This window comes from Choloepus didactylus, chromosome 3 (genome assembly GCF_015220235.1).
Source record: "Choloepus didactylus isolate mChoDid1 chromosome 3, mChoDid1.pri, whole genome shotgun sequence".
Taxonomy (NCBI): Eukaryota; Metazoa; Chordata; class Mammalia; order Pilosa; family Megalonychidae; genus Choloepus; species Choloepus didactylus.
The window spans coordinates 174,851,215-174,923,303 of NC_051309.1; positions in this window are offsets into that span (position 1 = coordinate 174,851,215).

The window sequence follows — 72,089 nt, forward strand, 5'->3', positions numbered from 1 at the left end:
TAGGATAGTGAAAATTGTGGTGCTGAGAGATAATGGTAGGCAGTTTCCTTAAAATTTCTTTGTTTTTGAGAATTGTGTTGTTTGGAAAACTTTGTCCTGTTATAATAGTGCAAGTAAATGCCTTTGGGTTTGATTTAAATCTGTTTGTTCAATAGAGATTAATGACAGAAATATTTCAAGTTTGGTCACTTGTATTTCTAAGAACTCCTGAGGCACTGTTTTGGGTTTTTATTACTATTTAGCTTGCCATTCTTCTTCCTTTGGACTATAACTTGACTTTCATGCTTTCCATTTCTACAGATACAATCCATGATAGAGAGATGATTTTACTTTTTAATTTTAGTCCATATTGATTATTTACAATGTTCACTACATCTTATTAGCCATTAGACATACAATTAAGCATACCTTCGTCTATCATTTTGAATCATTTGAAGATGTCCTAAATTCTATCATTATAAGGATGCAATTATTTCAAATTAGATAAGTGTATTTCATGGATGAATATATAAATATATTCATATCTATTCAGTCACAAAAATGTGTCTGTATTTATGGAAAGTAGTTTGGTTTCCAAACATTTCTGTAAATTTAAAAATATTTTGGTTGTCATAGATCTACCTGGTTTTTTCTTCTATAAAATATATTGTATATTTTTGTTTGTTTGTTTGGGTTTTCATTTGCAAGGTTAGAAGCTTTTTAAATTAGCAACTTAGCTGTGTACAAAGAACTCTCTTTGATGAAATTAACCAAGGTATCTTTGTTAAAGAAACACATGATATGAATCTAGAAACCCTTATAACTTGGCTCCTTCAGAGCTGTGCCCAGGACTGATTCTTTAATGTTCCCACTGCTGTCAGAGGATTCTTGCTGCCTGAATGTAAATGAGGTTTGGCTAAATCCTGCCTCAGAAATTCTGTCACATTTCTCCCATATGAAACTCTTACTCAGGGTGTTTTAGGGTAGTGAAATGAACAGAGAGCTGGAGTGGATAACTATGTGGTATCCTGCTTGGCAATAAATGTCTTTAAGTATAAGGAAATTTGAGTGAGAACGGTGGTTACCAAAGTCAACCAAAAATAGCTTAATAGTTGTGCATAACCCAGTCAGTTTAGGGTGGTATACATCTGGAATTATTGAATTTCTTTTTTTTTTTTTTGGCAAGGCCCTTGAAGTGTGTAGGAAAGATAAATAAATATGCTCATGTAATTGGAGAGTTTAAAGATAACAGGTACAGAGGTCACTGCAGTTTATTATAGATGATTTGGGGGCATATATTAAATTCTTAAGAATGTAGTTTCTCTGAAATTGTGATAAATCTAGTCAGATTTAGGGGTTCTTTAGCTAGAAATACAATTTTTTAAAATAATGGACAACTAATAAATAGCTATTCTCCTTTCCCTTTTCCTCTCTCCTTCCCCCTTTCCTACCCAGTCCTTTCCTGCTCCCTCCTCTCTTTATTTCCTCTCCCCTCTCCACTCTCTACCCCTTTTCATATTTTCTTCTCCCCTCCCACCCTCCCCACTTTCACCTCCTCTCTTCCTTTTCTGTTTTATTCTCCTCCCTTTCTGTTTTACTCTTTCTTCTTTACTAGAAACACACTGCAAAAAAAGGTTGCAATTCAACATTTATATTTTATCTAAGATTGAACTATTTGACTACTAATTTTATCAAGGCATCCCATATTCATTGCCAAAATTAATTTAATGTAAATATATAAAAGTGCTATCTTTCTGAACATCTTATTGCAGCTGTAGATGTTTGCTTACATGCATATGCTTCTTAAAATATTGAACAGTAAGGTGACATAAGAAATGTAGCAATAATATATTAAAAATACATTTGGCACACCTGACTTAGGCCACTTTATCTGAGAACATTCAAACTTCAGGAAGTCTGTGTTTACTTGGACCCTACCTTTTTGTTACCTAATTGGCATTTTTGAGCAATCACATTTTTACTTTTTAATTTTCAAACATTCAGCTACCTCTTCAAATTTATTTATTTATTTTTAAATATAATCATGTTTTTCATTCTATTCCAATTTTTAGAAATTTCCATCATCTTTAAGAGTCTATAAAGACATTTGAACATTATGCTGTATTTCTAGGTTCCAAAATTTGAGGGTTTTTCATATGTCCGCAAGTTGTCAACTTCATCCAAAGTACATGTGTGGTATAGCCTGCAGTAGAAAGATCTATTCTCCTGCAATAGTGAGTATATTATGGCTAAAATATCATTTTTCTAGAATATCTCTATGTAACTTATTTCTACATTACTATTTCTATGGCTTTCAATGTGAAACCCCATGCTTTCCCCACAGAAAGATTTCTTCACATTCCCCAAGTTGGGGTTTGCCTCTTTGAATATGTTTATGGCTTCCTTTATATCTTGGATTCCTTTAATTAGTTACATCTCTCTGTGTCACAAGATTCCAGATATGAATTTCACCATCTTTCTCTATCTCCTTGACATTCTTACCATTTCTATGTCTATATCTATTTCTATTATCTCTCTAGTCTCTGTCTCTTCTTTTTCCCCTATCTCTATTTGCACTTCTATCTTTCTGTTTCAAAAAGGATCCACTAATATAGTAGAGTTTTATGAATATTTGCTAGGGAGGTCAAGCTTATATTGCAACCCGTGGTGATCATGGAAATGTTCCTTGTAAATTTTCTGTTTTAGCGTTTATAATTGACTTAAAGACCCCGGGTGCTGCACTCTGAAATCCATCGCTGTATTTGTGCCCCACATTCCCACAGAGTGCTTCCAGTATATGACAGAGCACCGCAGGTTTAGACTGAGTTAATAAGGCAGACCCATTCCTGGCAGACATGTGATTCCTCTGAAGGACAATTTTTGCTGGAAGACTCCCTGTAGACTTTGCAGGATCTTCCTGTATAACACTCCAGCATTAAACCTTTTTTCCCTCTCTTTTACTCTGGATCCATCTTATATTGTGGTTAGATGGCTCTCCCAGGCCTTCTGCCTCCTCCCCTATCGTCTAGCATGCTGTTATTTCCTCTTAAAAAATCCTTTCACACTTAATCCTATCTTGGCACTTGCATATCAACTATCAATTTATTTTCTTTCAGCTCAAAATTCACCCTTAATCCCCTGACTGTCAAAATGGATCTGGGAACTTTAGATAGTTTCCCCCTGTTATAAGGCTTTCTTATGAAAGAAAGGTTCATAAGGCATTGCAGGGTTCATAAGGCACTGGAGAGGCATTGCAGGAAAGGGGGATATTTGCTTCTCTATTCTAATATGTTCACTTGGCAGGCTCCTACATGTGGCTTCCTCCAGCACCAGTTTTCTACAGCATTTACAGCTTCTCCAACAACTGGCTCTTGAAGTCTTCAGTAGCCAGCAGGACCCAGAGCTCAGCAGCTACCTCTGGCACACCCCTCAGGGATATTGGTAAGCAGAATGTCTCTGGTGAGTCACCCCTCCCTCCCATCTCTGATAAACAGCTTTTTCTAGAATCCTAGAGAGAGATTGCTAGTACATTCCAGAGGGAGGATTTTTAGCAAGTTCTGTTATCACAGCACCACAGCAAATTCTCTGCTATCTAACGAGCTCTGGCTTTGGTTTCCCCAACAAAGGAAGGGCTCAGTCTTGGTGAAGGGAGTGTCTTTCTTGGGTGCTCTACCTCAGCCCTGGGGTAGCGACTGCTTCTTTCAGAGTTCTGGATACTTTTTACCAGATAATCCCTCATAACTCCATACTCTATTTATGTGTTTCCCTGTTAAAATTACTATATTGTTTCTGTCTCCTGATAAGACCTAGACCCAGATAACACCTAACTTCAAATAAAAAAGAGGTTTGACTGTTTTTACCATTCTACCCCGGTGGAGGTAGGGACTTTTCTGTGTACTAGCTTGTTTTCTCACTCAAATATCTTGAACCTGCTGACCCCTATTCCTGGAAGGACATTTCAAACCCAAATAAGCTTGTCAAGTCATATTCCCAAGCAAAGTGAGTTCAGTCTTCATGAGGATTCTTGATAACAACATTAAAATAACATTCTCTTAGACAGTTACAGCTAGCATTAAATCTGATATTATAGTTTATCCCTATGAATACTTTAATAGTCAGAGAATCAGACTGGAATAATTTTAATCTTAGCATATGTTGCAATCTTGGCCTAAATTTATTTTAGATCTAAAATTCTTGAGATATTTTTTAAAATCACAAACAACTTAAATTTGATTATTTATTTACCACGTTCCTTGAAAGAAGATTATATACCAGGTACATTAGTTAGGGTTCTCTAGGGCAACAGAACCAACAGGAGATATCTGCAAATATAAGGTTTTATAAAAGTGTCTCACACAACTGTGGGGATGTACAAATCCAAATTCTGTAGGGCAGGATGATTCAGTCCAAATTCTGTAGAGCAGGCAGCAAGCTGGCAACTCCAGTGAAGGTGTTCGATGAATTCCGCAGGGGACACTGGATAGCTGAAGAAGAAGTGAAGATTCTCTCTCTTCTCCCTTAATAGTCAACTGATTGAATTAAATCCAGCTGATTGAATTCTCTCATTGTGGAAGACATGCCCTTCATTTATGTAATCAGTCACAGATGATTTAATAAAACAGCCTTCTGGTTTATTAACTAGCCACAAATGTCCTTGTGGTAATAGTTAGGCCAGTGCTTGTTTGACCAGACACCTGGGTACCATCACCTGGCCAAGTTGACACATGATCCTAACCATCACAGTCCACCCCTTGTCAACTTGACAGCTATACATGTCACCTTAAACCATACTTAATCTCTAAATAGAACATAATACCAGACATATATTTCACCTAACAATACTCAGCTGTCCTGCATACAACCGGAAATGCACTTAATCTCTCCAGAATAGGTTGCAAGTCCTTGGGCAATGTTCACTTTTAAACTTGATTTCCTATGACTTGAATACTATGAAATAAACAATACAACTTACATCATATGATAAGGTGATAAGATAGAAAAGAAAATAAAGATATTTTCTTTATGGACAGATACAAACATACTCATAACAAAACAAGGAGGAACTATTCATGCCATCACAGTCCTCATTTCTGTAACTGGTTATGTGCTTGTAGTTCATAGAGTGGGGTGCTGCTTTTTAAATGGGTAAGAGGAAGATTCTGGAAGAATTGTGAAGCACTTGATAGAAAAGGCCTAGATTGCTTTGAAGATACTGGTGGTAGAAATATGGACTCTAAAGATAGCTCTGATGAGGGCTTAAACAGAAATGTTGAATGTGTCATTGCAAACTAGAAGGAAGGTGATCCTTGTTTTAAGGTAGCAGAAAATTTGGCAAAATTGAGTCCTGGTGTTGGATGGAAGGCAGAATTTGAAAGCAACAAGCTGGGATACTTACTTAGCTGAAGAAATCTCCAAACTACATGTGGAAGATGTAGCCTGGTTTCTCCTTGCAGCTTATAGTAAAATGTGAGAGAAGAGGGATAAGCTGAGAAATGAACTCTTGGGTTCAAAGAAACCAGAAATTGATGGTCTGGAAAAATCTATGCTTCCAGAAAGTGAAATCCCAAAAGCTACAGCCCCACATGAGGATTTAATGAAAACTGGAACCAGCCAGCCATTTCAGCGCAAGCCCGGATTGGAGATGGAGTTATCCAGAAAGGATTTGTGGAAAGTCCTATTGTCTGACGGTTTTAACCCCTGTATGTTTCATGCCAAGCCAACAAATTTTTTTTGTGAGATCTGTATAGATGGAATCACTGCTGGTCTGGACTGGAGGAGATGGAGAAGGAACAAATTGATGAAAAAATTTCTTCAAAGACAAGAAATTGGGGTCTGGAGTCAAGAAATCTCAGGGAAGAAGAGTAAAGAAACCCATGTACATGGAAAGGATGAGTTTACCCCAGAGGCAGAGGGCAGGCCTTCCGCCTGGCTGCTCAGGAAGAGTGCTGCCACCCCAGGCCTCAGAGAGGGTGGAACACATTCCCTGGGATTGGGGAGAGCCTGGCTGCCACCCCACTGTTCAGAAAGGGGAGAGCCTTTGGCCCAGGGAGGCAGAGTCCAAGTGGCACCCCCCATGTTTGTGGGTAGTGGGGCCGAGAAGAAGGTAGCTGAGAACAAGGTGGTCTCCGAGAAGAAGGAGCACTCATCCCAGAATTCGGAGAGAAAATGGGCATCATGAAGGCCCTTGGAAAGGGTTGGACTCCTGCTTTCTCAAGCCCCAAGAAACAACATAGTTCTGTAAATGACGCTCAGACTTTAAAATCTGTTGTTGTTTGCCCTGCAGGTTTTAGGAACTGTTTTGGTCCTGTGAATCCTGTTTTCCTTTCAATTTCTCCCTATAGCAATGGGAACATTTATTCTATGACTGCCTCTCCTTTGTATATCAGAAGCAGATAACTTGTTCTAAGTTTCACAGGTCCACAGCCAGAGGGGAATTTTTGCCTTAGGACAGACCTCCCCTGTAAAAGATTTTCATAAGATCTTGTACTTACCTATTGTTATGGAAATTATTTAAGTTTTTGTGATATTGTGATGGGGTGAATGTACTTTCCATTTGGGAAGAATATGTCTTTTTGGGGTCCAGGAGGTGGAATGTGTCAGTTTGTGTGTATTATGTCCCCCAGAAAAGCCATATTCTTTAATGCAATCTTGTGGGGGGCAGATTTATTAATCTTTCTGATTAGGGTCTAACTTCTTGATTGAGTGTTTCCATGGAGATGTGATTCACCCAACTGTGGGTAATGCCTTTGATTAGATTATTTCCATGGAGGTGTTACCCTGCCCATTCAGTGTGGGTCTTAATTAAATCACTGGAGCCCTATAAGTGCTCAGACAGAAGGAGCTCAGTGCTATAGCCGAGAGAGACATTTTGGAGATGGCCATTGGAAGTAGACTTTTGCTAGTCTGGATTTTGCCTGGGAGAAACTAAGAGAACACCCCCAGATGCCTAGAGAGAAACATCCTGGGAGAAAGCCATTTTGAAACCAGAACCCTGGAGCAAAGGCCAGCCAGGTGCCTTCCCAGCTGACAGAGGTTTTCCGGATGCCATCAGCCATTCTTCAGTGAAGGTATACTCATGTTGAATCCTAATTTGGACATTTTCATGGCCTTCAGGCTGTAAATTTGTAACCAAATGAACCCCCTTTATAAAAGCCAATCTATTCTGGTATTTTGCATAACAGCAGCATTAGCAAACCACAACACCAGGCTTTTGTCATTTAGAGGACACAGCACTCATCACTTTGCAATTGTTACCCCTGAAGAAAGAAGTATTTAAAAGGGTTTTAGATAGAAAACTAGAAGAACAGTCCTCATTTTCTTCATTAATCATATAAATATTTGTGGGAAATGGACTTAAATTTTATTTGGAACTAAAAACATCTTTAAATAGCTTTAAAGTACTAGAGAAAATATGAGAATTTCCACTAAATGTCACAAGTCTAAACCATTGCATAGGAAGGCAGCAGGTCAATATTGCAATGCCTTATTTTACAAATACCTATGAATATGTTCAGTAAAACACCAATAAACATTAACTAAATGAAAAATAAATGGGGGGGGGAGAAACATAAAGGAGAAAAATAAAAAGGAAAGAATAAAAATAACCTTGAAATGGAAGAAAGTGGTTGACAGTGTATCAGAACCTGGAAGTCCAGTTCCTCTAACTACTGAATTGGGTTAGATTAAAAATAATTTCTATCTTTACTCAAGTAGAGTTGTGTTAGGAAGAACTAAAAAAAAAAGAACAAAACAAAACAAAAAACATTCTCCCCGGTTTGCCTTATTATTGCCTAACTGTACACATGCTAATACTAATTGTTTCATAATTTCAGGGCAATGTTCTTTCTCCTGTTGCTTTCTACTTCTTGTGCTGAAAAAAAGGTTTTGCAAAAGATGAGAGAAGTAGAGGGAGGATGGCTGTCTAAAGTTAGGCAGCCTTGTGTGGGTCTTATCTGGATTCTTAGTTGCCTCTATATAACTACCATTTCTTTGGCTTTATATCTCTGGCTCTGAATTCAACTCTGATAAATACATCTATCTGTCTTGCCTTTTTTACTTCAATTCACCTGTGTAGATTTGCATTTTATTATTTCCTATTGCTTCTGGAAAGAAATTCATATCTCAAACCCCAGCTATGAAGAATAGTATTGACTATGATTATTAGAAGGAGCCTGTTTCAGAAATATTTAAGAACACGTGGATAGCTGTAATATTTCAAAGCTCTTTAGCCCAATTTTTTTTAATAGTAGGACTATATCCTAAGGTAGTTACCCTAAAATAGAGGAAAGAAAACAATACTCATTATGCATATGGATGTTTGTGTCAAGAGTTATCAATTGTATTTTAAAAAATTAGAAACATCTTAAATGGAAAACTAAACTATTTAGGTTTCCTCTCTTGGATACTATGTGGTAAGTAGCTTCCTTTGCAACGAGAAATATAATTACAAAACTGATATTTTTAAAGGAATCAGAGGACCATAAAAAGAAGAGTATGATATGAACCAAAATCCCAAGGAGGGAAGAACCCTTATAAGGAGAACTGATATTAGAGACTATTTTATTCCCTGAGGCCGAGGATGGGGCTTGTTATAGGCAGAGGGAAATATGCCAGAGAAAAGAAATATCACTGGAGCTTTTCTGAGCCGCAGGAACTGCTGTGACAGAATGGAATCCAAAACAGCTTCCACACAAGGCCACTCTATGGGGCATTTGTTATTTCTGGAAGAGAGGAGTGGTGCAGTTTAAGTATTTAAGGGGCTGCTCTGAAATAATAGGGTGCAATCTTCCAAAGTCTCTTGATTCACATATGTCAAAGGTAAGCTAGGGGAAATTACTGTCGACAAATAACAACTTTTTTTCCTTCTAAAGGTATTTTCAGGATATTAAAACCCAAAGGGGAAGGAAGCTAAAAGCTAAGCAATAAATAATCTGAAAGGCAGAATTTTAAGGGCAACTATATAGAGTACTGGGCTCTGAATCAAAATATTAAGAGGTTCTGGGGTGAGGAGAAGGTAGAGTTGCCAAGGCAGAGAGAGAGATTCTGTAGAAGCCTGGTGCTTCAGAGGCAAACCCCTGTAACAAGAACAGACTGCACACACATGCACACACACATGCATACACACACATGGAAAAACTAATGGCAGAAAAACTAGGGGCTTCAAAATTATTTTTATGATTTTGTTTAATTAATAAGTAATTTTCAAATTAAAGTAGAAATTTGCTCAACATGCTATTTACATGCCATTATGTTTTGAAATTATCCCATTTGTGATTACTTAAGAAAACAAAAATTCGGCCAATAGGTTTATGCAATTTATTAAGTGATTGTTTAATTAAACCAGCAAGAAGAATATAGCTAAACTAGATCAAGATATATGCCTTTGTAAGATAACACTCTTTTTTGAAATTAGTATGTACTCTTCTCTCTTGAAATATGACCTGATTAGTAAATTAGATGTTTTGCATATTATATGCACTGATAAAATGCATTCTCAATTTATCTTCATGTAATAAAAGATTTGACTTTATTTTCAGGTACTAATCAGTAACTGGGGGGTGCTACTAAATTGCTATGCCACAGTTTCCTATTAAGTTATATCCTTTCTTTAAAAGTTATATTTTTAAGTTTATTTTTAATGTAATGTTCCCATATTTCTGCTAAAATTTAAAACTTTCTTTTTGAGCAGAAGCAGGAGTGTCAATTTTGTTTTTATGCAATATGGTTCTAATGCTTTATCTATTAGAATTGCAGACATAATTCTGAGATCATTTTCACCATCATTTCAGTTTCTATTTCATTTCTTCACCTGCATTTCTTGGAAAAGCGTTATAAATACAGTTTTGCGTAAACGTAGTTATGATCATTTCTCTCTCTCTCTCTTCCCCTCTTTTTTAAAGAACCATTCGTGGAATACCCAGTGAAAAGATAAAGGCTTTTCTCTATTTTATAATGTCTTGTATCTTCTCAGGAGTTTTCTTAAGAAAAATTTCCAGCTTTAATATTTGCATATAATTTTTAGACCATATTGTATTAAAAAAATAAGTATGGGCTATTGTGTCTGTCTTCAAGTAGTAAGAATGAAATCATGATGAGGCTAGAAGTTCAGCTGAGAGGGAGATCATTATTTTGCACACTACTTTGTATTCATGATGTATTCACATTTTAATAGATATTCTAATAGATAAAACAAAATATTAGAATCATATTGCATAAAGACAATATTGACTGCTCCTGCTTCTGCTCACTAAGAAATGCAAATGAAAAACAGAATTTAAGAATCACTGGGAGCAAAAATGTTATAGTTATTAAGAAATAATTAAATTTTAGCAGAAATATGGAAACATCACTAGAAACAAAATTATTGTGATCATGGCTAACACATACATTATAAATATAGAGATAAAGAGTCATTCTGAGTTCATTAAAATGCACTGTACTTATAAAATCACCTTAGCAGCAGGCTGTCATGTACCTTAATATAAATGCTGATAGATAAAGAAAACAAAGTAAGGCCAGACCAAATTAGTAGTTCAGAGCTTTCTCCCGCCAAGATGCTATTCGTAAATAATACATGAGATACTTCACCAATCAGTCTAAATCTTTATTATTAAACATGATTTAGTTATTCTCAAATTCTAAAAGGTCTAATTTTCCTGTAAACACTAAATCCTCATGGGATATTCTGCACTAACTATTCTAATTCTAGGTCTATTCTTTAGAATCTTTCACATGTATGCATTTCCCAAATCCTCATCAACAATTTTTTAATCAAACATAATGTTGATATTTTATATTCCATCACAAAGAAATAAGATAGAAAAGTCAACTAGACTTCTCTAAGCAAATCTATCAGGTTTTTGGACAATGCCAATTTATAGTTTAAGTGACCCCAAATGGAATTCTTGGTTATTTTTCATGTTGCCTCTTTCATAATAAATTGAGGACACCACTCTTCCATTCTCCATACCTCCTAATTCCCAGAGAAGAAGAAGGAGGAAGAAGAGGAGGAGGAGGAGGTGGGGAGTGGTGGTGTGGAGAAAGAGAGGAGAGGGAAAAGGAAGAGGATGAATTTGCACTTATATTAAAATCTTTTTCAGGTACCAAAAGTAAGGAGAATGTTGTTTACCTTTTATAGGAAGTAATGTACTGATCTGAATTCAAATGATAGCATTTCTTTTTGTGAGCAAACCTAAGTTGGTTACTTCAACCCGGTTGTGTTTCCTCTATTGTGATATTCTCCACCACTTTCTTTCTTTAGGATTAATAGTGTTGTTAAGGCAAATATAAGTTGCAGTAAATCTGTTATTTAAATTTGGTGAGAATGCAGGTTTGCTTACAGAGTATGTCAAATATAAAAGAAGGTGTGATTTTCCTTATAAAATGCCATATTCTCAATACTTTTGAAAGCTGTACTATTTGAAGGAGCTACCATCAGTAAGCACAGGTAGCTTTAAAGCTCATTTTGGAATTTAATCTCATTTAAATGTCATATACATACAAACATATTGTTGTGATTAGTCATTACAGCCACAATTTAGAGTATCTTATTACTTGCAATATTGTTATCTTGTGTCCTTGGTGCACATATTTTATTGATAGCTATATTAATACTCTCATAAAAGTTTGGACATTCAGTTTTCATTGTATCCCATAAGTATTAGCAATTAATTTGTCCAAATATTTAAATTCTCTTTTTATTGTAGTCTTCTTAAATATCTTTTATTCCCTTGGAGTGAAATGCTTAGTAATTCTTACTATGTTCCAAAACCAGTGGTAAGTAATTTCCATATAATCTATTTTACAAACAAGGCAACATAGAATGTGAGGCTCAGTTAGATTCAGTGAATTTATTTTATTAGTATGCATTAAACACTGGAATCAAATTCAGATCTATCTCAGTCTAGTAACCAAACTTTTCTACAGCTGATTAATCACCATTGTGGATAAAACAAAGTGTCACAGAATAACATACAAAGTGGAAATCTAAATACTAAAATATTTATTAAATAGGCATTTCCAAAATATCACTCTTTGTAAGAAATGTTTTTTTACAAATACATTTTATCCAAAGTATATGTTTTATTTATACCTGTCAAATATCCATTACTTTAACATAACAAAGGAAGAAATACATTCCAGTGATAAAGTCTCAAGTTAAACTGAAACTTTACTTCTCTCTCCCAGATACATTTGAGGCTATAACACCCCATACCAATAATACCAGGAAATCTGGGCGGTCATCCAGAGAGTGATGTACAGCAAATTTAGCTACCATTGTCTTAGGGTTCTTTAACCTGTCACAAACAGTTTTTTTCACATAATTTTGGCCTTTCATTATGACTTAAGATTGTAATAAATGATGATAGAATTTATCTGAATAACAAAATTTAAAAGTTGATTTCATAAACTATAGGCTCAAAATGGTCACACATTTAGCAGGACAATTCTTACTCTTGTAATTGTAGTGAGGCAATTGATTTGCATATATAATTGTTTACATGTTATTTTAAATAAGTAAATATCTTCCCATGTAGGAATTAATACATAATGTATGAAGTACTATGGAGAAAATCATGTTCAAACAATATTTAAATCTCATATATCATTATTTGCTAATGGCTATATATAAAACTAAATGTGTATTACAAATCCAATTTTAATGAACACATATATTAAAGTCAGACTAAAATACCTCAGAATATATGCAGGGAACAATTCTTATGTATTAGAGCTATTTTTAAGTTTATATTATATTGTCATATTTGCTGTTATGAATACTAACAAGTCAAACAGAGTCTAAACCTAGTCCATCAAGCTTTGTTTATAAATTAATTGTGTAAATTGCAATGCTTTGTTCTTTTTTTCTTTTTACTTTTTAAACAACAGAATTTGTATTACAATATAGAAAGGCAGAAAAGTGATTTTGGAATTAGTGTGGGCAATACTGGCTGATTTGTTAATGAAGAATCACTTGTTTTCTGGGTCAAATATGAAAATTTAATGAAATATAAACCTATAGCTATTGAAGTATATATATATGAGTCTTAGAAGTTACTGAATATCGTTTTCATTGCCTCTATGAGAAATTAGAGAATTCTTATTTTGTTTTCTGATGAGTATACATGGATAGAAGAGTTGTAGGAATTTCCAATTAATTAGTAGCAATGAGTGTATAAAAAATATAAAGTAAGTCTAATGAAGACTAGAAAAGAGCAGAAGGTTAATGATTTTCCCAGGTTTTCTGAGGAATTCATAAATCTTTGAAATATCTCAGATGTGAGAGAAACTGTTTTCTTGGCAATAGATATGACAAATATGAAACCATATTACCATGTGTTGGTGAACAAATAATACAGCCTGTATCCTGATATACCTGAAAGCCTAATAGTGCACACTGTTATATAATTCTGAATGGTATAAGTCATCAGTCATAGCATCTCTAAGGATATGATATTCAAGTCAAGGTCCACATGATGAAATGTTCACAACCATGCAAATATCAGAGGAAAAAGATGCCAGGAGGCAGTAACATCTGAGAAGGTGCTGGAGTGATGCAGCGTAATGGAGAAAAACTTAGTGGATTTTTGGAGCAGAGTGAGGAAGATGTATTGACACATAAATGAAAACGGGGTCTTCAAGTACATTGCTACTACTTATTTACATAATTAATAGATGCCAATTTAATGTTCACCCCAAAACAGTTTGCATTCTATATGGAATGTAAATAATTTCTGTTTAGCATTCTCAGTATCCGAATTCTGACAGGAATAAGAGATATCTAGTCATAGTATGAAATCTGGCAAATTAAGCATTTTTATATGATGAAAAGGAATAATAAATGTCATCATGAGCTATTAACTATTTCATCATAGAGGTTTTTAATTTCTTCCAACAACTTTAATGTTAAAAATAATTTAAAAGTTATATCCATTTATTAATATATTAACAATAGAATAGTTTAACAATGTAAGATACATGCAAACAAGTGCACAAATTTTATTATACAGTTCAATCGATTATCGCAATGTGGACATGCCAATGCAGTGAGCACCCAGATTAAGAAATAGAACATTATCCGAAACCCAGGAGAGTCTTGGTGTGTCCCACCCATCACAACACATTCCCCATGTAACCATTCTTCTGACTTCAAATAGCATGGATTAGTTTTGCTTGTGTTTGATCATCTTCATTTAAATGGAATCATACAGTACTACTTGTCTTTCATTACATGTTGTTCCACTCAACATTATATTATTAAGATTCAGTATATATTCTAATGTATCTGTAGACCATTCTTTTTTCCTAGTAACATGGTATAAAATAATTGCTTTACATTTAAGTGTGTGTGTGTGCCACTTCCTAGTCAAATATATTTCAATGGCTGGCACTGCATTACACTTTTCAAAAAAAAAAAAAAAAAAAACATGTAATAGTTTCTTTTTTGACAGAATACAGATCCAGAAAACCACACACACACACAAACAAACGTATAACTTAATTATTTCAATAATAAAAAATGCCTCTCAATGTGGACCATCCAAATCAAAGATTCTCCCTCCCTCCCTTTAAAAATAACTACTCTCCTAACTGTCTGCGTAAGTTTCCCTCCCTGGTCTCTTTAGTTTATTCTGTCTCATATTTTAAAACTTCTTTTCCTTTTAAGTTTGTTTTAAAGTAGTGGTTCCCCTTTCATCTATTTTGGTTCCCTACATTTTGTAAGTTGAGTTTGATCCTGGGATTTCCTACAATCTGGATTTTGCTAATTCAATGTACATAGTGTAGTTCAACATTTTCCTCTGTCTAAATTTCGTGCAAACTCACAGCTAGATCCAGAGATTTAATCAAGCATATGTTTTATTCCTTTTATAAAACTAAAAGTGGTGCTGTGTTCTGTCATCACAAGGCACAAAATATGTTTTTTTTATTCTTTTTATTTCCTATTTCTCAACAGATCCATTAATTCATTGGAATGTCTTAAATGATGATGTGCTAATTCCAATGTCAATTTCTCTCAGTAACTTTGATATCTGAAGGTCATTCTCTAGTACCTTCCTATAAAAGTACACTTGGGAAGAATATTCCCCTAGATCATGCCTGTTGAAAACTGATTAGAGGCGGGGCAAGATGGCAGACTGGTGAGCTGTAAGTTTTAGTTACTCCTCCAGGAAAGTAGGTAAAAAGCCAGGAACTGCGTGGACTGGACACCACAGAGCAATCTGACTTTGGGCATACTTCATACAACACTCATGAAAATGTCGAACTGCTGAGATCAGCAAAATCTGTAAGTTTTTGCGGCCTGGGGACCCGCGCCCCTCCCTGCCAGGCTCAGTCCCGGGGGAGGAGGGGCTGTCAGCTCCGGGAAGGAGAAGGGAGAACTGCAGTGGCAGCCCTTATCGGAAACTCATTCTACTGATTCAAACTCCAACCATAGATAGACTGAGACCAGACACCAGAGAATCTGAGAGCTGCCAGCCCAGCAGAGAGGAGACAGGCATAGAAAAAAAAAAATAACGCGAAAAACTCCAAAATAAAAGCAGAGGATTTTTGGAGTTCTGGTGAACACAGAAAGGGGAAGGGCGGAGCTCAGGCCTTGAGGCGCATATGCAAATCCCGAAGAAAAGCTGATCTCTCTGCCCTGTGGACCTTTCCTTAATGGCCCTGGTTGCTTTGTCTATTAGCATTTCAATAACCCATTAGATCTCTGAGGAAGGAACTTTTATTTTATTTTTTTTTTTAATCCTTTTTTCTTTTTCTAAAACAATTACTCTAAGAAGCCCAATACAGAAAGCTTCAAAGAATTCCAATTTGGGCACGTCAAGTCAAGAGCAGAACTAAGAGAGCTCTGAGACAAAAGGCAATAATCCAGTGGCTGAGAAAATTCACTAAACACCACAACTTCCCAAGAAAAGGGGGGTGTCTGCTCACAGCCACCATCCTGGTGGACAGGAAACACTCCTGCCCATCACCAGCCCCATAGCCCAGAGCTGCCCCAGACAACCCAGTGTGACGGAAGTGCTTCAAATAACAGGCACACACCACAAAACTGGGCGTGGACATTAGCCTTCCCTGCAACCACAGCTGATTGTCCCAGAGCTGCGAAGGTGGAGCAGTGTGAATTAACAAAGCCCCATTCAGCCATCATTTGGGCAGACTGGGAGCCTCCCTGCACAGCCCAGCAGCCCAGAACTGCCCTGGGGGGATGGCACTCACCTGTGACATAGCACAGTCATCCCTCAACAGAGGACCCGGGGTGCACGGCCTGGAAGAGGGGACCACTTGCAAGTCTCAGGAGCCATACGCCAATACCAAAGACTTGTGGGTCAGTGGCAGAGACAAACTGTGGCAGGACTGAACTGAAGGATGAGACTATTGCAGCAGCTTTAAAACTCTAGGATCATTAGGGAGATTTGATTGTTAGGGCCACCCCCCCTCCCCGACTGCCCAGAAACACGCCCCACATACAGGGCAGGCAACACCAACTACACACGCAAGCTTGGTACACCAATTGGGCCCCACAAGACTCACTCCCCCACTCACCAAAAAGGCTAAGCAGGGGAGAACTGGCTTGTGGAGAACAGGTGGCTCGTGGACGCCACCTGCTGGTTAGTTAGAGAAAGTGTACTCCACGAAGCTGTAGATCTGATAAATTAGAGATAAAGACTTCAATAGGTCTACAAACCCTAAAAGAACCCTATCAAGTTCAGCAAATGCCACGAGGCCAAAAACAACAGAAAATTATAAAGCATATGAAAAAACCAGACGATATGGATAACCCAAGCCCAAGCACCCAAATCAAAAGACCAGAAGAGACACAGCACCTAGAGCAGCTACTCAAAGAACTAAAGATGAACAATGAGACCATAGTACGGGATATGAAGGAAATCAAGAAGACTCTAGAAGAGCATAAAGAAGACATTGCAAGACTAAATAAAAAAATGGATGATCTTATGGAAATTAAAGAAACTGTTGACCAAATTAAAAAGATTCTGGACACTCATAGTACAAGACTAGAGGAAGTTGAACAACGAATCAGTGAACTGGAAGATGACAGAATGGAAAATGAAAGCATAAAAGAAAGAATGGGGAAAAAAATTGAAAAAATCGAAATGGACCTCAGGGATATGATAGATAATATGAAACGTCCAAATAGAAGACTCATTGGTGTCCCAGAAGGGGAAGAAAAGGGTAAAGGTCTAGGAAGAGTATTCAAAGAAATTGTTGGGGAAAACTTCCCAAATCTTCAAAACAACATAAATACACAAATCATAAATGCTCAGCGAACTCCAAATAGAATAAATCCAAATAAACCCACTCCGAGACATATACTGATCACACTGTCAAACACAGAAGAGAAGGAGCAAGTTCTGAAAGCAGCAAGAGAAAAGCAATTCACCACATACAAAGGAAACAGCATAAGACTAAGTAGTGACTACTCAGCAGCCACCATGGAGGCGAGAAGGCAGTGGCACGATATATTTAAAATTCTGAGTGAGAAAAATTTCCAGCCAAGAATACTTTATCCAGCAAAGCTCTCCTTCAAATTTGAGGGAGAGATTAAATTTTTCACAGACAAACAAATGCTGAGAGAATTTGCTAACAAGAGACCTGCCCTACTGGAGATACTAAAGGGAGCCCTACAGACAGAGTAACAAAGAAAGGACAGAGAGACTTGGAGAAAGGTTCAGTACTAAAGAGATTCCGTATGGGTACAATAAAGGATATTAATAGAGAGAGGGGAAAAATATGGCAAACATAAACCAAAGGATAAGATGGCCAATTCAAGAAATGCCTTCACAGTTTTAACATTGAATGTAAATGGATTAAACTCCCCAATTAAAAGATATAGATTCGCAGAATGGATCAAAAAAAATGAACCATCAATATGTTGCATACAAGAGACTCATCTTAGACACAGGGACACAAAGAAACTGAAAGTGAAAGGATGGAACAAAATATTTCATGCAAGCTACAGCCAAAAGAAAGCAGGTGTAGCAATATTAATCTCAGATAAAATAGACTTCAAATGCAGGGATGTTTTGAGAGACAAAGAAGGCCACTACATACTAATAAAAGGGGCAATTCAGCAAGAAGAAATAACAATCATAAATGTCTATGCACCCAATCAAGGTGCCACAAAATAAAAGAGAGAAACACTGGCAAAACTAAAGGAAGCAATTGATGTTTCCACAATAATTGTGGGAGACTTCAACACATCACTCTCTCCTATAGATAGATCAACCAGACAGAAGACCAATAAGGAAATTGAAAACCTAAACAATCTGATAAATGAATTAGATTTAACAGACATCTACAGGACATTACATCCCAAATCACCAGGATACACATACTTTTCTAGTGCTCATGGAACTTTCTCCAGAATAGATCATATGCTGGGACATAAAACAAGCCTCAATAAATTTAAAAAGATTGAAATTATTCAAAGCACATTCTCTGACCACAATGGAATACAATTAGAAGTCAATAACCATCAGAGACTTAGAAAATTCACAAATACCTGGAGGTTAAACAACACACTCCTAAACAATCAGTGGGTTAAAGAAGAAACAGCAAGAGAAATTGCTAAATATATAGAGACGAATGAAAATGAGAAGACAACATACCAAAACCTATGGGATGCAGCAAAAGCAGTGCTAAGGGGGAAATTTACAGCACTAAACGCATATATTAAAAAGGAAGAAAGAGCCAAAATCAAAGAACTAATGGATCAACTGAAGAAGCTAGAAAATGAACAGCAAACCAATCCTAAACCAAGTACAAGAAAAGAAATAACAAGGATTCAAGCAGAAATAAATGACATAGAGAACAAAAAAACAATAGAGAGGATAAATATCACCAAAAGTTGGTTCTTTGAGAAGATCAACAAGATTGACAAGCCCCTAGCTAGACTGACAAAATCAAAAAGAGAGAAGACCCATATAAACAAAATAATGAATGAAAAAGGTGACATAACTGCAGATCCTGAAGAAATTAAAAAAATTATAAGAGGATACTATGAACAACTGTATGGCAACAAACTGGAGAATGTAGAGGAAATGGACAATTTCCTGGAAACATATGAACAACCTAGACTGACCAGAGAAGAAATAGAAGACCTCAACCAACCCATCACAAGCAAAGAGATCCAATCAGTCATCAAAAATCTTCCCACAAATAAATGCCCAGGGCCAGATGGCTTCACAGGGGAATTCTACCAAACTTTCCAGAAAGAACTGACACCAATCTTACTCAAACTCTTTCAAAACATTGAAGAAAATGGAACACTACCTAACTCATTTTATGAAGCTAACATCAATCTAATACCAAAACCAGGCAAAGATGCTACAAAAAAGGAAAACTACCGGCCAATCTCCCTAATGAATATAGATGCAAAAATCCTCAACAAAATACTTGCAAATTGAATCCAAAGACACATAAAAAAAATCATACACCATGACTAAGTGGGGTTCATTCCAGGCATGCAAGGATGGTTCAACATAAGAAAAACAATCAATGTATTACAACACATTAAAAACTTGAAAGGGAAAAATCAATTGATCATCTCAATAGATGCTGAAAAAGCATTTGACAAAATCCAACATCCCTTTTTGATAAAAACACTTCAAAAGGTAGGAATTGAAGGAAACTTCCTCAACATGATAAAGAGCATATATGAAAAACCCACAGCCAGCATAGTACTCAATGGTGAGAGACTGAAAGCCTTCCCTCTAAGATCAGGAACAAGACAAGGATGCCCGCTGTCACCACTGTTATTCAACATTGTGCTGGAAGTGCTAGCCAGGGCAATCCGGCAAGACAAAGAAGTAAAAGGCATCCAAATTGGAAAAGAAGAAGTAAAACTGTCATTGTTTGCAGATGATATGATCTTATATCTAGAAAACCCTGAGAAATCAACGATACACCTACTAGAGCTAATAAACAAATTTAGCAAAGTAGCGGGATACAAGATTAATTCACATAAGTCAGTAATGTTTCTATATGCTAGAAATGAACAAACTGAAGAGACACTCAAGAAAAAGATACCATTTTCAATAGCAACTATAAAAATCAAGTACCTAGGAATAAACTTAACCAAAGATGTAAAAGACCTATACAAAGAAAACTACATAACTCTACTAAAAGAAATAGAAGGGGACCTTAAAAGATGGAAAAATATTCCATGTTCATGGAAAGGAAGGCTAAATGTCATTAAGATGTCAATTCTACCCAAACTCATCTACAGATTCAATGCAATCCCAATCAAAATTCCAACAACCTACTTTGCAGACTTGGAAAAGCTAGTTATCAAATTTATTTGGAAAGGGAAGATGCCTCGAATTGCTAAAGACACTCTAAAAAAGAAAAACGAAGTGGGAGGACTTACACTCCCTGACTTTGAAGCTTATTATAAAGCCACAGTTGCCAAAACAGCATGGTACTGGCACAAAGATAGACATATAGATCAATGGAATGGAATTGAGAATTCAGAGATAGACCCTCAGATCTATGGCCGACTGATCTTTGATAAGGCCCCCAAAGTCACTGAACTGAGCCATAATGGTCTTTTCAAGAAATGGGGCTGGGAGAGTTGGATATCCATATCCAAAAGAATGAAAGAGGACCCCTACCTCACCCCCTACACAAAAATTAACTCAAAATGGACCAAAGATCTCAATATAAAAGAAAGTACCATAAAACTCCTAGAAAATAATGTAGGAAAACATCTTCAAGACCTTGTATTAGGCGGCCACTTCCTAGACTTTACACCCAAAGCACAAGCAACAAAAGAGAAAATAGATAAATGGGAACTCCTCAAGCTTAGAAGTTTCTGCACCTCAAAGGAATTTCTCAAAAAGGTAAAGAGGCAGCCAACTCAATGGGAAAAAATTTTTGGAAACCATGTATCTGACAAAAGACTGATATCTTGCATATACAAAGAAATCCTACAACTCAATGACAATAGTACAGACAGCCCAATTATAAAATGGGCAAAAGATATGAAAAGACAGTTCTCTGAAGAGGAAATACAAATGGCCAAGAAACACATGAAAAAATGTTCAGCTTCACTAGCTATTAGAGAGATGCAAATTAAGACCATAATGAGATACCATCTAACACCGGTTAGAATGGCTGCCATTAAACAAACAGGAAACTACAAATGCTGGAGGGGATGTGGAGAAATTGGAACTCTTATTCATTGTTGGTGGGACTGTATAATGGTTCAGCCACTCTGGAAGTCAGTCTGGCAGTTCCTTAGAAAACTAGATATAGAGCTGCCATTCGATCCAGCGATTGCACTTCTCGGTATATACGCGGAAGATCGGAAAGCAGTGACACGAACAGATATCTGCATGCCAATGTTCATAGCAGCATTATTCACAATTGCCAAGAGATGGAAACAACCCAAATGTCCTTCAACAGATGAGTGGATAAATAAAATGTGGTATATACACACGATGGAATACTACGCGGCAGTAAGAAGGAACGATCTGGTGAAACATATGACAACATGGATGAACCTTGAAGACATAATGCTGAGCGAAATAAGCCAGGCACAAAAAGAGAAATATTATATGCTACCACTAATGTGGACTTTGAAAAATGTAAAACAAATGGTTTATAATGTAGAATGTAGGGGAACTAGCAGTAGAGAGCAATTAAGGAAGGGGGAACAATAATCCAAGAAGAACAGATAAGCTATTTAACATTCTGGGGATGCCCAGAAATGACTATGGTCTGTTGATTTCTGATGGATATAGTAGGAACAAGTTCACAGAAATGTTGCTATATTATGTAACTTCCTTGGGGTAAAGTAGGAACATGTTGGAAGTTAAGCAGTTATCTTAGGTTAGTTGTCTTTTTCTTACCCCCTTGTTATGGTCTCCTTGAAATGTTCTTTTATTGTATGTTTGTTTTCTTTTTAACTTTTTTTTTTCATACAGTTGATTTAAAAAAGAAGGGAAAGTTAAAAAAAAAAAAAAGAAAAGAAAAGAAAAACAAGGGAAAAAAAAAGAAAAAGATGTAGTGCCCCCTTGAGGAGCCTGTGGAGAATGCAGGGGTATTCGCCTACCCCACCTTCATGGTTGCTAACATCACCACAGACATAGGGGACTGGTGATTTGATGGGTTGAGCCCTCTACCATAAGTTTTACCCTTGGGAAGACGGTTGCTGCAAAGGAGAGGCTAGGCCTCCCTATATTTGTGCCTAAGAGTCTCCTCCTGAATGCCTCTTTGTTGCTCAGATGTGTCCCTCTCTCTCTGGCTAAGCCAACTTGAAAGGTGAAATCACTGCCCTCCCCCCTACGTGGGATCAGACACCCAGGGGAGTGAATCTCCCTGGCAACGTGGAATATGACTCCCGGGGAGGAATGTAGACCCGGCATCGTGGGACGGAGAACATCTTCTTGACCAAAAGGGGGATGTGAAAGGAAATGAAATAAGCTTCAGTGGCAGAGAGATTCCAAAACGAGCCGAGAGATCACTGTGGTGGGCACTCTTACGCACACTTTAGACAACCCTTTTTAGGTTCTAAAGAATTGGGGTAGCTGGTGGTGGATACCTGAAACTATCAAACTACAACCCACAACCCATGAATCTCGAAGACAGTTGTATAAAAATGTAGCTTATGAGGGGTGACAACGGGATTGGGAAAGCCATAAGGACCAAACTCCACTTTATCTAGTTTATGGATGGATGTGTAGAAAAGTAGGGGAAGGAAACAAACAGACAAAGGTACCTAGTGTTCTTTTTTACTTCAATTGCTCTTTTTCACTCTAATTATTATTCTTGTTATTTTTGTGTGTGTGCTAATGAAGGTGTCAGGGATTGATTTAGGTGATGAATGTGCAACTATGTAATGGTACTGTAAACAATCGAAAGTACGATTTGTTTTGTATGACTGCGTGGTATGTGAATATATCTCAATAAAATGATGATAAAAAAATAAAAAAAAATAAAAAAAATAAAAGAAAACTGATTAGCCCCTTAACACTTTAAGGTTAGTAAAAAATTGTTAGTACATTTTTCTCTTTCATTGCATCTTAAAAATGTTAGCCCATTTTCTTCTGGCATTAAATCATTGCTATTCAAATATCTGATGATAATCAAATTTTCTTTTCCTTAAGTGTCACATGCTCTTTTTTGTTCTATGCATAAAGCTTTGCTTTTTCTTTAAACTCAATAATTTTGCTAGAACCATTTTGTTGTTCATCTTTCTGGTCAATATTCTCAATTACATAATGAGGGTTTTCAATATGTGAGTTAAAATATTTCTTAAAATAATTTTGGGAATGATATTACTTGAGTTCTCCCTCGTCATTTCTCATTAGTTCTAATTTTGATGTATGATGTTCTTATATGACTTCCATGTCTTGCTTTATTTTTAATGCATTTATTTTAGGTTGCTTTGTATTTTGGTTTTTAGGCACAACATTTGGGCATGTCCTTTTTTTTTTTTTTTGTTCCTATGGCAATGTTAATCTACTTTTTTGCTTTTTAGAAATAGTAGCTATGTATGAGTTTCGGCTTCAATATTTCTGTCTTTCATTATTATACATATTTATTTTTCCAGAACTTTTAGAAAGGTGCTTGTTTCAAATACCTTTTCTAAAATCACTGAGGTCACTGAATACTTGTTTACTGTGTTAAATATATATATATATATATATATATATGTATGTATGTGTGTATGTATATATAGTTTGCTATTTGAGATTTTCTGGATCTCTTAATTTTTTCCATAATTTTGTTTGAACTCCTCTCCTTACTTTTTTTTTTTTGTCTTTCCCCTGCCTAATTCTTATCTTGTACCTAGCAGATGTTTTTTGCATACTAACGTATTCCATCTTTCAAAAGGAAAGACATGATTTTAATATTTTTTAACAATATGTTAAAAAAAAGTAGACAGGCAGGCCTCTGTGTTAGTACAATTGTACATTCTATAACAGATGTAAGATGGTACTAGGTGCTTTTTTTGTTAGTTTTTTAACTTTCTGATTTTGCAAGGGATCTTACACAAGCTGGCTACAAATCAGGGGCAACTCAAACCCAGAGTAACATCATATGCGTTTGCAATAGATTATGAAGGAGAACAGAATGGCGTTTGCCAGGTCACCTGCCCAAGCCCAGGTGGGACACCCAGCACAGGAGGTGTTTGACAGAGGCTGGGTGGAGGACAGGGCAGGGCTGAGGCGATGGGCCATGTGGGAACCCCAGCTGCCATATTTCAAGACTTTATTCAGTCTTTCAGATTAATCACTCATTTGCTACTGGATTCAGCAAAAACTCTCCAGTTTAATCTTTGTTTTCAAATTGTCTGCAGCACTTTGCAATAAACACATGTTCATGATTTTTAAGCCATCTTCTCAGAGTCTTCAAAAAAGTATTTTTTCGTAGCTTTAATAAAATGTAATTGACATGCAATAAAATGTTTTAAAAAGTGACTAATTAGAAAACTTCTGATGTAGGTATACTGCTGTGAAATGATAGGACTATGTTTATCTTTTTTAAGAAACTGGAAAACTTTTCCAAAATGGTTGAATCATTTCACATTCTAACAGTAGTGTTGGAGAGTTCCAGTTCCAACCTTGCCAAAACTTGGATATAAGTCTTTACCAGTATTGCAGATATCTTTGCTTTGTGTCTGGAAACATTTTTCCAGGAAAAGTTTTTAATTTAGGTGATATGCAATTTAATATATATTTTACTTTTATGGACCATGTTTTTTGTGTCATAAAAAAGTACTGCCAACCAAGGTAATGAAGATTATCTCCTAAGCTTTCTTTCAGTAGTTTTATATGTTTAGATTTTACATTTAGTTTTATGATAATTTTGATTTAATTTTTGTATATAGTAAAAGATATATGTTTATTCTTAGCATGAGGATACTAAATTGTTCAGGATTATTTGTAGAGAAGGATATTCTGTATCCAGTGTCTTTTTTTTTTTTTTTTTGTAGAAATTTTCAAGCTGACATGTCAACATGGAAATGAAATGACCTAGATTAGCCATAAAGAAGAACAAATCTGAATGGCAAATAGCACCTGATTTCAAGAAAATTAAACCACAGTAATTAAGATGGTGTGATATTGGCATAAAACTAAACAAATTGATTAATGGAACAGAATACAAGGTCCAGAACTAGATCCACATATGGCAAATATTTGACAAAGTTCCCGAGGACATAGGGATTTTGATAAGAATTGTGTTAAATCTGTAGATTCGTTTTGGAGAGAATTGACATCTTAACATTAGTAAGTCTCTCGATCCATAAAACAGTATATCTTTTCATTTTGTAAGTGTGATTGTTTTCTACAAGTAATATTTTGAGGTTTTCATTGTACTGATCTTATACATTTTTGACAGATTAACCTTTTTAGAATTTTGAATTTTTGATTCTATTGTAAATGTAGTTTTTATGTCAATTTCTAAATGTTTATTACTAGTGTATAGACATGCATTAGATATTTGAGTATTGATTTGGCATCCTGCAACCTGGATAAACTCACTTATTAGTTCTAGAAGCTTCTATGTAGATTCCATTAAATTTTCTCCACAGAAAATTGCCTTACAGTTTTACTCATTTGTTTTATGTAACTTATAGGACTGGCTAGAATATTCACTAAAATATTCAAATGAATTGATGAGAAAAGAAAACCACATCCCATTGGTAATCTTACAGAGAACATATTAAATTGTTCAATATTTTGTCCAACATTAGCTGCAGATTTTTCATAGATGGTTTTTATCATACTGAGTAATTTCCTTTCTATTTCTATTTGGATAGAGATTTCATTTTCAGGGAAACTGATTTTCAGTTATTTTAAAAATCCCATCCCCACATGATTGTTGCTATTTGACCTGTCTCACAGCTCCATGGGGGTGGGGGTGGGGGATTGCAATGTGTGGTGGTTTGAAGTTATATATATCCCAGAAAAACATGTTCTTAAATTAAATCGCACCTGAGGTTTGAACCCATTGTAAATAGAAACTTTTGATGAGGTTACCTCAGTTAACAAAGTGTGATCACATCAATAAGGATAGATATTAATCCTATAATTGGATGTAAGTGGAATGAAATTCAGACAAAAAGAGAAATCCACAGGAGGCAAGAAGCTGAATCCAGAAGAAAGGAGACCAAGTGATACCACCACATGCTTTGTAATGTGACAAGCCAAGGACCCCAGGATCACTGGCAGACAGCCTCAGAATGCCAGAATCTTCAGGGAGAAAGCATCAGCTTGATGATCCCTTGACTTGGACTTTCTTTTAGCCTCAAAACCATAGGCAAATAAATTCCCATTGTTTAATTGGACCCATTTCATGGTATTTGCTTAAACAGCCTAGGAAACTGAAACAGATTTTGTTACAAAGAGAAGGGGTTGCTGCTGTTGCAAATACCAAAAATGTGGAAACCACTATGGAATCAGGAGATGGGTGTAGACTGGAAGACTTGTGAGCTGTTTGATAGAAAAAGCTAAAATTACTTTGAAGAGACTATTTGTAGAAATATAGACACTAAAGGCATTTTCAATGATGCCTTAGAAGGAAACGATAAATGTGTTACTGGAAACTGAAATAACGGTGATTATTGTTTAAACTGGCAGAGAACTTAGAGAAATTGAGTTCTGATGTTTCATGGATGGCAGAATATGAAAGTAATGAACTTGGATGTCTAGCTGAGGAGCTATCAAAATTCAGTATGGGAAGTTCAGCATTGTATCTCCTTGCAGCTTATGGTGAAATGTGAAAGGAAAGGGATATGCTGAGAACTGAACTCCTGGGCACAAAGAAACCAAAAATTGATGGACTGAAAAATTTGGAGCTTCTGAAAACTAAGTCCCCATAGAATAGTGTTCCATGTGAGGAATTAACTGAACATGGGATCAGTCAGCCATTTCAGAGAAATTTGGGATTGGAAATGCAATTACCAAGGTAGGATCTATGGAAAGTCCCACTGTCTGATGGCTTGGACCCCTGTGAACTACAGACAAGACAGACAAGTTTTTGTGTAATTTGTATGAATGGAACCACTGCTTGCCTGAACTAAAAGGGACATCAAAGGAACAGATTATAGGAAAAAAAGACTTCAAGGGCAGAACCACGGAAGCTGAGGTCCGAAGGAAAGACATCTTCTCGGGCCAAGAGAGTAGGCCCACTTATGCGTGTTAAAAGGTTGAGTCTGCCCCAGTGCTTTGAGAAGGCAGGTCTTCAACTTTGTTGTTTAGGAAGAATGCTGCCAGCCAGTGCTTTGAGAAGATACAGCTTGTGCCCTAGGGTTTGTGGAGAGCCCAGCCACATACCGGTGCTTAAAGACTGTGGGAACTTCCCCCCCCCCCCCCAGGGTTTGGAGAGAGTGTGGCAGCTGCACAAGTATTTGAAAAGCATGGGACTGCTGCTTCATCAGGCCTGGAGGACCAAACATTGTTCTGTAAATGATTCTCAGACCTCGAAATTTAATGGAGTATGCCCTGCAGAGTTCAGGAATTGTTTGGGACCTGTGACCCCTGTTTTCATTCTAATTTCTCCCTACAGAAATGGGAATATTTATCCTATGCTTGTCCTTACATTGTCTATTGGAAGTGGATAACTTGTTCTGCAGTTTTCACAGGTCCACAGACAGAAGGAATTATGCCTCAGGAAGGACCACATCCATAACTGCTTTGATGAGACTTCATACTAAGCCTTGCTTCTGAAATGAGGTTTTGGGAATGTTGTGATGGAATGAATGTTTATTGCATGTAGAAGAAACATGTTTCTGTTGGATCCAGAGGGTGGAGTGTGGTGGTTTGAATTGATACATACCCCAGAAAAACATGTTCTTAAATTTAATCTATTATTTAGCTTCACTCAGAGCTCATTGCTGGGAAAAGCTCTATCTCCAAGGTATTTTTTTTGCATAAATACAGCAGCAATTATTAAATATCACAGCTATCTGAGGCTGAAATAACTTTCATGCAAACTAAAGCCTGTTCTAAAACTTAAGAAATATCTGGGAAAGAAGATCTGAACTGAACTCAAAAGCCATGGCATGTGCATGGTTATGCACATATATTTGAAAGTAATGACAAGGCTCTAAGTCTCACCTTTAGGTTATCTTGAGGTATTAAGCAAACAGGAATTGAAAGCTAAGAGAATTTTCAGTGGTCTGAATGTTGAAATTGTTCCATAGCGCATGCGCGCGCACACACACACACACACACACACACACACACACTCACACCTGCTTGGCAAAGGTTGGAAGACATAATGGTTCAAGACATTTAAGGAAATCTCAGACCACTAACTATCACTTATCTAAATGAGCAGAAACTTCAGTGCAGCACATTACAGGAGATGCTGACTTTAAAGAATTAGTCTTGGAAAGTCACTGAAACCAAACCATAACAACAGCAACAAGATCAATCAAATAGCTACAACACAGAAACTTGGGGACAGATGGGGCAGAGAGGGTATGACTGCCAAAGTTTCCACATTATATTATCTAAAATATCCTGTTTTCAATAAAAAATTGCAAGACATGCAAGAAAAGAGGAAATTATGGCCTAAATATTAGGAGGGAAATCAGTCAATAGAAATTGTCCATGATACAGAACAATTTCAATGTCCTAAAGAATTCTAACCCTTGGAAACCACTGTTTTCTGTCTTTCTATTAGTTTCCCTTGGCCACTATATCAAATTACCACAAACTCGGTGGCTTAAAACAACATAAATTTATTCTCTCACAATTCTGGAGACCAGAAGTCTGGAATCCAAGTGTCGGTAGGCCTTGCTCCCTCTGGAGGCTATGGGGAGAATCCAGTCCTTGCCTCTTCCAGGTTCTGGTGGCTGCCAGCACAGCTTGGCTTGTGGCCACACTTCTCCAGTCTTCAAGGCCAGCATCTTCAAATCTCTCTCTCTGCTGCTTCTTCACATTGCCTTCTTCTCGGTGTGAAATTGTAGTTTGCCTCTCTTTAAGGATAACTGGTATTGCATTTATGGCCCACCTGGATAATTCAAGACAGTGCTCTATCTCAACATTCTTAATTCAATCACATCAGCCAAGTCCTTTCTACCATATGAGGTGCACAGTAACAGGCTCAAGGTATTGAGACATTGATATTGCTTTGGGGGCCATTTGTCATATTACCACATGTCTCTATCACCTTTTTCTGAAGGTCATAAAAATGACCCAACTGTTTCTGAATTGAGGAACAGTTGGGTTGTTTCCAGTTTTGGATGATTGTGAAGGATGCTGCTATGAACATCTGTGTACAGGTTTTCATATGAACATCAGTTTTCCTTTTTACAGAGTAAATACTAGGAGTGGGATTGCTGGACCATATGGAAAGTGCATGTTTAACTTCATATGAAACTGACAAACCATTGTTTGCAGTGGTTGTGACATTTGTCATTCCCTCCAGCAAGGTGAGAGTTCTAGTTGCTCCAAATCCTTATCAGCACTTGCCATTATCAGTAACCTGTTAAATTTTAGCCATTCTTATAGGAATATAATGATTTGTCATTGTGGTTTGAATTTTGCATTTTCCTAATGACTAGAAATGTTAAGCATCTTTTCATGTGTGTATTCTCCATCTGTAAAATTCTTGGTGAAATGTCAGTTCAAACATTTGGCCTATTTTTAATTAAATTGCTTGTTTTCTTATTGTTGAGTTTTGAGAATTCTCTGTATTTTCTGGAAACAAGTCCTTTGTCAGACAAATGATTTGAAAATACATTCTCCCAGTCTGTGACTTGAATTTTCATTTTCTTAAATGTGTCCTTAGCAAAGCAAAAGTTTTAATTTTTTTATTTTTTTTATTTTGATGAAGTACAGTTTATCATTTTTTTTCTTTCATGGATCAAACTTTTGGTGCTTTATCTAATAATTCTTTGCCAAACTCAAGTTCACAAAGATTTTCACCAATGTTTTATTCTAAGACTATTATTGTTTTATAATTTGCATTTAGGTCTGTGGTCCATTTTGAGTTAATTTTTGTTTGGGTTGAGGTTCATTTTTTTATATATGGATATTCATTTGTTCCAGCATCACTCATTGAAAACACTGTATCTTTTCCATTGAATTGCCTTTATAACTTTGTCAAAAATAAATTAAACAAAATGAAAAAAAATGCATTTCCATTTCAGTAGTAATATTTTCCAAGAATTTAATATTCACTAGTGTATTAAAAGTGTGCTTATAATAAGTTAAAGATGTATAAAATGTTCTCAACTCTAGCAAAAGACTAATTTTTATTATAAAATTAGTAATAAAACCCAACCCAAATGAATGCAAGAACAACCATGAATTTCAGTTTTTTATATAATGTAATTCTCCTAAATTTGAAATAGTTTTTGTTTATTATTCCAGGCAAAACTGGAAATACTCAAATATTTGAATAAAAAAATCTCTTGGGATATCTTGTTCTGGATTTCATCTGACTAAATTTCCTACAAAAAACTATGAAACTTGTAAAAAAATATAGGAAATCTTTCTGAAGTCATTGGAGGGTTCACCCTAATGCATATGATGTCAAAAAAACTCTATTCTTCAAGAGAAGAGAAGCACATGAACTTTGTGTTCCATATGTATCCAAACTTCATTATTTTTTAACCCTCACAACTAGCCTATGAAATTGGTACTATCATTGTCTCCATTTTACATTTTAATGCAGTATGAGAGAATAAAACCCAGGCAAAAAGCAGCAGTTTTACTTGAGCACAACATATGAGCAAAGTATATATATACTGAGAATTTAGGAAACCAAGTTAAAAACACCATTAAGGTTTTAAAAAGCTAACTAAAAATTTTAACCCACACAGTAATGGGAATAAAGGTTGGAAATCAAATCATGGTAAGAAAAATAGAGTTAAAAATCCTTTATATTTTCTTGAGATACAACAAGGTCCCATCACTAAATTAAAAAAAAAAATTGAAATAGCCAAGTGCTTATAAGGGCTAAAACTAACCTGGATGGGATTGGAGTGATGCAATGATAAACTATCTGTATGTCAGGGGAAAAGTCAAGCATTTTGAAGGAATATATCAGTTCAGAGTCTTAAAATATTGTCAGCAATAAGGTAGAGCATCTTATCTTAAATTACAAGGCATACAAAAATCAAGAGCCAATGGAGGAAAGAAACAAAATATATACAGAGTAGTGTATGATTCAGATATGAGTGATAAGAAAATGGAGAAAAAGATGAATAAAGTAGATTAAAACAAAAAGATTTCAACAAATGTTTGCAATACATATAAAAATAATTTGGATAATCTAACGCACATAAAAATACACCTGAAGCTATATATTCTGTTGATGAATTTAATAGATTAGTCACATTGAAAGATAAAATTAATGACTTGGAAAATCAGGAAAATTGTAAATATCCAAAAGAACTAAGAATAAAAATGAAGAAAGAGAGGAAAAGAAAAGAAAAGAAAGAAAGAAAGAAAGAAAGAAAAAGAAAAAGAAAAAGAAAGAAAGAAAGAGGCATGACATAAGTTGAATATAATCAAGGGTCTAAAATAGTTGGAAATGAATTTCAAAAATGAAAAATTCAAAAATGAGAAACAAAGGAGAAAAAGAGACAGTAAGGGGGGAAAGGAGGAATATGGAAGAGACAATGACTGATTTTTTTTTGAAAACTGATTAAAGATTTGATCACAGAAGCAGAAGAAGCTGTTGTTCCTAGGATAAATAAAAATAAAATGAAACATAGAAAAATGATCATTAAATACAGAGGACAAAAGCCTAAAAAGAAAAGAGTAGCCAGAGGGGAATTAAAAAAAGAAAATATCTTAGAGGAGCAACAAAAGACTGACAGCCCACATTTCAGTAGAAACTGTGAAAACCAGGAGACAATGGAAAAATATTTTTAAAGTCTGGGAGGTATGTTTGGTGTTTGGTGATAGTATGTGTGGTAGTTTGAAGCTGTTATGTACCCCAGAAAATCATGTTCTTAAAGTTAATCCATTCCTGTGAGTGTGGAACCATTAGAAATAGGATCTTTTGGTAAGTAGGATATTCACTTAAGTTGTGACCCACCTCATTCAGGGTGGGTTTTATCCTCTTACTGGAGTCCTATATAAGAAGATAAAATACAGAGAGAAGTTAAAAGAGACAGAAGGCAGAAAAAGGTTGAAGAAGCTGAGTGAGAACAAACAAAACAGAATGAGACTACAGAAACAGAGAGGAAGCACCTGAAGCCAGAAGCTGGAAACAAAGAAACCCAGGAGAGAAGGGAAAAATCAGCAGACATCACCCTGTGTCTAGTCATATGATAGAGGAACTGAGGATTGCTGGTAGCCAGACTTCAGGGAGAAAGCATCACCTATTGATGCTATAAGTTAGTAAATCCCCATTGTAAAAGCCAACCCATTCAGGTATATTGCATTTTGGCAACTTTAGGAAACTAAAACACATGATATTCTGTACCCAGGAAAATAATCTCTTCAATTTAACATGAAATAAAGGATATATATATATATATATATATTAATTTCCCATTAACAGAACAGCACTATAAAAAGTAAGGATATCTGCCCTCACCACTTTTGTTCAGTATTGTACTTGAGGTTGGAGCCATGGTGACTAGGCAAGGAAAAGAAATAAAAGCCATGCAGATTGTAAAGGAAAAAAGTAGAACTCTCTCTATTCACAGATGGCATGATCTTATATATAAATAATCCTAAGAAATACACTAAAACAATTTGAAATAATAAATGGGTTAAGCAAGTTTGCAGAATACATATTAATATACAAAATTCAATTTTATTCCTGCATATTTGCAATGAATAATGTGAAAATTATATTAAGAAAATTATTCTGTTTATTACAGCATCACAAATAATAAATTATTTTATAATTTTAACAAAATAAATGTTGAATTTTAACAACTAAAAACATGTTTGAAAGAAAATAAACAAGATCTAAATATTGAAAAACATCCTATGTTCATGTATTGGAAAACTGAACATTGTTAAGATGGCAATACTCCCCAAACTGATCTATAGATTGAATGCATTCCCAATTAGAATCCCAGATGACTCTAAAATCATATAGAGATTGAAAACCTGACTCTAAAATCATATGGAATTGCAAGGAACCTAGAATATTCAAAACAATCTAGATAGAGAAGAATAGGTAGTAAGACTCACACTTCCTGATTTCAAAACGCATTTCAATGATACATTAATCAAAACACTATGGTACTGGCACAACTGTGGACATATAGATGAATAAAAGAGAATTGTGAGTCCAGAAATGAACCATACATCTGGAGCCAACTGATTTTCAACAAAGGTGCCAAGTACATTAAATGGGGAAAGTATAGTCTCCTCAACAAATAGTTCTAGGATAACTGGATATCCACATGCAAAAGAATGCAGTTGTACACAAATTACTCAAACTTATGCAAGAAGAAATAGATCTTAACAGAACGATAACAAGGAAAGAGTTTAAAAGAGTAACAAAAACCTTTTCAACAAACTAAAATCCAGAACCAAATGGCTTCTCTGCTGAATTTTCCCGAACACATCCCAATTCTATGAGGCCAGCATCAACCTAATATTCAGATAAAGATACCTCACAAAAAGAAAATTATAGACAAATATCCTTCATGAATATAGATGCCAAAAATCCTCACAAAATACTAACAAACTGAATCTACAGCACATTAAAATGATTATACACCATGACCAAGTGGGATTTATTCCAGAAATGCAAAGATGATCCAGCATATTAAAATCAATCAATGTAATACACCATGTAATTAGAATGAAGGAGAAAGCACATGATCATCTCAATTTGTGCAGAGAGAGATTTGACACAATCCAGCATCCCTTCTTGATAAAAACAGTCAGAAGTCTAAGAATATAAGTAAACTTCCTCAACATGATGTAGAGCATGTATGAAAAACTACAGATAACATCATACATAATGGGTGAAAGACTGAAAACTTTTTCCCTATGTGCATGAACAAGATAAGGATGTCCAGTTTCATCACTGCTACTCAACATTGTACTGGATGCCCTGGCCAGAGCAATTAAGCGAGAGAAAGAATGGAAGAAGTAAAACTATCCTTATTCTCAGATGGCAAGATCCTATATATAGAAAATCCCAAAGAATTTACAAATGATCTGCTGGAGTTAAATGATTTCAACAACATGGTGGCATATAAGATCAACATGCAAAAATCAGTGGAGTTTCTATACACCAGCAATGAATAGTCTGAAAAGGAAATAAACAGAACGATTCCAATTAAAATGTTAACAAAAAATAAAATACCTAATAATAATGTTAAACAAAGATGTGAAGAACTTGTACAAAGAAAATTGCAACTCATTAGAGAAAAAGGAAAGATCTAAATAAATGGAAAGATATCCCATGCTCAGGGATCATAAGAGATAATATCATTAAGATACTATCCAAAATGATTTTACAGATTCAATGCAATGCCATTAAAAAATTCAACAGCCATTTTTTGTAGAAATGGAAAAGCCCATAATCAAATTAATATAGTAAGGTGAGGGGCCACAAATTACCAAATCATCTTGAAAGAGAAGAATGAAGTTGGGGGACTTAAACTTATAGATTTTAAAACACATGTCAAAGCTACAGTAATCAAAACAATATAATGCCATCATAAAAGTAGACATGTAGATGAATAAAACAGAATTGAGAGTCCAGAAATGAACATACACATTTATGGCCAATTGAATTTTAACAGTTGCTAAGTACATTAAATGCAGAAAGAATATTCTCCAACAAATGAAAGTATACCTTACCTCACATCATATATGAAAATTAACTAAAAATGTATAAAATACCTAAACATAAGACCTAAAACTACAAAACTATTAGAAGAAAACACAGGGTTAAATAGTCATGAAATTGTGATAAAGCGTTTGTAGATGTGAGACCAAAAGCATGAGAAACAAAGGAAAAAGTAGATAAACCAGACTTGAGCAAAATCAAAACAATTTTTGCTTCATCAGAAAGTGAAAAGACAACTTGCAAAGTGGGAGAAATATTTGCAAATCATATTTCTGACAAGGGACTTCTATCCAGAATATATATAGACCAGTTAAAGTTCAATAATAAAAAGACAACCCAAATAAAAAAATGGACAAATGATCTGAATAAATATTTTTCCAAGGAAGATATATAAATGGTTGACAGGAATATGAAAAGATGCTCTACATCATTAGCCATCAGGGAAATGCAAATCAAAAGCCCAATAAGGTATCTTTTCACACACTATGATGGTTATATAGTTCTAAATTTTTCATTAACTCTGCCTCCTGAAAGGACTTAGAAGTAAAATTGTATTAATAGCAATGATCAAAGTGAATGCCCAATCTTGGTTTTTGATAACATTTCCCACAAGAGTAACTAGGAATCCTTGAAAGAATAGCTGATTCCAGGGTTGGGGATACTGACTTTCTCCTTCTATTACAAATTCCTTGAGGACTCTTCTTGCATGAAGGAGATGCTCAAATAAATAAATAAATAAATAAAAATGTCATTATTTAGAAATGAAATTATTGTATGCATTATAAACATAAAAATATCCAAAAGTGATAGGAAAAAGGTGATTTTTAGTATGCTCTTGGGAAAAAGCCAATATAAAAATCATTTGTATTTCCAGTTTACCAAAAGCAACTGGAAAATAAAAGTAGAAAAAATACTATTTAAAAGAGCTTCAGAAACACAAACACCTAAAATTATTCCCACAAAAGATGACATTAGGCTGAAATCTACAAATTTGCTGAGGGATAATAAAGGCAAAAATGTGGAAGAATTAAGATTAAGATGTCAAATATTGTTAAAATATCAAATCTTTCCAAATGGGTCAATATAGTCAATGTGTGTGTGTAAATTCATGTGTTTTGATGAGCTGGTTCTAAAACTTCTATGGTAATGCAAAAATACCTAAAAAATTGAAGACAATCTTCAAGAAGAAGAGCAATGTATAAGGACAAAGTATCACAATTGAAGACTTTTTATAACAGCAACAATTATATGAGTGTGGTAGTAATAAAAGGTTATAAAAATAAACCAATAAACAAATAATTCCAGAAATAGATCAAAATACATTCAATCATTTAATTTACAACAAGACCATCAATGAAATTTAGTAAGGAAACTTAGTGAGGGGATGATTTTTTTTCAGTAAATGGTGCTAGAGCAATTAGATAAGCATTTGGAACAAAATGATTCATATCCTCATCATACCCTGAACTCACAAAAAAAAAAAATACTGGGTCATAGATCTATATCTATAAGCCAATATAATCAACCTCTAGAAGAAAACAAAGGAAAATGTGTCTGCAAGCAAAAATTTCATAAATGAATGTAATTGTGATGGATATCATCATGCAGTAGCTAAGGGCCCTCAGTTAATTACACTCCCTGCAGCCACAGCTGTGAGAGATGGAAGCATTAATTTATATGATCACAATGGGAAAAAGGTGGTATTTAAGTTTGAAAATGTCCATATCTATGAACCAGTAGTTCCATTACTGGGCATATTCCATAGCAAAATTCCTTTGAATGTGCACCAAGAGACATGTAATTGAGTTTTCATAGAAACATTGTTTTTAAGAAGTTGGAAAAAAAATGTCCATCAAAAAATTGTATAGTTGAATTTGTATGTTTAGTCAATGGAAAATTATACTGGTTCAAAAATAAATAATCACAGCCATACACATCAATACATGGACACATATTAACTCTCTCAAACATAAGATGACAGATAAAATCACAGAATTTACAATGAATATTATTCTTATATATTTAAAAAGCAGGAAAAACTAAAACTATATTATTTAATACTTGGTATAAGTAATTTGACTATGATATTCATGTAACTCCCAGTTATGTTTACCTTCATGTAGGAAGAGGGAGTGATGATAGAGAAGTACATAAGAGAGATACTTTTAGTCAAAATTATGATTCTCAAACAGTATGTTGAAAGCAAGGGTGTTCATATCAATTATACACACACACACAATATAAGCCCAATATGCATGAAACATTTTAGATAACAAAATTATCAATACAAAAGAATTCAGGTTAATAATATTGATTTACAATTTAGGCAAAAATGATATTGTTAATCCTTTAATACTGAATACAATTAACAAATAGAATATAGTGCAAAAATAAAAATTTAGAATCAGTCAATATTCTAGCTTGTACTATTTTTTTCACATGATGATAATAAATCTTTATTCTCTTGCTTTCTCATAATGCATAATTAATTATTAAGGCAAAGGGTTTTGGTAGACTCTAAAAGTTGGTGTCTCACTGTTTTCTTAAATCCCTGACCTTGAAAAATTTAGGTAATGTTGCTAAGCCTCTCTTACTCAGATAAAAATGAGGAAACTAATAATAAATTTTTCTAAGTTAGTTTTGGGACCTAAATATGTGAGTGAAAAATGTTTAATACAGTGCATAGTAACATAATAAATGCTCAATAAGTGTTTAATAGCTTTGAGTACTAGTAGTATTTATCATTACTCTTGTGCCCAACTGAATGCCAGTGAGGATCAATAATGATTCTAAAGTAATTTAATTAAAGCAATTTAATTTTAATTGAATAGCATATAAAGGTATAACCGATGCAATTCAATTATCTTTTATAATCTAATTCAGGTGTACTTCAATTACCCTTGTTATAACCCTAGAAATTTGATGGATAGAACACCAGGATTTTTTTATTTATTTTTCTCCCTTGTTAGAATATTGATGATTTTTCTATGTTCTGTGAAAAATATTGTGTCCATTATTATGTGCATTTTTGTACAGTCTATAACTTTACTTGAATTTTCAAACTGGTATATTACTAACAACAGAAAAGGAGAAACCCTTCTAATTAAAAATATAAATAGCTAATATGTCTGCATTCAAATTAATTCCTTACATGCATTTTCATGGTATACCTGATACTGTGAATAATAGAGAGTTATAAGAAATTCTGAGAGAGATATGGCAGGAAAGATAAATACTTTATTTCTCTTGATTGTTAAAACTGCTGCTGCTATATTAAGTTAAGTAATAAAGGTTTATTTTCTTGTGGTAAAGGTGCTGTTGCTTACACTAAATTAGCATTTTTGTTACTTCTGGAGTAACTAAATACATTTGCTTTTAGAAAAAGAGATTACAGGAGGTGTACAGGGAAGGTGGAACAATACAGACCTTCAGAGAGTAAAGTCAGACTTTTCTTCTGGGTCATCACTAGCTGTACTAGGCAACTACAGAGTAAATATCATTTTTATTTTTTTACTTGAAAACATAAATTTAAGGCTTATATCTTCATTGCCTAGACAACTGTCCAGGGTGTTTTGATTTACGAACGGCTCCTTTACCCTTAGGCACATTCTTTTTGAATTTACAACAAAAGCATCATTTCCAAAATAGTATGTTTATCATGCTGCACTCTGCAAAACAGAATTGAATAGGATCTGTCAATATGACCTGCTCTTTTAAATATGTGTTGACAGGAAAAAGAAAATATGTTCAAGCCACAATAGTAAAAACAAAAATCTCTGGTTAATTTCCCCACCACTTCATCCTCAAATAAATTCATTTTAGGATGATATTTCACAAGTAACCTTATGTAGAATTTTGGGGCAGGAGTTCTGCAAGCAGTGTTCATAGACAATTTTGTGCACAATGTGGTTTGTAATTTATCTTACTGATTACCAAGAGTAAAAACAGGACATATAGTCAGTATGCCACTTGTTATATTTTCCCCAAATAACTTATGTATTTTGAAGGGGTTGCATAGGTGAAAATTTTTAAAACAAGCTTGAAGTTGCATATGAAAATATACTTTTAAGAAAAGAAATAAAGCATTTTCTTTAATATTTTAGGCACAGTGATATATATTATATAGTCACATATTTTTAGTGATAAGCACAAACACACAACAATGTTTTCTTTTTCCTGCATACTGATGATTGCTTTAGGGGGTAATGAAAAATAAGTTCTTGTTTGTTTATGTACTTTCAAACTCTTGGGAATAATTTCAAATTACTTGACTATGTTTTCTTATATTCTTTGTGGAGAAATAACACTAATGGAAGGATGCATGTTACTAATGGGTGAGTTAGATGAATTAACCTTAAACTTAGTGTTCAGTGAAAACACATTTTGTAATATACTTGAATAATGATTGAATTCTGCTAAAATAGGTATGCCTCAGGGGGACCTGAGATATTTTTTAGTTATTGCATTATATATAATATTAGTAGGATGATGTGGGGAGACTGCTGGCAAGAAGGCAGCAGTAGTTTATGATATTGGGCCCCCATTTCATTATGAAAAAAACTTCTGTTGGCTTGGTTCTCCAGAAGCAAATGCCAAATATTAACAGACATTAATACCTGTGGAAGAAAGGGGGAAGAAATAGATTTAGGCAAAAGCAGAGGTCCAGTTGTAACAGAAGCTTGAAAAACATCTCAGGCAACCCAACAGAAAGTTTAAGAGTAAAAATGGCTCATCATGGATGACCCTACTGGACAGAAATGGCCAGTCTTTTAAACTGTGCCATGATGAGTCATTCAATGTAGGCTGCCCTAGAAGGGCAAACGCATCATACTTGAAGGAGCTAGGAGCGGCAGGCTGTCTGCTGACAGCTAGTACAAGTCCTTCCTTGAAGAGGGATTTGGTTGGCACATCTCTGTGGCCATTAACATCTAACCTGTGGAAAACTTGTCATCTTCACCTAGCAAAATTCATTCTGAATTCCCCCCAACTTTAGTTCTGTCTTTTTCAATATCAATGGTCTGTCTGCTACTGGGATCAAGCCCCACATCCCTGAGTTTTAAGTCCCTCATCATCATGCTTTATTTAGGTTAGGGTCACTACACATGTCCTTTAGAGTCACAATTGGGATAGTGAGTACCAACAGGCACCAATGTGGATGCTATACACATTCCTCCTTGCCCCCATGTGTAACAGAGACTTACCTCCATATGAGATGATCAGAATCAATTACTCCTTCCAAGATGCTATCTTTGTTCTTGCCTACTAGTCCCTGGATATATGTAACCTATAGTCCTGGGTGGCAGCCATCATTATAGTTTAGGTGGGCACTCAGGTTGGCCCCATAGTGAAAGTATGTCTCCCTTGGAGAAACATGATCAAAGCTTTTTGAGAACACAGTTTGTGGAATAGGGAGTCAAAACTCCTAAGGGAGTTATTGGCAGCAATGGTAAATGGGGTAAGTCCTGCTTCCATCCTTGATTCCAAAATATATTTATTCTCACTGAGGACACAAAACTGTATAGTGGGCTTTGAGTCAATGTCTGTATTGAATCCTGGAGGGCAGTGTCTATCTTGTAGATTATGGCCTCTGAACTGGTGTTTCAACTGCATTCTTCAGCAGATTGTTCAAGTGCTTTATGAAGTTGACTGTTTCTAGATATATGGTATATGATATGATAGCATAGGATAAGGTCATTGGGTAAATCCTAAACATACTTTTCTGTAAAGTGTTCTGATGTGATATTATATAAACTCCCCACTTATGTCAAATAGTAATGCATGCTGAGGCCCTGTGTATTGGGAAGGCATACTCAGATAATGTGTTTTAAAAAACAATGGGCCATTTGAAAATACATCTATATTAATGTTCATAGTTTTATTTTGAAAGGCAACAACTGAAAACACCAAAACATCCTGCAACAGGTGCGTGTGTAAACAAATTTTTGTACATCCATACAATGCAATGCTGCTTAGCAATAAAAAGGAAAGAAATGTTGATACATCCAGAGACTTGAATGAATTTCAAAATTATATGTTGAGTAAAAGAATCAACCATGGTTAAGGGCCATAACACATAAAGATTTTCTGGGATCATAATGGCTACACAATAGGCCAAAATATTAACCATCAGCAAATCACCACTCACTTGGTCTATCCACAGCCTTTAAAATATATGGATTGCCCAAAAAATCTTATGCTTTGGTACTGGGTAAGATGATTCAATATTATCAAGGAACATGGTTGCCTGGCAAGGGAAAGAAAAAAGAATCATTTCTGAAGGAATAAAAACATCCTGATATGCCTCAGATAATTTCTAAAATAACTTGTTTTAATACAATGTCTAGCACATAATCAAATCTAAGAATTTGAATTATGAAATATAGACTGTAATATAGCTATGTTTACTATTTCAAGGAGAAGATAACTAAGCTTGAAAGATTCAACAGATTGCTGAAAATTTTTAAAAAGTGAATAGATTGGGAAAAATAGCTAAGAAGAAATTCTACAACTGTTAAACACAGAAATTGTAATTAACAAGTCAATGAATGAACTTAACACAGATTTAACACAGCTAGATAGAGTGCTAAGGGATTGGAAGGTAGGTTAAAATAAAAAATATAAAATGAGGAATAGAGAAATAAAAGGATGGAAAGTACAGACAAGTGGAAAAGAGACATAAAGGATACAGTTTAACAAGTATTACAAGTATTTAATTTTAAACCTAGAAAGATATATAAATGGGAATGGGTTAAAAGCAATATTTGAATAGCAAATGGCTAATATTTTCCAAAAGAGGGAGCCATCAATTAATAGTATCAAGATGCTCAAATGGTCCTTAATCTGACAGTCATAAAGAAAAACACAACCAAACACATAATGAAATTGCAGAAATGGAAAAAAAAAAAAAAGAAAAGAAAAGAAACAACAGAAAAAAATCATCAATAGAGCTGTAGGGGAAAAGAGAGAATGTATTTCAAGTGCAAAAATTACACAAATAAATTTCCACAAATAAATAATTGAAGTCAGAAGGCAGCAGACTTCCTTCAAAATATTGAATAAATAAATAGTTGCCAAGTTATTAGGGAAAAATATAAAGTATTCAGGTGTACCAAGATATTTTCAGACAACCTAAAAGGAAGAATATGCTACCAGCAGACAAAAGCCAGAGGCCATTCTAAAGATGCTTTCTAAGTACAAGCAGAAAGAAAATGTTCACAAATGAAAGATTACTGATACCAAAAGACAAGAAGAACAGCCAACATAATAAAAATGTGGGAGAACCTAAGTGAATACTAATTCTACCAAGCAATACTAATATTATCCTTTGGGGTCAAACACTGTAGGTATAATAAATTAAACTGCATGCCAAAAATAACAAAACATTTGTGATGGAGATAAGTGGAGTTAACATACTCTCAGCTCCTTTCATCATCTGTGAGAAGAGTGTTTAGGTAGATAAGTAAAGGAGGCATGTTGTGTTTTCTTAGTTAACTTGCAAGGATGATAGAAAACATGTATCTTCTAAACTAATAGAGTGAAATGTGCAATAGTAAATGTGGAAATAGTCTTAAAATAGAAAGAAGGCAGAGGAAAGGATGTAGTATACTATAATCATACTACATCAGCAATAGCAATAATTATACATGGGTGTAGTCTCCAGTTATATAAATGGAAAAAGGTGGCTAAATGGTAAAAAACCAAGAAATAAGGAAAAACATAATATGATATTTCCAGGAGATCCATATAAGATAACATACAGAAAAGCTGGAGTAGTTATATAGCTATAAGTAAAAATGGAAATTAAAGCAAAAAGATAACTAGGGATAAAGTAGGTCACTTCAAATGACAGGTATTTCAGTTCATCAGGGATATGGCACAAGTGTAACTTTGTATAAATTTAGTAAAATTGACTGAAAATTATATACAGCCATAATTGATAAACAAGCAAAAGATATAAGGGAGGATATAGGAGCTTTGAATAAAAATTAACAAATCTGATCCAATACCCATACACGACCACTGCTCTATGTTTGAAAATGTGTATGCTTTTCAAAAACATGCAAAATGTTTACAAATTTTTTATGATTTCAAGTAAGAACAAATTGCAAAGGACTTTAGTCATGGGGAAATGTACACAAATCACAGTAAAATTAGAGAGCTATATTAAAGGTTGTTAAAATAACATGTTGGAAATAGCATAGCATTTCTTTCAAGTGTGTCTTTAAAAGATGCAATATATCTCTTAAAAGTTAAAAATAAGACAGACCTCTTCTATGGAAATTTAAGGAAAATATCAACATGCCCATTATCCCTCTTATTATTCAATGCAGCTCAGGGAGGCAGGTAAAAGAAAGTAAGTCCAAAGAATGGAGAGAAAAAAATAAGGTTTCATTATTTGGAAAGCAATAATTGTTTATATAAACAATCTGGAAAAACTATATACAGATTATTGGAAATAATAGTGGAGTTACCAGAAATTATGTCACTAGATAAAATAAGAATTTAGCAAAATAGTTAGTGATAGGTAAATAATCTATTTTTGTGCAGTGAAACTGGAAGGAACTACATGAAATAACATGTAAATCAACAGTCAAAATACTGAGTGAAAAAATCAAGTTTTAAGAGAATACTTAATCATTTGTGTTAAGCTGCCAAATAAGAAACATAATATACATTTTAAGGATATACAAATATATGACAAAAATATTTCTAACAGGATAAGCAAATAATAAATGGAAAACTCTGTACAGGCTTAAACTGAAAAATCACAGGACAGGGATGGGCTAGAGAAGATACCCATGATTAGATACTGGAGCCTTGCTTAAATTCTCTTTCTTGGATTAGTAGATTCTCAGTTATTCAGCTTATCACTTCCAAGTCCATTATATGTACATATTCTTTACTCTAAAATTAATATTCTGCATGTAAGTTAAGATAAAATATTGGACAATAGATAGAAGGAAATAAACAAGGATGCAGCAATAAGAAATAAAGAGATTAATACCAACTAAACAAATAAAGCAAGTAAGTGGCATGTAGAATACAATAAGAAGTTCCAACAAAATCTACATAAAATTCCAGTAGGAGAACATTGATAAGACTAAGGGAAAAGCTTTCTCTAGAGCCATAATGGCTAATAATTTTTCATGATTGTAAGAATACAAAATTCTTTATATTGAATAGACATAATATCAGGAAAATTATAGTAAAACTGCCAAGCATGAAGGAAAGAATAAAAAATCTTAAAGGTAATCAAATAAACAGTATAAATAATTCATGAAGAAAGAATATATGACTGACAGCTGAGCTTTCATCAGCAATAATATCTAGAAAAAATAGTATAAGAACTTTAAAATGCAGAAGAAATATTGCCTTCATCCTAGAATTTATCCAGCTAAATTCAGAGAATAAAAGGGATACTTCAGTTGATTTCTCATCAACAATAAATACTAGAAGAAAAGGAATAACAATTTTCAGGTTATGAGAAAAAAATAACCTTTATTTAAGAGTACAATACTGAGGTACAGAGAGGCATGAAATTGTCAGATTTTTTTTTTTTTTAATCTGACAGCTGACCACTCACAAATCATTCTGAACTACTCAATGAGTTACTTAAAATTTATAGAACTCAGTTTCCCAGCTGTTAATTGTGGGAGAAGAGGAGTGTACATGCCATCTAGTCTTGTGCAAAAATTGCAAGTTAAGGAAATTAAGCCTGAAGAACAATGTCTGCTTCATTGTTAGTCTTCAATAAATGTTACTTTTTTCAATTGTCAGAAATAGTGCAAAAAAAACTTATTAAAGAGGAGAATTAAAGTATTTATATTATTCCCCAATTCTTACAATTGATGGGAAATGAAATGAGACAAAATTTACAAAACTGTAGTGTTTATCAGATATTAATAATGACATAAATACTAGAAGAAAAATTGCTACCTCTTATAAGGAGAAAAGAATGGGTGAGACTACATTTCCCATTCATCATATGCTAACTCCATGTGCTGGCTTGTAAAATATTTTATATTAGCCACCATAGGCATTACTAGGGAAATAATTTAGCTCTATGGAAAAAGATATATGAGAATTTTATCATCAAAAGTCATATTTTTCTGTCTAGAACAACTGATTTTGATAATTTGGAAAGGGAGAGAATGGTCTAAGTGGAATACCTTCATACAGAGATGCCAGCTAAACTGTCCTGTGTAGAGCCAGTGCAGAAAAAAGAAAACTTGTAGAATTATATTAAGTTAATAATGCATCATTTGCAAGTTATCCCAATGGATTTATACAAATCTTCATTTGCCTGAATATTGTATTTAGACTCACCATTTTCTCAGACCATTTACAAAAGTTACTTTTTATATAATTATGTGTATATATTATTATTAAATGATACTCTCTTACACTGACCCAAAAGGCATTTAACTAAACTGATCTTTTTTTCTTCAAATTTGCACTTCTAGATACTCTTCTTTTTTTTAATTAAATTTTTTTGAGATTGTTCACATACCATAAAATCATCCAAAGTGTAAATCAAGTGTTCACAGTACCATTATATAGTTGTGCATTCATTACCACAATTAATTTTTTTCAATTTTTAGAACATTTTCATTACTCCAAAAAAGAAATAAAAATAAAAAAGAAAATGCAAATCCTCCCATATCCCTAACCACCCCCTCCATTATTGACTCATGGTATTGGTATAGTACATTTGTTACTGTTGATTAAAGAATGTTAAAATACTGCTAACTGCAGCACATAGTTTGCAATAGGTATATTTTTCCCTATATACCCCTCTATTAATAACTTTTAGTTATAGTGTCATACATTTGTTTTAGTTCATGAAAGAGAATTCTAATATCTGTATATTTAATCACAGACATTGTCCACTACAAGATTCACTGTGTTATACATTCCCATATTTTAACCTCCAACTTTCCTTCTGGTGGCATATGTGACTCTGAGCGTACCCTTTCCACCACATTCACACACCATTCAGCACTGTTAGTTGTTCTCACAATAACATGTTATCATCACTGTCCATTTTCAGACACTTTAGTTCAACCTAGTTAATCATTCTGCTCACACTAAGCAACTGCTCCCCATTCTTTAGCCTCGTTCTATATCCTGGTAACCTATGTTTCATGTCTATGAGTTTGCATATTATAACTAGCTCATATCAGTGTGACCACACAATATTTGCCCTTTTGTGTCTGACTTATTTCACTCAATAAAATGGCCTCACAGTTTCTTCATCAATCCATTTTTTAAGGCAGTATTGTTCACACACCATACATTCCATCTTAAGTAAACAATCATTGGTTCCCTGCATAACCATGTATTTATGAATTCACTACATCACCACTATCTATTTAAGGACATTTTCATTTTTTCCACAAAGAAAGAGGAAAAGTCAAAGAAGGTTGAGAGAGAAAATAAAAATAAAAAGAAAGAAAAGAAGATGACAGCTAAAAGCAAAGAAAGGAAAGATAGAATTAAAATAAAGTATAATAAAAGAGTCAGACAACATCACCTTTGCCAAGAGTCCCACCTCCTCCCTTATATCCCACTCTCACAGGCATACAGCTTTGGTACATTGTCCCTGCCACATCAAAGGAAGTACAGTACAATGTTTCCACCAACTACAGGCTCTAGTTTGCATTGCTTGCATTTTTTTCCTTAATACAACCCCATTTTTAACATGACATTGCAAAATTGACATTCATTTGCTCTCCCTCAAGTAAAAACATATTTGTATATTTTATCACAATTGTTGAGCACTTTAGGTTTCAATAAGTTATACAGTCCAAGTCTTTATCTTTCCTCTTTCCTTCTGGTGTCCCACATGCTCCTAACCTTCCTCTTTCAACCACATTCACAGTCATCTTTGTTCAGTAAACTTACATTGCTGTGTTGCCATCAACAAAAATTGTGTTCCAAACCTATCACTCCTGTATTTTCCTGTCTGTAGTGCTCCCCTTAGTATTTCCTGTAGAACACGTACCTTGTTCACAAACTCTCTCATTGTCTGTTTGTCAGAGAATATTTTAATCTGTCCCTCATATTTGAAAGACAGTTTTGCTGATATAGGATTCTTGGCTGGCAATTTTGCTCTTTCAGTATCTTAAATTTATCACAACCCTTCCTTCTTGCCTCCATAGCTTCTACTGAGAAACCTGCACATTGTCTTATCAAGCTTCCCTTGTATGTGATTGATCGCTTTTCTCTTGCTGCTTTCAGGATTCTCTCTTTGTCTTTAATGTGTGATAATCTGATTATTAAGTGTCTTGGCATATTCTATTCCGATCTCTTCCGTTTGGGGTATGCTGTGCTTTTTCGATCTGTAATTTTGTGTCTTTCATTAGAGATGGGAAATATTCATTGATTATTTCCTCTGCTATTGCTTCTGTCCCCTTTTCCTTCTCTTCTCTTTCTGGGACACTCTGACATGTATATTCATGTGCTTCAAGTTGTCATTCAATTCCCTGAGATGTTGCTCATATTTTTCCATTATTTTCCCTATCTGTTCTTTTGTTGTAGAATTTCAGGTGTATTGCTCTCCAGTTCCTGAATGTTTTCTTCTGCCTCTTGAAATCTGCTGTTGTATGTCTCCATTGTGTTTTTTCATCTCTTCTATTGTGCCTTTCATTTCCATAGAGTCTGCCAGTTGTTTCTTCAAACTTTTGATTTCTAACTAATGTTCACCAAGTGTTTTCTTTATATACTTCATCTCTTTGCCATATCTTCCCTAAACTCATTGACTTAGTTTTTGAATTGATTTAGCATATTTATTTGAAAATCTTTACTTGATTGTTTCATTAAAGTGAAACAATATCTCAACTGTATCTCAATTGAGGTGTAAGTTTGTTCCTTTGGGCCATATCTTCATTTTTCCTAGTGTGATTTGTAGTTTTCTGTTGTTTAGGCATCTGATTTCCTTGATTACCCCAGGTCACACAAGAGGCCTATATTCAGTATCAGGTTTCCCTGAGGGTGTGTCTTGGAAGATTGACAGACTTTCCTGTGAGGCCTCTAGCACTATGCTCTTCCTAACCTGCCCAGCAGTGGCACCTGTCAGCCTGTCATTTCCCACTGGTGTAAAGAGGTATGGCCCCTTTAATTTTCAGCTTAAGTTTTTTTCTGTTTTGACTGTTTTCCCCCAGGCCCTGCAGTCTGAGTTCTGAATGGAGGGTAAACACTAGAGCTGGGGCCCCACCTCTTTCTTCTCAGGAAAGACACCTCCTAAGGAGTTATCTTCTGCACTTGAATTACTCCTTTCTCTCTCTGACTCTGTTAACACCACCCTTTTCTAGTCAGAGTGCTTTGAACTGAAAATGGCTGGGGCTTTCTCCAGTAACCCACTCAGGTTGAAAGAGAAAAAGGGAAAGAAAGCACTTTTTCAGAGCCAGCACATGACCCCCAGTTTTGCCAGTCTTCAGAGATAAACCTGGTCTTCTGGGCTCTGTTTCCCAGGACACAGGAGTTTTCTGGCTCTCTAAGGTTAGCTATCTCTAAAAGCTTCTGTATGTTTTTTAATTTATTTTTTTCTGTCAGCCCCACCTCCTGTCCACTCTGAGTGACCTCAGGGTACTTTGTTGCTTATTAGGGGTTTGTCTGTGTTTGTAGCTCATATTCAGCTGTCCACATTTATTATTTAAAACCCCAGTTATAGCTAGGTTGTGCTATATTATTTTGCTCTGGGAATGCTGCTTTCTCCCACAGTGAGATCTTGCAGCTCAGCCAGCCATGGGGTGAGGGAGTTCCCAGCACAGTTCTGCAGTTTTTACTTATAGCTTTTATGCTGCATTCTCAGCCATTCCTCCCAATCCAGGTTGGTGTACAGTATGTGGACAGCCACGGTTGTCCCCCAGCAGTTGTTCCAGATTATTTAGTAGTTGTTCGTGGTTGTTTATTAGTTGTTCCAGGGGACTTACTAAATTCCACACCTCTCTGTGCTGCCATCTTGCCCCTCCTGTCTCTAAACTGATATTTTTGATTAAAAAAAATTGATTAATACAGTCACAAAAAATATATCAGTGAAATACAAATATTTTGGTAACCCCTTCACCAGAAACTGTGAGGTATTAGGCCAGATTAAACATGTGGCAGATTGCTCAAAACACCAAGAATTTCATTAGAAGGTAGGAAAATCATGTTTTTGAAATTAGTGCTAATTTTCCCTGTGAGTTAAAAAATTTCTAGAGAGAAATAGAAGCTCTACTGCTATTTTTCTTATGCCATATTTCAATACCTTTTAAACTGAAAAAATAAAAAGAGAAATATGTATTAGCAATATGTATAAAAACAGGAAAGCAAGTATTACATGCAAAGCTGTAACTGGCACTCATTTTGTAGCCATAAATCCAGCTTCACTCCACTGAAGCAATACAAACATTCAAAGTAGGAATGACAGAAAATTCAATACCATTTAGAGATTTTCATGTAGAGATTCTTAAGAGTGGTTTCAAAAGCTTTAGTATATGTGATGTTGTATTTAATTAACAGAAAATAATTTGATGAGAGGATTTTGCTGATACTTAATTTATATTAAATTTGATTAATTAAAGAAGCAATATTTAGCACTGAATCAAAAATATTAAGATTTAAATCGTTTCTTTTTGGGGAAGAAAAGTGAATTCAATGGTATTCAGAAATATTTATTTTTTAGCATTTAGAATACAGTTAAATTATAGATTTGTCATTAAATATACCATATTTATAAAGGAGACCCCCATTATCATTGAATATTCTTTATTTCCACTATTTTAATATTAATTTAATTTTAATGTTTATAGTGATGAAATATTTGAAGATATTGGGATAGCAAATAGTACATGAAGAAAAGCACATTAAAGCTCAAGTTCGTTATACAAAACAGAAAGCCCTGCTCGAATTTAACACTACAAACAATTATTAGCATAAAAAGTTAATGTACTATTATTCAATGATATTCACAGGTTCATTAGAGCATTATTTTCAACTTCATGAGTCAGAAAATAGTTTTGATTATAAAGTTTTACCTAACCAGGATTTTATTTAAAGGTATCTAGGACAAACCTTTATAGAAGAACAGAAAATGTCATTATCATTCTGTCATTCCTTAAGACCAGAATTCCAGGTGCATTGCATTTTGTGAGATTGCCCCAATAAACATTAATAATCCAGGCCTGTCAGTTATTTTGTTTCAGTCAGCTTTGCCTTGCTATCAATGAAAGAGTCCTTACTAAACTGGAAAATCTTTTCAGGAATCCATGGAAAATTTTAAGAAGTCATTTTGACTCTTTCAACTGCATTGATCAGTTACCGTTTAATAAATATTAAATATTTGTAATATAAAATAATTTAATGTAATGATCAATACATGTGAAATACATGTTACTAAGGTACCCTTCTGCATAGTGCCTCACTTGTCCCCTCTGAAGACTCAAAAATAGTGTACCTGCCCCTGTTCAGGGAGAAGAGCAGAAATCTTTTTACAAAATGATCTCTCATGAGAACTCTAAATGTGGAAGATATCCTAAAGCAATGGAGTGAAAAAATAATGATAGTGGCATATTTTTATGCTTCCTAATTTCTCTTATAGGAACAAAATTGCAGTACAAATAGCTATCAAAAGCAAATACATAAACAAACCAAAAAAATCACACAAAGAAAAACCCACCAACAAAAACAAAACAATAACATCAGGACAAGGACATCATCTTCAACAAAAAAAGGTGAAAATCATCCCAGAAGAAAATGAGATGGGGTGGCAAACCAGCTATCAGTTGCAGAAAACCAAAGAGTATGGAACAGAGATCATGGAAGGAAGAGAAGGGTGAATTTGATGATCTTGAGCTCAGCAGACAGGAATTGCCTACAGATATTCTCAAAGGAAGGTGACTCTAAAGTTTGAAATCCTTAGTAGGTGGATGTGGGAACAAGTGAAACTGGTAGAAATAACCACAGGCTTTAATTTATGAGGGAGTGATGTTACTAAATATTAACAGAAACTAGGAAATGAACAAGGAGATGTCTGCATACTCGTTACATGGTATAGCTCATGAGAGTCACCAGAAAATTATTTAATTCTATTTAATTCTCCAGGACAATGTGTTTGATATATACTATTTTAATAAGGGTTAAGTTATTCTAAATTTAGAAGTTAACTTACAAACTCTTTGTAGTAGAAGAGATTACCCTATAGGTTACAGATTTATTGTCCTGTGGGATATTTCCAGTTCTGTTTCAATTAGAAAATTTATGTCAGCATTTCACATGACCACATAACTCTCCAATCTTCAATATCTCCAGTCTTATATATCTTCTTTGTAACAATCTGATCATTAATGCTTTGCTCCTTAATTGAGTTGAATAAAAATATTTGAGATATTTCCCTTTCATAATTATATATGAAAGTAATATATGGAATTTTATTTTTAAAATTACTTTGACACTTTTGGAGTTTCTACCAAAATGTCCCGGTATTCCCACCATAAGAACCAATTAAACTGCATTGGCCTAGAAGTGCTCCTCATGGGATATTTATGGCCAGGCACATCTTTTCTTTGTTTCAAAAATGGTTCCAAGAGGTACCAGAACTTAGAAGGTTAGTGTTAGTCCTCTCTCTCTTCTCTGTCTCTCCTTTCTCTGTGTCCCCTTGCACTACATTTTCTTGCCTCTTTGTTTTTGCCTTTGTTTCTGTTTCTTGGTTAAATTTAGTTTCAGTTCTGTCTTGTGAATTTAGTTTCTGTTCTGTTTTTCATCTGGTTAGTGAATTATTACCCATTAGTGGTTGCAACGATTGGAAATCTTGTTTTATGATCTGACCATTAGGTGATTTCTATTGAGCAGATGATGAAGATCATTCTCCATTGGATGAAAAGCAACAGAGAATTCAGATATCCTGTTTGTTCTGCTTTTGTTTGTTTTTCTGTTAGACTGTGAGCTCAAATCAAATAAGAAAATATTTCATGCTAATAAAGAATAGGTCTTTGTAATCAATACAAGTGATTTCTTTTGTTGACTCATGACCCATAGCTGAGATGTTAGAAACTGTGCACACTCTCTTTTCTTGAGTCTATAACTGAGAAAAACCTTTACCTCTCACTGTGTAGATATGAAATATTTTACCTTTGGAGTGTATTAATAAATTATAGTCTCTTAAACTAAAGAATCTATTCTAATTAGTTTATTAGATGAATAAACACCAATTTAAATGTAATATTATCTAAAGTTCCAAGATGTGGTGACATTTACACAAAAAAGTTAATGATCTGCCTCATGTTAACTTCTAGCTCAGAAGAATTTTCATTTAAGAATCAAACAGACAATAAATTTAAATACTTGTAAAATCAGAAAAGTTTAAAACTTTTAATTTTAAACTGGAACAGATATTTGTAGTAACCCTTTTTAATAGGACAGAATATAATTGATGTGTGTAGTTTATTTTTTTATAATATTTAGATTTGTTTTCACAAGAAAAGACTAGTTAATAATGTTCTACTAAACTTTTTATACAACTTTCCTGATCTGATAATCCAGCATTACTTCATAATATTTAAGATTGTGAAAAATGCAAAATTATATATTCAATAAAATTTAATTATATTGTGGACAAGAGGTTTTTTCAATCAATAATGATTATGCTTTCTAGGATGTCAACTTAGTTGGAATTTCCAAGATCCTAAATTGTGAAATTGTGGATTAATGCTAAATGAAGTAAATTTATAGATGATATTTAGAACCTGGATAATTTCTAAGTAAAATGGAATTCCAAAACCTTAGTCACCATGTTTAATACATATATTTGCTTTTTTAAATTTCTATGTTACAAAGTAGCTATATTTTAATTCTCATTAAAGATTGTTCTCATTTATGCCAGTGTCAGTGTAAAAGCTATTGGTGGTGGCTGTATGTTAAGCTTGTATGGACTGCTAAATTTCTTGCAAGTTATCAATTACCTAACTCACAATGAAATAAGGGTTACTTAATTTGGCTAAATATTAAATTTAATATATGTATTTATGAAAATACTAGGAGCAATAGAGCAATACCAGGAGCAATACAACTGTGCATGTAGAGTAATGGATATGATTTCATTTTGCATTTAAAAAAGTGTAGTTTTGTCTAGAAGAAAAAATGTCAGTTCATCCCTGTATGTGAATTAACTTGTATATAGAAACTTGTAGAAATTTTAGCTGAAGCAAGTTCCATTTGTTTTTGTTTCTAACACTTGAGTCTTTAAAGAAGCAAGGAATGTGTGAAAATTTTGCCAAAATTGGCTCAATATTAACAGGCTTTCTTATCTGATGTTATTGTTTTTTTGTTTTCTGTTTTTTTTTGTTGTTGTTGTTGTTTTTGGTGTGGAACATTTGTTACAATTGATGATAGCATATTTTTATGATAGTACTATTAATTAAAGTCCATGGTTTTTGAAAAGAGGAATTTGTAAATCTGTTACTCCAGATATATAAATGAAAACTTGGAATATGGCATTCTCTGGTAAAGTAGATTTTGAAGCATTTTGAATTCTTTTAACAAGTTGCAATAAAAAAATTCTTTATTTCCAGTGTGATTTTGCCAGGTATACAAAAGTTTTATAAGACTCGTGTTTCGTGTTACCTTTATAATTTCAGTGGTGATTAAATCAAGCCAGCAAAAACAATGACCAGGAACAACCAGCAAGAATTGGCAGAAACATCTAAACATCTTCCTCAAAGCTCCAGAAAACAGAATTAAAGGAGTTCATTAACAGGGAAAGTGCCTAATCAAGGAAAAGCCACTTAAAAGCTGTAGTATTTCCTGCTGCCCTTGCTGTCCCTTCCCCCATCCCCTTACCAGCTCAGAGCAGTGGCAGCCACGTTCCCAATACAGAACCCTGGTCTCAGTTCCAGAGGGAGCAGAGTAACCCACATGTACATATTGGGTTCATGTATGTCTGGCTCAATCTATCTGACACTGGGCTGAGGGATTCTCTGTCCCAGAACTTACCCTGCATGTAGAAGGTAACTTAAAGAACTCTCCTACAGAACTCTGTGGGAGAGCAGCAAAGTGGCTGCTTGGGGCAAGGGATTGCTGGCTGTAAGTTAAGCCAGTGTAGTGTCCTGGATTGTGAGGAAACTCTTTCCTAGGGAAGAGGGGAAATGGATGAATTCCTAGGGCCAAATTTGCATGCACAAGACAATGCACAAGCACATAAAGGACCACAGAGAGAGGCCTCTACTGTTTGGCCTGGAGCTACTCTCTAAACTCATTGTATGGATAAGTTCTGAAGTAGGGTTCTTACACAGGTTAATCTGCAAAGACTGAGGTGTTTCCTTTTATATATATATATATATATATATATATAAGGAATATAACATATTTACATAGAAGTGATAACTTTCCAAGTGCAATTTAACAAGTAGTTAGAAAGCAAATTTCAAAGAATGTTATGAGTTACAGTTCCACAATTTCAGTTATTTGTTTGTTGTGAAATATAACATATATGCAAATATAACACATATGCAAATATAACATATATGCAAAAAGATGACAAATTAAGGTGCCTAGACATCCCTGAATATCGGGAAAGTGATTAAACTAGAGGAAGGGGTAGCAATTTAACAAAGAATTGTGACTACTGAATCTCTATATTCTTTTTCTTAGTTGCTAGGGTATTAGAATAGCTAGAAGAAAAGAACTGAAATGGTGGAACTATAACCCATAACATTCTTTGAAATTTGCTATCTAGCTACTTGTTGAAAGGTGTTTCCTTTTATTCCTTTGTTTTTGTTAGCTCCTAGCATTCAAGGAAAATTCTGTCATAACCTTAGCCAGATGCAAGCTTAAAGAATAGATGCCTCAGAGTCTAAATTCCAGTGATAGCACACTAAAATATCAAAATGTCCAGAATTTAAAAAAAGATTACAAAATAGACAAAGAAACAGAAAGTGATGGTACAGCCAGAGGAGAACATTAAAGCACTAGAAACCATCAATGAGGAGGATCAGACCTGAGACATTCCAGACAAAACCTAAAAAAAAAATAGTTCTAAATATGCTTGAGCTAAAGGAAAACATGGACAAAGAACTAGACAACCAAAGAGGCAATAGATAAAGAGGCTATCAATAGAAAGATAGAAATTCTCAAAAAGAACCAAATAGAGCTGAAAACCACAATAGCAGAAATTAAAAACTCCCTAGAGCAATGCAAAAGCAGATTGAAGCTAGCAAAAGAAAAAAATCAGTTGACTTAAAGATAAGATAACTGAAATCATCTGGTCTGAGGAGACAAAGAAGAATTAGGTGAATAGAGACTGAAGAACCTGTGGGAGCCCTTGGTGATCACAAAGAAAATATCAGAACATATACAAACCCATAGAGACAGAAAGTAGAGTTCAGGTAACCAGGGGTGGGGGATAGGTGCAATGGGAGTTAATGCAAAATGAGTATAGGGCTCTGTTTGTGGTGAAGGGAACATTCTAATAATGGATGGTGGCGATAGTACTGCAACACTGTAAATGAGATTAATCACATTGAATGTTATGCTTGGGAGATGTAGGAATGGGAAAATGTATGCCCTGTATATATTTTCACAATTTAAGTAAAAGAAAGAAAGAGAAAATAAAGCGAGTCATGACAATTAATACATAAGATACTGGATGGGATCTAAGACAGGGGAAAAGTTTTAATGGACATTACTGGGGCATAGAAAAAATTGGAATAAGACTATGAGCTTTATATCAATGTTAAATTTCTTGAACTTTAATGTGATTATAAGTGAATTCTTTGTTCATAGGGAATGCACATGGAAATATTTTTTGTTCAGAGAAAATGATGTGTGCAACATGCTCTCAAATATTCAGAAGATAGATAATAGGTAGAGACAGGTAGAAAGATAGATAGATAGATACCGAATAGTGGCAAAATGTTAACATTGCTGGATCTTGATTTCTAAGGGGTTGGAGTTATGTCAGGATTCTGTTTATGGGGTTTGTATTATTTTTGCAGCTGTCCTATAAAATTGAAATTATTTCAAAATAGAAAGTTTTTTCAATGATTAAAAGAAAAAAAAATGACCAAACAAAAAACAAAATTTCCTCATTCTGAGAGCAATGAATTGTTGGAAAATTGCATTGCTATCTTCGGTGTTTACTTTAAAATTATATATTATCACTTTTATTAGTTAGACAAAAATTTGTGTTGTCAGGTACACATGATCTTATTTTATCAAATAATCAAATCAACTCAGAAATTATTTTGAAACTGTCTTTTCAGGATCATATTTTTAGTTAATTAATTAAAAACCATTATAGTCAAGAGACGTGAATTTAGTACTGGACCGCTCTGGGTTTTCACTTTATTATTCCAGATAAATGGATTGAGGACAGTGTAATTTTGGGGATATTTTTAGATGATTTTACCAGTGAAACCCATACCTCAGCACTTGAAAGAGTCAAGGGCATTCCACATGTGGAGAATACTTGTTTTAATAAAAAGCTTAACTGTAGTAGTGACAGTGGTGCTTTCACAAAGGAAAATTTTAAGTCACTACTACTGTTAAGCTTTAAATCTTAGCCAGCTTTGACCCTGACAAATTAAGTTTACTTCATGAATCTTTTATAATTTTTTAATAATTTAGAGTAATTTTTAGTTTTTAAATAATTTTTAAATTTTTAATAATTTTATATGCATATATTTACTTAATTCTGGAACAATTAATCATTCTATTTTAGGGCAAAACTTTCTTTTTTCTAAAAACACATATTCCCTATACTTTACATATGAAGATGTCTATTTTTGTCATTTAGGTTAGTAGAGACTTACCTCCCTAAACTGAATATAATTCTAACTATAATAACTTTATTTTCTATTGAAAATTCTAAAATGGAAGAAAATTTTTTGTTTTTGTTAAATAGTTCTCAAACATAGGCTCAATATACCCATTTCACCATAACAAATGCTTTTCTCATATTTTTAACTATTTTGAATGCAAATCATAATGAAAAAACATCAATATTAAGGAGAATTGAAGGAAACAATCATCAAAATATGATGTACTTTGATGCACTATTATACCAAATGATATGATGATGTAATAAGATACTTGTACAGATTACATGAATAAATTATTTTTAGCAGAAGAAAACAGAAACCATTTAGTAAGCAAATACAGCAAAAAGGAAGAAAATAAATAGTTGAAATGGAGGTGACATGAGAATAAAAACCAGATTAGAATAAAAGTATTTGTATGTAATAAAAATAAATAAATGGTCTATAATTGAAGTAAGACAACATTGAGGTGATTTATGAAGTGGGTCCGTTCCCCCTTGGCCTGTAACATTTGCAGGGTAAGAATGTTGTGTAAGTGGCATTAAGCCTTGAGAAGAAGGAAGTGAAACTGCAGTTATACTCATCAGCCAAGCATAACCGTTACAACAATCAACAATTGCACCATTTCCAAGTGAAACTTTTTGTAACCAAGTGAAACTTTTTGTAAGATTTCTAAATGCCAACCTTGCTAAATTGTCTTTTGTAACCCATAGCTAATTGCCAACTCTGCTTCTGTTAAAATAGCTTGCTTGCATTTCCAGGATGTGGTTTCTATCTATATAAGGCACCAGCACACACAGGTCGGAGCTGCTCACTGATTTCCCTGTGTGGAGTGACTGTGAGCAGTCGCCAGCCAGCTAATAAAGGCTCTTAAAATTCTGTTTGGCTGTCTTGTACTTTAACTCGTGGGCACCGTAACATTTGGAGGCCTCAGTGAGATCTCCTCGGTGTTTGCCGAGGCTCATCGGTCAAGATAAGGTCTGACTACCAGCCCTCCCCCAGGGGGCGTGCGCTAAGAGACATTCCTCAGCCCTGGCGGAGAGCCGAGTGGTCAAGCCTTGAAATTCAAAAATCCACCTCTGCAGCCATCTGGACATGGGCCCACAATGGTAAGAGATCTCTAATCTGGTCTGGTGGGGTACCCCTTTAGGGTCTTTAGGAGGGCTGGATGCAGCCATAACTCCGAGACCCAGCCTCAGACCACAACGGTGGCCGGTGGCCTCAGGTTCAGGTTCTAGTTCAGGTTCGGAATTGGTCTCTTAGCACAGACCTAGTCTCTGTTTTGTATTTTGTTGTTAGTGTCTTTGTTCTGTTCTGTTTCTGTTTTGTCAACCATCAGTCCCGCAATGGGTCAGTCTCCGTCTGCTTCCGCTTGCTCTCTGTTGCAGTTTCTTAAAAAATTTCCAGGACTTTTGGCAATGAGCTGCAGGATCGGGAGCCATAGTCAACCCAGGAACTCTCCAGATCCTCTGCAAGCTTGAATGGCTGGCTTTTCCAGACTCTAATTGGCCACCCGAGGGTGCTCTAAACTTGCCGATTGCCTTCCAGGTTCAGAGAGTTATTTATGGGAAACTGGGACATCCAGATCAGATTCCCTATATTGAAACCTGGATCGACATCCTCACTGACCGCCCCAAATGGCTTAAAGATTGTTCACCACCCAAACCATCCCAAGCATGAAATGTGCTCATCCTAAAGGGGCAACCCAGAAGGCCCCCAGTCCTTAACTCCCCACAGGATAGTCCTCCCTTGTCACGGCCCCCACCTTATTCTGCAGGGCCCTCTGCCCCCAGCCCAGGGCCCTCTACTCCCAGTTCAAGGCCCCCTACTCTAAGTTCAGGGAAACCCCTTGTTCCCACTCCAGATTCTACTACACCCCCGGAAACTCTCTCCAGCCCTCCGCACACCTGTTCAGGAGTTTCGTATGGGCTGCATGGTCAGGTCCTTCCCCATGCTCAATTACCCCTAAGACAAGTCATTCAGGGCCCACCTGAAGACCCAAAACCCTTTATGGTCTATGTCCCTTTTTCCACCAGTGACCTGTACAATTGGAAAAATCAAAATCCCTCTTTCTCACAAAACCCCCAAGGACTAATCTCTCTGTTAGAGTCCGTTTTCTTTACCATCAGCCCACATGGGACGACTGTCAACAACTTCTGCAGACCCTTTTCACATCCGAAGAGAGAGAGAGAATCCATGCACAGGGACAGAAACTAGTCATGGGACCAGACGGTCTGCCAACCACAGAAGTAGACTGTCTCGAGGCCATTTTTCCCTTCACCCAACCCCGATGGGACCCTAACATGGATCAAGGTAAGGAGGCTCTTGAATGGTACCACCAGACTCTAATGGGGGCTCTCCGAGCAGCAGCACAGAGGCCTACGAATATGTCCAAGGTAACTGAGGTGACTCAGGGGGCCACTGAGTTCCCCACTGCTTTTCTAGAGCACCTCCAGGAGGCTTACCAATTATATACTCCTATAGATCCGGAGGCACCAGAAAACAGACAAGCAATTAATATTGCCTTCATCACCCAGTCAGCCCCAGATATAAGAAAAAAGTTACAAAAGTTAGAGCAGCTTGAAGGAAAGGTACTGAGTGAGTTGGTGGAGGTTGCTCAACGAGTCTTCAATAATAGGGAAAGTTCCGAAGACTTAAATAAAAAAATGGCAAAGGTCCTACTTGCCATGAGTGAAGATCAGATGCAGAATAAGAACCAAGGTGGGGGTCAGAAGTTTGGAGAAAAGTCAGGAGGAGGAAATAGACTGTCCAACGGGAGAGGAGGGCAAAGGGGGCCCCATCTAGGCCAGAACCAGTGCACTTTCTGTAAGGACGAGGGGCACTGGAAAAACGAATGCCCGAAAAAATCCCACAGAGGGCCGTCAAAAGTTCTCCTAGAAAAGGAAGACTGACGAGGCCGGGGCTCCACCCTTAGCCCCCAGGAGCCCAGGGTCACTCTTAAAGTAGGAGGCTGAAGCATTGACTTTTTAGTGGACACTGGGGCAACTTACTTTGTACTCCAGGAAGCAGAAGGCCCACTATCGCAGAAACGGACCCCAATTCAGGGGGCCACTGGAGGAATTAAGTCCTATCCATGGACACAGGCCCGAATAAGTAACTTAGGGGAAGGAACCATTACTAACTCTTTCTTAGTCATGCCTGAGTGCCCCTACCCTCTAATTGGCCGCGACTTGCTCCATAAACTACGAGCAACCATCTCCTTCCAAGACGAAGAGCCAGAAGTAAACTTCCCAAAGCAACCAAGTTCCACCTTAATTACCTGCCCCCTGTCCAAAGAGTACCTCCTCCTAGCCGGGGATGATACTAATAAACAAAATAAAGACCCATAGCAACTCCTCCCCCACCTACCCATTCTCACTATACTGCTAGGAGCCGTCCTTCACTTTCAGAAACAACCCCCCTTCCATCACCTCCAGGCTCTTGCCAGGAGGCTGTATTCAATAAGAAATACCAGAAATGTGGGCAGAAACAAACCCCGGGGCTGGCTGGCCACCAGCCCCCCATTGTTGTTCAGCTCCTAAACAGTGCCACACCTGTCCGGGTCTGACAGTACCCAATGAGCTACTGAGCTAAGAAAGGAATAGCCGTCCACATCAAGAGACTGAGGGAAACAGGGATCCTTGTGCCCTGCAAGTCCCCTTGGAACACCCCGCTCCTGCCCATTCAGAAACCAGGGACTGAGGACTTCAGACCAGTACAAGACCTATGAGAGGTCAACAAAAGAGTCGAAACTATCCATCCAACGGTCCCCAACCCATATACCCTGCTCAGCCTACTTCCCCCCGATCAGAAAGTGTACACTGTACTAGATTTAAAAGATGCTTTCTTCTTACTGCCCCTGGCCCCCATCAGCCAGCCCCTCCTCCCCTTTGAGTGGACAGACCCTGAAGTAGGGGATTCAGGACAATTAACTTGGACTAGATTGCCCCAGGGTTTTAAAAACTCCCCTACTCTTTTTGATGAGGCCCTTAGCCGGGACCTACTAGAATTCCGAGTAAAGCACCCCAAGGTTACTGTCCTCCAATATGTGGATGACATCCTCCTTGCAGCAGAATCTCCCAAAAAGTGCCAGAAAGCAACAGGGGAGTTGTTGAAAACCCTCGGGCTGTTAGGATACCGGGTATCAGCAAAAAAGGCGCAGCTTTGCATTTCACAAGCATCTTATCTTGGATATAATATAATTGAAGGAAAGAGAATGTTGTCTGATAAATGTATTCAAGCCATTCTCCAAATTCCAGCACCCCAGACAAAGTGGCAAGTCCGGGAGATTTTAGGAGCGGTCGGGTATTTGCCGGCTATGGATCCTTGGGTTTGCCAAAATAGCCCGCCCTCTTTATGCCAGTACCAGGGGGAAGGACGCAAAACTAACTTGGACTGATAAGGAGGAGGGGGCCTTCCAGACTCTAAAAAAAAGGCACTTACCCAAGCCCCAGCCTTAGCACTCCCAGATCTCAGAAAACCATTCCAGCTGCATGTAGCCAAGGCGTAAGGGACAGCAAAGGGAGTGCTAACACAGTGCTTAGGGCCATGGAAATGAGTCATGGCTTATCTTTCAAAGCGCCTCGATCCAGTTGCGGCAGGTTGGCCTAACTGCCTCTGAGCCATTGCGGCCACCGCCTTGCTAGTTAAAGAAGCCTCTAAACTCATCTTTGGGCAAGAACTGCAAATCATCGCCCCCCACGCGGTCAAAACCCACCTCAAAAGCCCCCCAGACAGGTGGCTCTCTAACGCAAGAATTACTCAATACCAAGTTCTTCTCCTTGATCCAGCCAGAATAAAGTTTCTTCAAACCTCAGCTTTAAACCCAGCTACTTTGCTGCCAGAGAATGATTCCAGCCAACCCATTCATGACTGTGTCGAAACCTTAGCAGCAACCACCAACCTGCGTGAAGACCTAACTGACCTGCTACTTCAAAACCCAGATGAAACTCTCTATACTGACAGGAGCAGTTTCATTCAAGACGGGACTAGAGTCTCTGGAGCGGCAGTAGTAACGGCCTCTAAGGTAATATGGGCCCAAGCCCTAAACCATGGGACATCTGCGCAAAAAGCTGAGCTAATAGCCCTCACCCAAGCTCTCCGATGGGCCAAGGAAAAAGCAGTGAGCATCTACACAGACAGCAGATACGTGTTTGCCACAGCACACATGCATGGAGCCATCTGTCAGGAACGCAGCCTCCTAACCAGTGGGGGAAAGGACATTAAAAATGCCTCAGAAATGCTAGAGCTTTTAACAGCCCTTTGGCTTCCCAGAGCAGTAGCCATAATCCATTGCAAAGGACATCAAACCTCAAACGAGTCAAGAGAGGAGGACCAATATTAGTGCCAATGCTCCTTGGGCTTGGGGTGGCCGGGGCAGCCACAGTAGGGACCACAGCATTCATCACAGGGGACAAAAACTTTAAATTCTTTAGTACCCAAATTGATCAGGATCTAAAAACTTTAGAAGAAAGTGTCACTAAATTTGAGGAGTCCTTAAACTCTCTAGCAGAAGTAGTGCTCCAGAATTGGAGGGGCTTCGACCTACTATTCTTAAAGCAGGGAGGGCTCTGTTTAGCCTTAGGTGAAACATGCTGTTTTTATACTAACCACTCAGGTGTAATTAAAGAAAGTTTAAGCCAACTCCGAAAGAGACTACAGGATAGAGAAGAGCAAAGAAAAAAGGAGGCAAATTGGTTTGAAAGTATATTTTCTCAATCTCCATGGTTAACTACCTTAATATCAGCAATTGCCAGACCCCTGGCTCTTCTCATGTTAGCCTTAATCATAGGCCCCTGTGTTACAAACAGTTTAGTTAAATTTGTCCAACGACGTATTCAAAGCATAAAACTCATGGTTTTGCAGTCTCAATATCAACACCTACTCTCAGAAGAAACAATGATTTGATTCTCCCTAAAAACCACTGGGGAATGAAGTGGGTCCCTTCCCCCTTGGCCTGTAACATTTGCAGAGTAAGAATGTTGTGTAAGTGGCATTAAGCCATGCGAAGAAGGAAGTGAAACTGCGGTTATACGCTTCAGCCAAGCATAACCGTTATAACAATCAACAATTGCACCGTTTCCAAGTGAAACTTTTTGTAACCAAGTGAAACTTTTTGTAAGATTTCTAAATTCCAACCTTGCTAAATTGTCTTTTGTAACCAATAGCTAATTGCCAACTCTGCTTCTGTTAAAATAGCTTGCTTGCATTTCCAGGATGTGGTTTCTATCTATATAAGGCACCAGCACACACAGGTCGGGGCTGCTCACTGATTTCCCTGTGTGGAGTGACTGTGAGCAGTTGCTGGCCGGCTAATAAAGGCTCTTTAAATTCTGTTTGGCTATCTTGTACTTTAACTCACGGGTACCATAACAATTTATAAACTGTCAATATCAAGCAATGGGGCAGTTTGGAATTTTCAAAATTAGACTGGATGTATCCTGTTGAATAATTTCCTCTGTTAAAACATACTATGGGGTGATAATGAAGCACTACAGAAAAATACCTAACATGAATTCACATCATATGTCAAAGATTAAATTCTTCTTTAATACCTTAAAAGACCTGGAAATCATATTCCTCAGTAATATAAACCCATTCTCTTCCAGCTTCTCTTTGTGGCCTTCTCTAATTCCAGTTTCCAGGTTCTCCTCTTTAGCAGGCCTCCAGTACCCCAGACTAAGCCCCACCCTGCTACAGTTAGCCACACCTTACATGAAAATAACATTTTCAAGAGACCCTATTTACAATGGGTTCACACCCACAGGAATGTGGTAAGGTTAAGAACATGTCTAAATTGGGGTAAATAATTCAATCTACCACACCCCTTAATAGATATCTTTAACAAAATTTTCACAAATTAAATTCCTGTTACTGGAAATGATACTGGACCACTCTGGATTTTGACTCTATTATTCCAGATAAATGAATTCAGGACAGTGTAATTTAGGGGTAAAGAAAGAGCTCATTATATATATATATATATATATATATATATATATAAAAATATGATGTACTTTGAAGCACTATTATATCAAATGATATGATGATGTAATAAGATACTTGTACAAATTACAATGAATAAATTTACTTTTAGCAGAAGAAAATCACAAACCCTTTAGTAAAGCAAATACAGCAACAAAACACAGTAACAAAAAATATTTTAAAACTAAATTTATTGATAAGTTTCATTAAGATAATTGCATTTCACATGTTTCTGCTGATTCACTGTTTCTAAGAACCTGTCTTATAAATGCAGGCTCAAATTTTCTCTATCATTATTGCTACACATTTTATTGCTTTTGTTTCGATTGCACTCTACACTAAAACCATTTTCAAACAAATAAAAGTAAATAGAGTCATAATCTAGAATTAGATTTCCATAGGAAATGGTGGAGATAGGAAATGGGAAGGTAAGACTTAAAATGTGTATGGTTCCTTTTTGGAATGATGGAAATATTTCAGAAATGGATGGTGGTGATGGTAACACAATATTGTGAAGCAATTAATTACCAGCACTGAGATATATATCTAATTATGATTAAAAGGGAAAATGTTAGATTATGTAGAGAAACAGAATAAAAATTAAAAAGAATAATCCATGTGTATTAATCAGGGTTCTCTAGAGAAACAGAACCAACAGGAGATATCTGTAAATATGAGATTTCATAAAAGTGTCTCATACAACTGTGGAGATGCATGAGTACAAATTCTGTAGCAGAGGCTGCAAGCTGGCAACTCCAAAGAAGGTTTTTGATAAGTTCCCCAGGAGAGGCTGTCTGGCTGAAGTAGAAATGAAAATTCTCTCTTCTGACTGCTGAATCATCACTTCTCCTTTTAAAGCTTTCAACTGACTGGACTAAACATCTCTCATTGCAGAAATCATTCCTCTTAGTTGATTGTAGATGTAATCAGTCATTGATGTAATCAACTTTCTGATGATTTAAGTCCATGAAATGTCCTCACAGTAGCATTTAGGCCAGTGCTTCCTTGATCAGAAAACTGGGCACGATTACCTTGCCAAGTTGACATGTGAACCCACCATCATACCATGGAACTACACTACAAAAACAGTGAACCCTGAGTTAAACCATGGACTTTAGTTAGTAGCACAATTATTAAATTTTTTTTGTGTGTGTGTTTTTCTTATTCTTTTGTTTTGTTTTGTTTTGTTGTAAATGTTTTTTTCCTTGATAAAGTTTTTTTTTTTATAAAAAACAAAAAACAAAAAAATATACTATATCAAGTGTAACAAACATTACACATCAATGCAAGGTGTTGTTGGTGTGGTGGAATATGGGAATCCTGTATTTTATGCATGATTTTTCTGTAAACACACAACTTCCCTGATAAAGAAAAATAAGTTTAAAAAATGTAAATATAGTTTCTATCTAAAGAAGTGTATGTGGAAGTTTTAACTGGATCTAAAACATTTTATTATTAAATATGATTCAATTAACTTTCCCTATGTATTTGGCTAACATGTCCTAAGTCTTCTTCAAATGTACTAATCACCCAATCTGACAGTATAAATTCATACAGATCTTTAAAGTTAATAATTATGTACTTTAATAACATCAAAAAGAGCAATATGTATTTTAACTCATCTTTAAATCTATCCTTTCCTAAAAACTGGGAATGTGGCAACTGGAACCCCCTTGAGAGCCATATTCTTTCTATGTGCAGGCTAAAATGCTAAACCTTTTTTTTAGACTTGTTCCACAATTTATTAGAAAGTTGTTTCTTTGAGAAATAACATTTAATATGTTAGTGATGATAAAATTATTATTTGATTTATGTTTTTTTCTCTATGATTCTTAGTGTCTAAATGTTGCTGATGAATAACAAGATACATTTTTAAAACAGTGGCATGTGCTTTGATGATGACTATACATTCATGCTGCTGACCATGAAATTGGTATTTCATCTGATGCCCAATCAGTGACAGAAAAATAAATATATTTCCAATAAATAACATTTAAGAATATCACCAATTGAAAAATCCTTATTAATCAGTCCTAAATACTGGAATTATTATTTTCTCCACAACTTTCTTTTCCTAGGAATATTACAGATGCAGGGAGTCAATCTTCATTATCATGCAGTGTGATTGCATCTACTTATGATGAAAATTCGCTTCACCGCTGTTCATTACACAGCTGATTTTCAACATTTTTTTGCCACTCCACTGATTCTTCTTGAAACTGTATCATGGAATGGAAGAAATTAGCTTGTTTGGATTTCCTTCCATCACCATATTAATAATTTCTTGTACAAGTAAGATTAATTATTTTCTGATATCATGTGGCTTACATTGTCTGAACATTCATCTTACTCAACAAAAAATAACACAAAGCAATGAGACCATGTTTAGAATAGTTTTTAATCATAGCAGCGAGAATAACCTCATTTCAAAATTTCTTGTAAATACTGGAAATATTATGCTTGTGTAATTTTATTGTCATGTTTATGTGTAAAGTGTTTTTTTAATTTTCATGGATTTCATTGTAACAATAGTAAAGAATATATGTTGGCAGAGTTGACATGTTAGTACCTTAATTTCTTTTACTTGTACATGGAGCTATAAAACTAAATTCCCAGTGTTTAAATAAAGATTGTTATCAATTTTATTCAGGATTTTACACTTTGAAACAAGCTAAAAATAATAATAAGTATATACTAACTCAGTGTGACTGTTGTAGCTACAAAGGTGTATGACATAAAATTATGCTGTATTTGCTACTCAAATATCACAAGTGGCTTTAGTACAGGTAATTTGATTTCTGCCGAATGGAAGGTGATGCTTAGTAAATTTTAAATGTGATAAAGTAAATCTTCCTTTGAATTTTGTGGTAGATACATTCATGAAAATCGCATGGCATGTTCAATCTAAATATTAAAAAAAATATTTCATTTATATATAAAATAGATTTAGAATCTAGCCAGAGAAAGCTTTTACATACATGATGATAAATGAAGATATTTGAAAGTCATATCAGAAGCAAGATAATTGTTTGCTGTGCATAACCATCCTTTGTTTTGCAAAAGGTCTAGTGTCTCTGGAATTCACTCATTAAATGCCCATAGTTCTCCCTAATTAGTTTTTCTACAAAACTGCCTTAGTGGGCAGTTCCATTTCTGTTGAGAAACAATTTCTTATGTGATAAATTTGGGGCCTTGGATTATTATTAATATAATCTGTCTACTTTAGTACACAGAAATGACTTAACTAATTATATAAAATATATACTATATATTATACCAGGACTATAATGAACAGAAAAGTTTGAGGTGTTTTTCACATATTCACTTTCCCACTCATACTAACACTTAACAAACTGCATTCTCATTTGGGTTATCTAAATAGTTTTTTCAGAAAATAATTCTTTTCTTTGTATCCAATTCTTCAGACTCTTATCTTCTTTGCTTGCCTTTTTGTATGTCTCTCTTTTCTCCACAACTCTATTTACCAGTAATGTTTATATATGTAGCTTGTATATAGCTACAAATAAGTAGAGCAGTAACACAATACACACATACACACACAAAGAAGGCTCTTTATCTTCTCCCTGATAACCTCTGTTGGTATTCTTTTGACAGCCTTATTAATGTATGTTTGACATAAAATATACATAAACTGCACATATTTTAAGTTAAGTGTTGACATGTGTTTACACACATGAAATCACAACCATGGTCAAGAATCTATTATCCCTAAAAGTATCCTCATGCCACTTTGCAATCTCTCCCTTCAGTGTCCATCCCTATACATTTTCTAAACTTTATACAAACTAAATAATGCATTATGTACTCTTTTATGTCTGGTTTCTTTGTTTTTGAAGCCTTATTAGTTTCTTGGGTCTGTGAGTTTATAATTTCATAAAATTTGGAAATTTTCTACCATTATTTCTCCAATTATTTTTTCTGTCCCGTCTATCTTTCCTCTCCTTCTTTACTCCCATTACACAAACATTAGGCCACTTGAGGTTGTCTCACAGCTCACTAAGGCTCTATTCATATTTTTAAATCATTTTATCTTTCCAATTTTTGATTGATTCTATTTATATGTCATTAAATTCACTGACTTTTTTCCCCCAACAATATCTAATATGAAGTCAAAACTATCCATTATTGTTTTCATATCAGATACTTTAGTCTTCATCTCTAATAGCTGAATTTGGTTCATTTAACAATATCACCCTTACCTCTATTAATCATGCTTGATGTTTCCTCTGGATTCTTGACCATATGGGTACAGTAATTAGAAAAGTTCTAATGTCCATTTCTACTAATGATATCATACCTGTCATTTCTGTGCTGGTTTTGATTGCTTTTTCCTCCTTATCATAGGTCTTATTTTCTTATTTCTTTGAATGCCTGGTACATTTTTGATTGAAGGACAGATGTTTTGAATTTTACTTTGCATTGGATATTTCTGTGCTCCTGAGCTGTAATCTGGTATGTTGTTATGCTACTTGAAAATAGTTTGATCCATCTGGGTCTTGCTTTAAAGTTTGTTACTTTGGACAATAGCATTCTAAAGCTGGTTTCCTTCCACACTGACTAAACACTTCTGGGTACTCTACCCAATGCCTTATGGATTATGAAGTGTGCCGCTGACAGATGGGAATAGGGACTATTATTTGAGCTGTGGGTATTCTTTGATCTAATCTTTTTAGATGGTTCATTCCCCATACTCAGCTAGTTTCCTCCCACTAGCTGAACTAAGCACATACTAGCTTCCTTATCATGTGCTGACTTGATGGGTCCCTCTGCCTACCTATACTTTCTAGACAGCGCTCTATTCTCTGTTACTCTGCCCCATGAACTCTATACAGCTTGTGTGGTGGTTTGAAATTGTGTGTATCCCAGAGAAGCATGTTCTTAAATTTTTCCCTGCCTGTGGGTGTACACCCATTGTGCATAGGACCTTTTAATGAGATTACTACAGTTAATGTGTAAACTACCTCCATCAGGATGGGTCTTAATCCTATTACTGGAGTTCTTTATAAGAAAGTGAAATTCAGACAGTAAAAGAAAAAGATACAGAGGAAACAACCAAAAGCTGAAATCAATGAAACAGGGAAAAGAAGGGAGAGACAAGGAGACACTGACATTTGAAAAACTGAGGAACTAAGGATTGCCACAGCCAGCCCAGAATACCACAGTCTTCAGGGAGAAAGTATCACCTTGATGTTGGTGATGCCTTGATTTGGACTTTCTTTTCACCTTAAAACTATAAGCTAATAAATCCCATTTTCTAAGCCATCCCATTTCATTGTAATCATTTGAACAGCCTAGGTAACTAAAACAGCTTGTTCTCCCAAAATTCCCAGATTTCTCTCCTCAACTCAGTGTTCTCCTACCCTGCACCAGCACATGGACACTCTCTCCAGTCAGTTAGCTGAGAAATAGGGCTCACCTCCATGCTTTCGGTGTCTCAGTGATCATGGTCCTTTTGCAACTTGCTTTAGCTTTTGATATATATATATATATATCTTGGAAATATTTCTAAATCAGCCAAGACATAGCACCTTATTCTGTAAATAACTATTTTAGTACATCACAAGAATGCATCATGATTTAAATAACTGCTCATCTTTTAAGAGACCATTTAGAGAATTCAAGTTTTTTCTTATTGAAAATGTTTTATTTGGTATCTTTAATACATGAGTTGTTGAAATTCTGTAACTATATATAATACTCAAAATATTTTGTGCATTTTATATTGGGATGGATATTTCTAAATTGTCTTGGAAAGAACTTCTGCCATTTAAAATTTACATTAATTAACTGAGAGATGTGAATTCTTAGTTAACATTACTTGAGTGAATATATGATTTAAATGATATTTAAACATTATCAGACATATGTGCTTTTGAAATCTGTTTCTGCTAATTATCAGCTAACTTGGCAAATGGTTTATCCACTCGAAATCATAGCTTCCTTTTTTATTAATCTGGAGATAAAGAGTGATATATTCATAGGTCGAAAGGCACAATATATAAGCAGAATATTTAGCACATTTGCTTGGCAAATGGTAAGTCCCTGATAAATGAGAGAGTTTGTTATTATTATTATTATCATCATCATTATTATTTTACTATTAATGATAGTATGGTATTGGCTTGATGCCATTAACTTTTGGCTTTCAGAGATCTACATAATTATATACTCTGACATCATAGCCTATCATGGGCTAATGACTTCTCTTATTGATCCACTTTTCTCTCTCACTAGCATGTTTAGAAACAATTAAAATCAAATATGCTATTCTTGAAAGTTTGCAAAATTTCACCTTTGGCCTGAGTTATGGAGAAAACATACATCATAACCAACTGATTTGGAAAACAGAACTGATAAGGTCTATTCTTCTGGATTCCCCTTCCCTGAAGTAGACTGCACATGAACTTTGAGAGACATCTAAAAACAGATGCATGTGATAAAACGTGCAGATACAAAATGGCTAATGTAAAGAAACAAGATAACCATTCCTTTCCCTCTTCCTGGATGCTGTAAAGAGCATCCATGAGGCTACTGTCTGTTTTTATTCTAAGTTTATTTCAAAGTCTTGAGATTTAAATTTGCTCAGACACTCAAAGCTGATTATACTAGTATACCTTCCTGCAGAAAACATACCCAAACTTGATCAGAAAATATCACCCCTCATCAATACTCACAGAGGTCAGGATATTTTCTCCATCTAGATGACATTACTGTTGTTTAGGAAACTTTGTCAGCCTGTTGGGGACGATTAAGGTAGCATGTATAAAATCCACCCTCAGCGATGCCGGAGATATGCAACATGGCCGCCGGGGCTGATGCAATAACGGCTTAAGTTGCCCTCAGCCTTCTTTACGGAAGTGATAGCCGTTCGCGCCTAAGATTTGCGCCTAGAGTGCTAGCTTTACTACCTGCCTTCTACCCCAGCAACAGTAGCTACCAATCCTGTGCTAGCCTTACATCTGCCATCCGCCCTAGCAACAGCAGCCACCAATCCTAGACCACCACCCGCCCTTGCTAGCCACTCCCCCTCTCTCCTAGAGTATATATACCCTGCCCCTTCAATAAAGATTTGCAGCTTGATCAGAATCTTTGTCTTGTTGTCATTCCTCGTGTCTCTTGTCCCATACCATTCCTCCCTCACAGGACTTGGAGCCTTCCGTTGAACGTCCCACCAGCTGGGACAAACTGGCACCCAACGTGGGGCCCTGAATTCTGTGAGAGACGGAACGCCGCACTCAAGGAGAGAGGTACCTCACACTCACCGCACCCGGGATCGCCGCGGGGAAGCGCGCTCGCAAGACAGATCTGTTCACCAGTCGATCAGTGTCGGCGAAAGGAAAGAAGAAGAAGAAAAGAAAGCAACAAAAGGTAAGCCCCCACCCTAATCATGGGACAAGGAATTTCCCAACACGAATTATATGTTAGTCAAGTTAAGCAATCACTCAAGGCACGAGGAACACGAGTAAAGAAAAAAGATCTCATGCGCTTTTTTAATTTCCTCTTAAAAACCTGCCCTTGGTTCCCTCAAGAAGGTACTATAGACCACCAGTGCTGGCTAAGAGTCGGAGATTGTTTAAAAGATTATTTTCGAAACTTTGGTCCTGAAAAGGTCCCGGTTACTGCCTTTTCTTATTGGAACCTAATTAATGAAATTCTAAAAGTCCACTCTTCACTCCAGACGTTCAAAACCTCTGTAAATTAGGAGAGGAAGCTTTGAGAGAGCACTCTCGCCCTGCTTCAGCTTGCGGCTCAGTAATTATTAACATGCCTGAATATCCCTTAAATGAAAATTCTAACAGGGATAGGCCAAATACCCCAACCAGTCAAGTCAGTTTGTCGCCCGATCAGCACGAAATCGAACCAAAGGCTAAAATTTCTCCCTCTTTGGAGGAACCGGAGGTTAGAATTTCTCCCTCTTTAGAAAATAACTCCCTTCCTCCGTTTCAGCCACCCCCTTACACACCCGATTTTCTCAAACCATATTCTCATTTTTATCCAGTCACACCCTTATCTCAGTTTCGCGCTTTAGAAGAAGCCACAGAAAATCTCTGGCTACACGCTGATAATTTTAGAGAAACTTTTAAACAGGAGCGGCAGCATGCCGCCGATTTGCTCGCCGACCTCCAGTCGGCAACTCAAAGCATTGCAGCCCTTTTGCTTCCAGAAAACGCCCGCTCATCACGCCTCCATTGTACTTGCCATGCCTATGCTTTTCCGGTTACGCGTAGTCAAACTCAAGATTCTCAAAATGGTGTCGCCGGCTCCCAAAATGGCGCCGCTGGCTCCCAAAATGGTGTCGCCGGCTCCAAAAATGGCGATTCTAGTAGCGATAGCGAGGAGAGTAATAAATCAGATTCCCCCAACTCTAGCGAAAGAGAGCGGGAGGAAGCTAGTTCCACCTCAACAGCTAAATATAAAAAACTTAGTCTAAAATATCTAGAGAAATTAAAAAAGGCAGTGAGTGATTATGGCGCTACCGCCCCCTTCACGCTCGCCCTGCTGGAAAGCCTTAGTGAAAAGGAACTTATTCCTAACGATTGGTTCCAGCTAGCCAGAGCT